Genomic DNA, 72,089 nt, shown 5'->3' on the forward strand with positions numbered 1-72,089 from the left:
ACACATACAGTGGGGCAAAAAAGTATTTAGTCAGCCACCAATTGTGCAAGTTCTCCCACTTAAAAAGATGAGTGCCCTGTAATTTTCATCATAGGTACACTTCAACTATGACAGACAAAATGAGAAAAAAAATCACATTGTACGATTTTTTTTTTAAATTAATTTATTTGCAAAATATGGTGGAAAATAAGTATTTGGTCACCTACAAACAAGCAAGATTTCTGGCTCTCACAGACCTGTAACTTCTTCTTTAAGAGGCTCCTCTGTCCTCCACTCGATACCTGTATTAATGGCACCTGTTTGAACTTGTTATCAGTATAAAAGACACCTGTCCACAACCTCAAACAGTCACACTCCAAACTCCACTATGGCCAAGACCAAAGAGCTGTCAAAGGACACCAGAAACAAAATTGTATACCTGCACCAGGCTGGGAAGACTGAATCTGCAATAGGTAAGCAGCTTGGTTTGAAGAAATCAACTGTGGGAGCAATTATTAGGAAATGGAAGACATACAAGACCACTGATAATCTCCCTCGATCTGGGGCTCCACGCAAGATCTCACCCCGTGGGGTCAAAATGATCACAAGAACGGTGAGCAAAAATCCCAGAACCACACGGAGGGACATAGTGAATGACCTGCAGAGAGCTGGGACCAAAGTAACAAAGCCTACCATCAGTAACACATCAGTAACCGCCAGGGACTCAAATCCTGCAGTGCCAGACGTGTCCCCCTGCTTAAGCCAGTACATGTCCAGGCCCGTCTGAAGTTTGCTAGAGAGCATTTGGATGATCCAGAAGAAGATTGGGAGAATGTCATATGGTCAGATGAAACCAAAATATAACTTTTTGGTTAAAAACTCAACTCGTCGTGTTTGGAGGACAAAGAATGCTGAGTTGCATCCAAAGAACACCATACCTACTGTGAAGCATGGGGGTGGAAACATCATGCTTTGGGGCTGTTATTCTGCAAAGGGACCAGGACGACTGATCCGTGTAAAGGAAAGAATGAATGGGGCCATGTATCGTGAGATTTTGAGTGAAAACCTCCTTCCATCAGCAAGAGCATTGAAGATGAAACGTGGCTGGGTCTTTCAGCATGACAATGATCCCAAAACACACCGCCCGGGCAATGAAGGAGTGGCTTCGTAAGAAGCATTTCAAGGTCCTGGAGTGGCCTAGCCAGTCTCCAGATCTCAACCCCATAGAAAATCTTTGGAGGGAGTTGAAAGTCCGTGTTGCCCAGCAACAGCCCCAAAACATCACTGCTCTGGAGGAGATCTGCATGGAGGAATGGGCCAAAATACCAGCAACAGTGTGTGAAAACCTTGTGAAGACAGAAAACGTTTGACCTCTGTCATTGCCAACAAAGGGTATATAACAAAGTATTGAGAGAAACTTTTGTTATTGACCAAATACTTATTTTCCACCATAATTTGCAAATAAATTCATGAAAAATCCTACAATGTGATTTTCTGGATTTTTTCTTCTCATTTTGTCTGTCATATTTGAAGTGTACCTATGATGAAAATTACAGGCCTCTCTCATCTTTTTAAGTGGGAGAACTGACTAAATACTTTTTTGCCCCACTGTATACTAATGCAACAAGTCCAGTGTTCATCTGTATGTAAGAGAAACTGGAGGGAGGGTTTACTTGGCCCTGGCAGAAAGACCACTATTTCATAGACACTATTCAATCAATGGAATCAATTGCAATCAATTGCCAACCCCAACCCCAAGCCCCAGAGACCCAAATCAGTCCCACAGACACAGATGAGACTGTACGGAGAAACTTTATTCAATGCATAAACAGTTTTAAAACAATCTTGTAATATTCTACCATAATCCCCCATTTTGAGACTTGTCTCAACTTTAAAGAAAATATGTTTTAAAAACACATGAATACAAATGTAGAAAAACACATCAGGCATGAAACAACTTCTAACTTAAATATATAAAAATAACTTCCTTGCACTATTATATTACCATTGTAAATGACCATCCGTTGGTTCATTGTGTTTAACCTTAACAAATTATTGGTAAATTTTTAAATCGGTATGAGACACAATCACATTGACACTGAGCATACTCCCATTGGTCAGCATGGTGGAAATAACTAAACTCAGCAAAAAAAGAAATGTCAACTGCATTTATTTTCAGCAAACCTTACATGTGTAAATATTTGTATGAACATAACAAGATTCAACAACAGAGACATAAACTGAACAAGTTCCACGGACATATGTCAAACAGAAAGGGAGTAATGTGTCCCTGAACAAAGGTACAAAAGTAACCGTCGGTATCTGGTGTGGCCACCAGCTACATTAAGCACTGCAGTGCATCTCATCCTCATGGACTGCACTATATTTTACAGTTCTTGCTGTGAGATGGTACCCCACTCTTCGACCAAGGCACCTGCAAGTTCCCGGACATTTCTGGGAGAATGGCCCTAGCCCTCACCCTCTGATCAAACAGGTTCCAGACGTGCTCAATGAGATTGAGATCCGGGCTCTTTGCTGGCCATGGCATTCCTGTCTTGCATGAAATCACGCACAGAACGAGCAGTATGGCTGGTGGCATTGTCAAGCTGGAGGGTTATGTCAGGATGAGCCTGCAGGAAGGGTACCACATCAGGGAGGAGGATGTCTTCCCCGTTACGCACAGTGTTGATTGCCTGCAATGACAACAAGCTCAGTCTGATGATGCTTTGACACACCACCCCAGACCATGACAGATCCCCCACCTCCAAATTGATCCCGCTCCAGAGTACAGGCCCTGGTGTTATGCTCATTCCTTCAACGATAAACGCGAATCCGACCATCACCCATGGTGAGATAAAATCGTGACTCGTCAGTGAAGAGCAATTTTTGCCAGTCCTGTCAGGTCCAGCGACGATGGATTTCTGCCCATAGGCGACATTGTTGCTGGTGATGTCTGGTGAGGACCTGCCTTACAACAGGCCTACAAGCCCTCAGTCCAGTCTTTCTCAGTCTATTGCGGACAGTCTGAGCACTGGAGGGATTGTGCGTTCCTGGTGTAACTCGGGCAGTTGTTGTTGCCATCCTGTATCTGAACTGCAGGTGTGATGCTCAGATGTACCAATCCTGTGCAGGTGTTGTTACACCTTGTCTGCCACTGCGAGGACTATCATCTGTCCATCCTGTCTCCCTGTAGCGCTGTCTTAGGCGTCTCGCAGTACGGACATTGCAATTTATTGCCCTGGCCAAATCTGCAGTCCTCATGCCTCCTTGCAGCATGCCTAAGGCACGTTCACGCTGATGAGCAGGGACCCTGGGCATCTTTCTTCAGCTGTTTTTCAGAGTCAGTAGAAAGGCCTCTTTAGTGTCCTAACTCTATGAAGTTATTTAGATTTTTATGAATTATCTTTGAAAGACAGGATCCTGAAAAGGGGATATTTATTTTCTTGCTGAGTTTATTTCCATCTGTATAGCACCACCTGAAGAAACTAAAATGAGCATATTTTGGACTCTGGGTTTAAGTAAAGGTTCTTCAGGTTTGTGCCTAATGAACATGATCCAGGACAAGCATCATGATCCCACTATTGATTTATTTATATTTATTTTATTTCAGCTTTATTTCACCAGGTAGGCCAGTTGAGAACAGGTTTTCATTTACAACTGTGACCTGGCCAAGATAATGCAAAGCAGTGGGACAAAAACAACAACAGAGATGCACATGGGATTAACAAACGTACAGTTAAAAACACAATATAAAATATATGTACTGTGTGTGCAAATGTGGTACGGTTCGGGAGGTAAGGCAATAAATAGGCCATAGTGGCGAAATAATTACAATTTAGCATTAACACTGGAGTGATAGATGTGCAGATGATGATGTGCAAGTAGAGATAATGGGGTGCAAAAGAGCAAAAAAATAAATAACAATATGGGGATGAGGTAGTTGGGTGTGCTATTTACAGATGGGCTGTGTACAGGTACAGTGACCGGTAAGCTGCTCTGACAGCTGATGCATAAAGTTTGTGAGGGAGATATGTCTCCAACTTAAGTGATTTTGGAATTCATTCCAGTCATTGGCAGCAGAGAACTGAAAGGAAAGGCAGCCAAAGGAGGTGTTGGCTTTGGGTATGACCAGGGAAAAATACCTGCTGGAGCGCATGCTATGGGTGGGTGTTTCTATCGTGACCAGTGAGCTGAGATAAGGCGGGGCTTTACCTAGCAAAGACCTTAAAGATGACCTAGAGCCAGTAGGTTTGGCGACGAATATGTAGTGAGGGCCAACCAACGAGAGCATACAGGTCGCAGTGGTGGGTAGTATACGGGGCTTTGGTGACAAAACAGATGGCACTGTGATAGACTGCATCCAATTTGCTGAGTAGAGTGTTGGAGGCTATTTTGTAAATTACATCACCTAAGTCAAGGATCGGTAGGATGTTCAATTTTACGAGGGTATGTTTGCAAGTATGAGTGAAGGAGGATTTGTTGCGAAATAGGAAGACGATTCTAGATTTAATTTTGGATTGGAGATGTTTAATGTGAGTCTGGAAGAAGAGTTTACAGTCTAACTAGACACTTAGGTATTTGTAGTTGTCCACATATTCTAAGTCAGAACCGTCCAGATTAGTGATGCTAGGTGGGCGGGCAGCAATCAGTTGAAGAGCATGTATTTAGTTTTACAAGCATTAAAGAGCAGTTGGAGGCCACGGAAGGAGTGTTGTATTGCATTGAATCTCGTTTGGAGGTTTGTTAACACAGTTTCCAAGGAAGGGCCAGATGTATACAGAATGGTGTCGTCTGTTTAGAAGTGGATCAGAGAATCACCAGCAGCACAAACTACATCATTGATGTATACAAAGAAAAGTGTAGGCCAGAGAATTGAACTCTGTGGCACCCCCATTTGGGATGGCAGGGTAGCCTAGTGGTTAGAGCGTTGGACTAGTAACCGAAAGGTTGCAGGTTCAAATCCCCAAGCTGACAAGGTACAAATCTGTCATTCTGCCCCTGAACAGGCAGTTAACCCACTGTTCCTAGGCCGTCATTGAAAATAAGAATTTGTTCTTAACTGACTTGCCTAGTAAAATAAAGGTAAAATAAAATGAATAGAGAGTTCCGGACAACAGGCCCTCCGATTTGACACACTGAACTCTGAGAAGTAGTTGGTGAACCAGGCGAGGCAGTCATTTGAGAAACCAAGGCTACCGATAAGAATGCGGTGATTGACAGAGTTGAGAGCCTTGGCCAGGTCGATGAAAGCATCTGCATAGTACTGTCTTTTATCGATGGCGGCTCGGAAACCAGATTGCATAGTGGACAAGGTACAGTGGGATTCGATATCGTTGGTGATCTGTTTGTTAACTTGGCTTTCGAAAACTTTAGAAAGGCGGGGCAGGATGGATATAGTTCTGTAACAGTTTGGGTTTAGAGTGTCTCCCCCTTTGGGGGGGGGGGGATGACCATGGCAGCTTTCCAATCTTTAGGGATCTCATGAAATAGAGGTTGAACAGGCTAGTAATAGGGGTTGCAACATTTTCGGCGGATAATTTTAGAAAGAGAGGCTCCAGACTGTCTAGCCCAGCTGATTTGTAGGGATCCAGATTTTGCAGCTCTTTCAGAACATTAGCTATCCGGATTTGGGTAAAGGAAAAGCAAGGGGGGCTTGGGCATGTTGCTGCGGGGGGTGCAGAGCTGTTGGCCGGGGTAGGGGTAACCAGTTGGACAGCATGGCCAACTGTGGAAAAATGCTTGTTGACATTCTCCATTATTGTAGATTTATCGGTGGTGACAGTAAATCAATTAAATCAACCCTAAATCAATTATGGGCACAGTTGACCCACCCCTGCTTCAGGCACTCATTCTTATGGCATTTCTTTATTGTCTTCTTCAGATAGATTCAAAGTTCAAAGTGGTTGGTCCATGATAATGTCCTGATTTCAATGTCTCACCTGGGTTGCCACCTCCTTTATCACCCATTATGTCTTGTCCATTTGCCAACCAATATACCAGCAGCATGAGAGCAGTTTGGACGGGATCTCTCTCCATGCTCCCTCCACGTGGACTCATGTCGCACCCCTGAGAGGAAAGGCATGAGAGAAAAGGCAGTTGATAGCTTCGACTGGATGCTGGGTACAGGTTGCTGGCTCGGACTCACGTCTCAGGTAGAAGTGGGGAAGGACAGGGCTGTAGTGAAAGCCATTGTCACCATTTCTTCAGCTGGTTATAGGGGGTTTGAGGTCCACACAGTTCCTTGGGCAAATTGTCCCTGCTATGCCTAGATACCATCTGTGGTCACCTTTGCAGTAACCTACAAAGAGGACAGATCAGAACAACAGTGTAGTTTAGATAATTTCTGATTCAGGAATCCCAGACAAATTATTTCTGTATGACAAATTACTACTACTAGCAATATTCTTAATAATCATTTACACAATCTGTTAACCATTTTTTCAAATTGGCTTATACTCCCCTATCACACCGTCGACCTCACTGCAGAGTCACAGGATCAGGAAGTTAGACCGCTAAACCTTAGGGAGAAATCTTGATCATCCTGCAGACTCAATCTGGTGAGATTTGTATCGAAACAAAATGGAAAGAGAACAAACACAACAATACACTCCTTCATATATCATGCGATACACTTCTATATATTACTCGAGGTGTGTAAAACATCAATCCCAAAAAACTCAGAACTGGTAATTCCCCTATTTTGACACATGACTCACAACGTGACTAATGTGTAAAAAAACACTGCTGGTTAAATAAAAATAAAACAACAAAATCGAATTAGAATTACTACCTTTAACTCCATAAAGAAATACATTTTATCTCATAATTCAAGGAATAGAGAAAAAGACAGGTTTTCCATCTCCTAGTCCAAATCACTCTAACTATTAAGTATAAAACATATCCGTTATTATGAGTGCTTACATATTACATCAATCTTACCCAAATGTTTCTAGGCCCTTTAGTGAAGGTGATCAAGCCTCACCAGAAAGTCAGAAGTCATTCAACCCCTTCAAGTGAGTGTTTCTCTCCCTTTCCTTTCCCCGTACCTCAGACTAATTATTTAAAAACATTTCAAACATTTTGTGTACCAGGTTTGTATTGGTTTTTTTCAGTACATTCCTTATCAAAATAATTTACAAGTGTTCAACCAAAACTAACAATGGAAACTTCAGAAAATGTAACGTGTGCCCGTTAAGGTGCATCCTTTCTAACCTGTGAAAAACCCACTAAAACCAAATAAAAGAGACCCCACACAATGCATCAAATACGGTATTAACACCACTAACGAATATTCATTACGTAGGGTTAAACTAACTAAATTGACCAGGCCTTATTTCATTTGGGAGCACCCTTAACATACATACTGTAATGGACTTCCATCAGTTCTGGAACAAAGAATCGTAATTAAGAAACCAGATAATAGTATCCCATTATGTGGAATAGACACCTAAAGTAAACAATCCCAGAACCCCTTTCCTGTAATTTTATCATTATAACCTGTTGTTTAACAAATCTAGGACCTTCAAAAAGTTGGTGCTGTTTTAAGATTAATATTCAATACTAAAGTATTAATTTCAATCTACGTTAAATACTTAACACTGTTTCACGTAATGGAAACAGATTATCGTTTTAAAGGGCATTACCTTCCGGTTTATAAAATTGAGTAATAATAATTAGAAATGGTCAAAGAACATATCCCATTTAACTATTCATACCTCTGCTCCAAATGTCCCACATGCATCCCTTACAGCCTGATATAGCCCAGCGAGCACGACTTGCTTTCACCCGCAGACTAAAACATGACATCATTAGTCTATCCAAAAACACTAATAACATATTTCCATTTCCATTATTAGAAAGCATTGTTTTCATTTTAAACAATATTACTCTATATTCTGAATACCGACCTCTATTGGATATTTCCTTTCTGCTTCACACTTAAATATCTATTATTTTAAGATTAACATGCAATGCGCGAAATGTATCAAATAAATCAGTCAATTCCTAAGGGAAAGATGCATTTCGATGGGAGCTAAAATAGTTCAATACTAGAGTCTCTTTCTGCCCACAACTTCAATCCATACTTCCTCTGACTTTACATCTTAATTCTTCTGTTTGTTGGGATTTGGGTCCAGGTGGTGTGTTCGGTCGGGGCCTGTGGTCGTCAGTCTGTATACACCATCCTGGGTCCTGGGGGGCCTTCAGGTGCAGTGCTGCTCTGTGTCTTGATCTTTCTCTGTGGAAGAGCAGGGAGCTCTGGCAGGTAACTCATGAGGTTGGTCTGGCTGGCCCGCGGTGACTAAGTGTATCTTTCTGTGCATTGGCTTAGCAGTACAATCTACCTGGAATATACAGCATAGATAGACTGTATTCTTACACTAACTTAAGTTCTCTTTGATCTCAGTGGATTCAACCTGCAGACATATGTAGGCAATAAAGGCCTACAATGCTTTTGCAATAGCAATATTTCAACATTTAAAAAATAAAACTTTAACCCTATCCCCCAACAAACACACAATGTAATTCCAGCATTTTTCTGATGCTTGGGTTTTGGAGGCTCATTGTGTTTAACTCTGTCTCCAGGCAGGGGTAGAGTCTTGGAGGATGGCCGTTTGGAGTTACTTACTAGCATTTGGAGGCTGGCCGGCAGGGTCACTCAATGTGCTGGGATGATGTTGGAAGGCAGGTTAAGTGTCCTCAGTTGGTTTTAGATGAGTATTACTGTTCATGTGTGGGGGGTTATTCAGCAACACACCATGATTAGGGTTCATGGGTTGTCTTTTGGGGGAATAAAAGTTCGGCATAATTAGCCTCGTCCGTTGATACCAACAACAACAACAAGTAGATGAAAGGGGAGAATGTTTAGTCAAAAACATGTCAATTCACTTACGTATGTATCCACAACAGTGTTCAAAAATTCAGCTCAGTGTGCTGTACCCTGACCACTGTGTGTGTATGCCATATCAAACCAACTCAATTCAAGCCTATAGGATACCTGTGTGTGTACAAAATGAACAATATGGTAGTTTACGGAATCACCTATAGTTCCTCACCTGTCCACAAGCTACAGTCAGCAGCTAATTGAAAGGCATGACAGGCACCCTGCAGTGGAAGTTCACCAGGTCTTGCAGCACGTCGATCCTGAAGTGCCTGCAGCGATCAGTGGCACTAGACGTACAGAGAGAAAAAACAAAATAAGGAAGTGGAGGACTTTAAACTACACTGGTGAATAGAACAAGGGCCTGTCAGTGGGTAATAGGTGTGACGATGGTGTAGACTCAGATAAGATACTGTACAAGCTATGGAAACAGAACACAACTCATTTGCTCATGTACCTATTGTTAACATTTCTTTGCCTGCCTGTTTATAGAAATGCCATTCTTCATGTTTCAGCTGAACAAACAACCAGTCTAATGACACCTCGCCTGGAAGTGTCTCAAATGTACAGATGCTTACCGATAGGAGAGCGTGTATTGAATCCTGCTTTCACTTACTCGGAACAGGAAGTAGTCTGTGGGCTTGGAAAGGAGCATTTCCTCAGCAACCCTGCAGCGAATAGACACGGCCATGTTAGGACAGACTTCGGTTTTAACTCACTTAACTGAAGAATATACAGCATGCAATGTCACAGAACACTACCATTCAGTGCCCTACTGTAATACAATAACAACAGTCATAAGGTATATATCGTACACTCCAGGCCACACATTTTTTGTTGTTTTGTATTTATGAAGGTATTTTTGTATTTACATTGGTCTCATCTAGCCTTGGTTGCTACAGCTGGTAAGCAATGAGTGACAGAGACAATTTGACAGAGACAATGACAGAGACAATTAGAGAACTTACTTCGTAGAAATAATGCCATGGAACCATTCTAGAACTACCCCATTCCCGATTACACAGTCACATTGGAACTCTGAACCAGGAAAGGGCATCATGTCTTCCCTGAGTCTGTGTTCTGTTCATACCCTCAGTTGTGTCCTGGTAAAATAATGAATGTTGGGAATCAACCCCAATTTCTATTATCAATTTGCAGATCAAACACTGCTGGGTTTTTCACGCTCAGTAATTTCCGGTGTGTATCAAGAATTGTCCACCACCCAAAGGACACCCAGCCAACTTGACACAACTGGGAAGCATTGGAGTCAACATGGGCCAGCATCCCGGTAGAACACTTTCAACACCTTGTAGAGTCCCTGCCTGACGAATTAAGTTCTGAGGGCATAAAGAGGTGCAACTCAAAATGAAGGTGCTTTGTACACTCAGTGTACAGTCATGGCCAAAAGCTTTGAGAATGACACAAATATTAATTTTCAAAGTCTGCTGCCTCAGTTTGTATGATGGCAATTTGCATATACTCCAGAATGTTATGAAGAGTGATCAGATGAATTGCAATTAATTGCAAAGTCCCTCTTTGCCATGTAAATTAACTGAATCCCCCAAAAACATTTACACTGCATTTCAGCCCTGCCACAAAAGGACCAGCTGACATCATGTTAGTGATTCTCTCGTTAACACAGGTGTGAGTGTTGAAGAGGACAGGGCTGGAGATCACTCTGTCAGGCTGATTGAGTTTGAATAACAGACTAGAAGCTTCAAAAGGAGGGTGGCGCTTGGAATCATTGTTCTTCCTCTGTCAATCATGGTTACTTGCAAGGAAACATGTGCCGTCATCATTGCTTTGCACAAAAAGGGCTCCACAGGCAAGGATATTGCTGCCAGTAAGATTGCACCTAAATCAACCATTTATCGGATCCATTTATCGGATCATCAAGAACTTCAATTGTTGTGAAGAAGGCTTCAGGGCGCCCAAGAAAGTCCAGCAAGCGCCACGACCGTCTCCTAAAGTTGATTCAGCTGCAAGATCGGGGCACCACCAGTACAGAGCTTGCTCAGGAATGGCAGCAGGCAGGCGTGAGTGCATCTGCACGCACAGTGGGGTGAAGACTTTTGGAGGATGGCCTAGTGTCAAGAAGGGCAGCAAAGAAGCCACTTCTCTCCAGGAAAAACATCAGGTACAGACTGATATTCTGCAAAAGGTACAGGGATTGGACTGCTGAGGACTGGGGTAAAGTAATTTTCTCTGATGAATCCCCTTTCCGATTGTTTGGGGCATCTGGGAAAAAGCTTGGCCGGAGAAGACAAGGTGAGCGCTACCATCAGTCCTGTGTCATGCCAACAGTAAAGCATCCTGAGACCATTCATGTGTGGGGTTGCTTCTCAGCCAAGGGAGTGGGCTCACTCACAATTTTGGCTAAGAACACAGCCATGAATAAAGGATGGTACCAACACATCCTCCGAGAGCAACTTCTCCCAACCATCCAGGAACAGTTTGGTGATGAACAATGCCTTTTCCAGCATGACGGAGCACCTTGCCATAAGGCAAAAGTGATAACTAAGTGGCTCGGGGAACAAAACAGCAATATTTTGGGTCCATGGCCAGGACACTCCCCAGACCTTAATCCCATTGAGAACTTGTGGTCAATCCTCAAGTGGCGGGTGGACAAACAAAAACCCGCAAATTCTGACAAACTCTAAGCATTGATAATGCAAGAATGGGCTATCATCAGTCAGGATGTGGCCCAGAAGTTAATTGACAGCATGCCAGGGATTGCAGAGGTCTTGAAAAAGAAGGGTCAACACTGCAAATATTGACTCTGCATCAACTTCATGTAATTGTCAATAAAAGCCTTTGACACGTATGAAATGCTTGTAATTATACTTCAGTATTCCATAGTAACATCTGACAAAAATATCTAGACACTGAAGCAGAAAACTTTGTGGAAATTAATATTTGTGTCATTTTCAAAACTTTTAGCCACGACTGTACGTACATACCACATTGAAAGCTATATTGATAGGATATGAAAATCATTACATTTTACTCTGGTATCCGTATGCAAATATTAATTTAATAGAGGCAAAAACCTGATACAGCAACAAATAGGCATACAACTTTATACAATGCAATGGTCATAACAAACTGGGTAATTAATAGAGAAACATTGCAGCCTGGTCTCAGACTAGACGTAACATAGTAAACGTAATTCTGAAATTTGTGTAATGTGTTACATTTGGTATATAAGGCAGAAGGTTACTTAATACAAAAACGAAAGGAGGGTGGTTGGTCAGGGTAAATGGGTGGGCATATAACATGAATGTCTATCAACCCAAAGTTTGCATGTTTGAATCTCATCACAGACAACTTTAGCAGTTTAGCAACTACTGACAACTTTTTAACTTCTTGCGTCGAGCAATCCCGTATCCGGGAGCACAATCATAGCCTCAAGCTCATTACCATAACGCAACGTTAAATATTCATGAAAATCATAAATGAAATGAAAGAAATATATTCACTCACAAGCTTAGCCTTTTGTTAACAACACTGTCATCTCAGATTTTCAAAATACGCTTTTCAACCATAGCTACACAAGCATTTGTGTAAGAGTATAGATAGCTAGCATAGCATAGCATAGCATAGCATTAGTTTTCAATGAGGAGACTCTCAGTTAGATAGCAAATGTTCAGTTTTTCCAAAAAAGATGATTTGTGTAGGAGAAATCGCTCCGTTTTGTTCATCACGTTTGGCTAAGAAAACCCCCCGAAAATTCAGTCATTACAACGCCAAACTTTTTTCCAAATTAACTCCATAATATCGACAGAAACATGGCAAACGTTGTTTAGAATCAATCCTCAAGGTGTTTTTCACATATCTATTTGATGATAAATCATTCGTGGCAGTTGACTTTCTCCTCTGAAGCAAATGGTAAAATGCACGCAGCTGGAGATTACGCAATAATTTCGACGGAGGACACCAAGCGGGCACCTGGTAAATGTAGTCTCTTATGGTCAATCTTCCAATGATATGCCTACAAATACGTCACAATGCTGCAGACACCTTGGGGAAACGACAGAAAGTGTAGGCTCATTCCTGGCGCATTCACAGCCATATAAGGAGACATTGGAACACAGCGCCTTCAAAATCTAGGCCATTTCCTGTTTGAAATTTCATCTTGGTTTCGCCTGTAGCATCAGTTCTGTGGCACTCACAGATAATATCTTTGCAGTTTTGGAAACGTCAGAGTGTTTTCTTTCCAAAGCTGTCAATTATATGCATAGTCGAGCATCTTTTCGTGACAAAATATCTTGTTTAAAACGGGAACGTTTTTTTATCCAAAAATTAAGAGCGCCCCCTATATCGAAGAAGTTAACTACTTAGCATGTTATCTAACCCTTTAACTTCTTGATGCACCCATCCCTTTAGCGGGATCATTTTCGTCAACATCCGCTGAATTGCAGAGCGCCAAATTAAATGACTAAAAATATTTAATTTTCATGAAATCACAAGTGCAATATAGCAAAACACAGTTTAGCTTGTTGTTAATCCACCTGGCGTGTCAGATTTCAAAAAAGCTTTTTAGCGAAAGCATACCGAGATTTATGTAAGGACATTTCTCTCAGCAGACAAAACATTACAAACAGCTAAGCAGCAAAGTAGATTGGTCACAAGTCAGAAAAGCAATAAAATTAATCGCTTACCTTTGATGATCTTCGGATGTTTGCACTCACGAGACTCCCAGTTACACAATACATTTTCCTTTTGTTTCATAAAGATTATTTTAAAATCCAAAAACCTCCATTTGGTTGGCGCGTTATGTTCAGAAATCCATAGGCTCGAGCGGTCACGACGGGGCAGACAAATTCCAAATAGTATCTGTAAAGTTCGTAGAAAAATGTCAAACGTTTTTTATAATCAATCCTCAGGTTGTTTTTAACAATGTATAATCGATAATATTTCAACCGGACTGTAGCTTCTTCAATAGAAGAGAAAATGTCTGCTCCACTCTGTTGGCGCATGCAAAACGCTGCTGGCACCCAGCCATCCAATGACGCGATGTGATCTTTCTCGCTAATTTTTGAAAATAAAAGGCTGAAACTATGTCTAAAGACTGTTCACGCCATGTGGAAGCCATAGGAAAAGGAATCTGGTTGATATCCCTTGAAATGGAGGGAAGGCATGCAATGGAACAGAGAGCTTTCAAGGAAAAACAGCACTTCCTGGTTGGATTTTCCTCAGGTTTTCGCCTGCAATATCAGTTATGTTATACTCACAGACAATATTATGACAGGTTTGGAAACTTTAGTGTTTTCTATCCTAATCTGACAATTATATGCATATTCTGGGCCTGAGAAATAGGCAGTTTCATTTGGGTACGTTTTTCATCCAAACATCAAAATACTGCCCCCTACACTCAAGAGGTTAACCTAGCTTCTAACCCTAAACCCTAGCGTAGCTAACGTTAGTTACCTAGCAAACGTTTAGCGGCCCAAAGTTTGCAATTTCAAATCTCATCAAGGACAAATTTAGCTGATTAGCAACTACATACTACTTTTTTAGCTACTATGAAATTACTTAGCATGCTAGCTAACCCTTCCTCCCCTAACCCTCTTACCCAACTCCTAACCTTAACCCCCCCAGTGTTTCTCAATTTGTTATCATGACTCCAAGGGGTGCACGTTTTGTTTAATTCCCTAGCATTATGCCCTAGTTTTGGGAACAGAACTGTATTGAGATCAAATGTTTAATCAATGAGAAAATTTGCAGAATGTCAGCCAAAATCCATCTCTTTTCCATCTTCTCCCATTGCCCGCCAGTAAGCTTCATCTTACTACCATATTTGGTAGTGAGTGGAAATGGCAAGTGGACACTTCATATTTAAATATCCAGTGAAATATCTGTCTTGTGGTTCTGTGGTACTGTCCTTGGTATTACAGCTTTATCAAGCTATTTTGTTAAAAAAAAACATTAATATGAATTCCATATAGGATTAGGCCTATTCAATATACATTGATAACATTTGATTAAGATTCATTTGAAAATGTCTGACAAAAAAATGCAGCAAGTTAAAATAATCTCATTTTAATAAATCATCAAAAGGACACATCTACAAACATGTAGATCAATTCAACAAGATTTATGAAAGTAGGTAACAGTAAAATGTATTTCTTATTTACAATTGTTTTCAAAATGCGATTTTCTCCTCCATTTAACCTATAATCAACTATAAAATTCAAATTGTCTTGAACATGGAATGCTAATTATATGTTCAAAGAAAAGTAATTTATAAACTGAAATATGTACAAATAGTTCCACCAGAAGGAAAAGAAACCTTCATAATAACTGGTATTCTGATGAAACATTTGCCAGACCTTTGTAAAGGTCCAAAAAGATACAACAGTCCGACAAACTGACTGTGCCCCACCCATTGGAATTTAATTATTTTATGTCCTCTTGTGTAAAACACTTGAGAGGACATTTAAAATTTAATTCCAATGGCAATTTACTTCATTGTCACAACTAGAGAAACAATTTGTGATAATTCATGGGGAAGTCACTGTTGTTCCTTTGCCATGATTTAACATGTGCTCCATTCCCTATAGATTTGCGTTGAGAAAAGCAAGTTCAAGGTGACAAAAATAAGTAGAACAGAAAGCTATACAAGAATGATCCTTTGCACATTTCTAATCTCAAAAAGAAGCTCTTTATCAAGTCAAATATTAAAAGCCTCGAGGTCCAACAGTCTCATGATGAATAGTTCCAAAGCCCATTATATCAAGCATCAGGTGAAAATAAGCCACTTCTGTTGCGATGGACAGGGGCAAGCTCCGAGGGAAGGATAGACGAGAACAAAATGCTAAATCCAATATGAAGTCACTTTCCTCCAGCCATCCATTTAACATTGTCACACTGAAGGCGACTTAAATTAAGTCTTGAGGATAGACCAAATAAATAATTTGGTCTTTCATGACAATGGAGAATTATTGAAAAGTGCATAATCAAGAGCAGGCTTTCTACAAGGGCACTTTCATACTTCAATGTTTTTTTCCACTCTGACTACACATTCTCTTGCTTGTAACATTTTAGTCCATTGCCATGTCACTACAGTGGTATGCCGATATCTTGCTTCGAATACAGTATGCAATGCAAATACCTTCAACTCAAAACACTCCAAAATGGATTGTGGTCTTAATACTGGCACATCAAAAACCAACATTTGGGCCTTGGAGTTAAATTAGGACAAACGCATAGCTACCGCTCTTGACTAAAGAAGGGGAGGGGCGATAAGGACACTGACCATCAAAATGACTAACCAGAATCTGAAACGGACCCTTACCTTCTACCTTTATTTTACTAGGCAAGTCAGTTAAGAACAAATTCTTATTTTCAATGACGGCCTAGGAACAGTGGGTTAACTGCCTGTTCAGGGGCAGAACGACAGATTTGTACCTTGTGACCATGCATTCATATAATCTCCGCCCAGCCAGAAGAGTACTGGACATCCCACAGAGCCTGGTTCCTCTCTAGTTTTCTGATATTTCTAGGGAGTTTTTCATAGCCACCACACTTCTACATCTGTATTGTTTGCAGTTTTAGGCTGGGTTTCTATTTAAGCACTTTGACATCTGCTTAGGTAAAATGATTTATAAATACATTTGATTAAGCCTAACCTAATTTTAACCAATTCTTAAATTAAATATCAGTTAGCAGATCAGGACTGTCCGTGTAGCCTTTTCCCTAAAGAAGCTGCAGGAATGGTTCTGGAATGTCACAGCATATTGATAAATCAACAGAAAAAAGGAGAACATAGTAATAAACCTGGAAATTAATATTCATGGCATTTGTTTCACCATACAGTAGGTTGACATTATTCGAGTTCTTATAAGCAGCCTACTTCGGCGCAATTGTCACAAATTTTCTGTCACAAATTCTGTCACAAATACTGACAAGCGTGAAAACAGCTTACAAAAGTCAAAGGCCACACAAACCTACATGGTATTACAGTATCACAATTAAAACAACCAGTTAAAAAAAAGGAATAGGCTGAGAGGCTGGAATGTGAAAAGGGTGCTTAAGAAGTTAAATGACATCAAGCAATTACCACCCAAAGGACTCTCTCTATTTCAGTGGTCTCTACATCATACATAACATGAATATTTGGGGCAATGAGGTACTCACAATTTTTTGGGGTGGAGTGGTATAAGATTAAACACATTCTGAATGCCAAAACTAAAAATATGGTAAACGTATGCATTCATTTGTTAGATTGCAATTCATTTCCTAACTAGACTGATTTTAACTTCCGAGCCTCTGGAACAATTCTGGAATGTAATAGTTCTAATGAATACTGACATTCCTATACTTCAATACAAGGGACTGGAATAAGACATACTTTTGAAAATTGCAAGATGTGCAGCCAATTTCACTACTAAAGTGCAAGAGTACACAGTAAAACAGGGTTCAACTCAATGTGCAGTTGCCGGCACATAAAATTGTTCTAACACAGTTTGCAAACCTTGTGCATAAAAATAATCTGAACTGCATAATGGTAAATACTGAACACAGATGAAAATGTTCAGGTATGTCGTTAAGATGGTATGTCTTTACTGTTAACATTGTAAGACTAACACTTCAGAACTGTATTATATTATCTTAAAGAAATAAGTGGCTTTCTGGTATATTTGTTGGATGGCAAAAGGGGATTTAAGGTAGAATACAGATAATCACTAATTTGATAAAGGAAAAACAGGGATGTATAGATGACACATTTGGAATAAATCTCCATAGTAGCTAGATGATTCAGAAGTCAATCTCACAGAAGATGTCAGATGTATGATGGTTAACTAGTCTTATCATGGAATTAAGCCACTGCTTTTAAGGATAAGGTCAATCCATGTTGAGACACAACCTCAAAGGATCAAATTTGGCAGCAGTACGACCACAGAGCAACATACAGTATCTGTGACAACCGTTGCAGAGAACAGAGAGAGAGGGTGAGCAGAAACCTAAGTGTAATTACGAGAGACGATATAAGAGCATGATGGTACAGAAGAGTGCCTGGTATAGAGATCTCAATCTAACGCCCATCCAACAACACTGATTGATACACCTGACCAATGAAAGCTACCGTTTGTAAACTGGGGGCACATGGTGAAGCAGAAAAAAAAACAAAGCCCAAAGAGGCCTGGGATATCAGGGAGGGATGAGAACAGGGCGAAAGAGGAAAGCTCTGAGCAAGTCCAGTTCTGTCCAGCTGTGGACAATGGTAAGATCATTGTCCTCACAGGAGGGTGCAGCGGAAGAAACTGCTCTTCTTGGGCTGTTCTGTGATCTTCACACCATGACTGCTGCCCTGAGGATTGTTGCCCTCCTGGAACACACACACACACACAGTCAGAACACACACAATACCGCATCTAAAATAGATTTGCACATAACACACACACAAACTTACCAGTTTCTTGTCCATTTTCGCCTTGATGTCTCTGGCAAGGGTCATAAATGCCTGAAATTTCAAGGGGAAAAAAAAGACAGGACAAATTAAGGTCAAAGAGACAAAACAATGTGCAGTCTCTTTCAACCTAACAGAACAACAATTACTGTACAGCCATTTTTTTTTTTTAACTGCTGAGAATTAGTGAACTCACATTCTCCACGTTGATATTGGCCTTTGCACTGGTCTCCATAAACTTGATACCGTACTCCAACGACAACTGCCAAAGGTCAGTAAAAACGGACGCACAAAATATACTCAGCGAACATTGACAGTAGCTCAATCACAAGTCTACATCTGTAGATACTCAAGATGTGAGTCATTGATTATAATTATTGATAATAGCCTACATAACATTTACTGATCCCCCACCTTCTCACATCTGTCTTTGGACAACTGTCACTCAGCAAACATGGACAGTAGCACAAAACATCTACTGTATAGTAAGTTTGATATTAGTCAGGTAGTTTGACATTTTTCATTTCCTGATCAGTGATGATCACCCACCTGCTCCGCTCTGTCTTTGGACACCTGTCGCTTGTCATTGACGTCACACTTGTTTCCCAGAACCATCTTCTCCACGTCAGCAGAGGCATGCTGGACAGGAAGACAGAAGATTGATCATGCAATGTAATTGCTACTTTCAGTAAAACGTACAGATTTCAAAGATATACCGTGCATTCGGAAAGTATTCAGCTTAGGGTCGACCGATTTATGATTTTTCAACGCCAAAACAGATTATTGGAGGGCCAAAAAAAGCCGATACTGATTAAATCGTCAGAGTTTAAAAAAAATATATATTTTATTTGTAATAATGGCAATTACAACAATACTGAATGAACTTTTAATTTAATATAATACATTATAATCAATTTAGCCTCAAATAAATAATGAAACATGTTCAATTTGGTTTAAATAATGCAAAAACAAAACGTTGGAGAAGAAAGTAAAAGTGCAATATATGCCATGCAAAAAAGCTACGTTTAAGTTCCTTGCTCAGAACATATGAAAGCTGGTGGTTCCTTTTAACATGAGTCTTCAATATTCCATGGTATGTTTTAGGTTGTAGTTAATATAGTATTTATAGGACTTTCTCTCTATACCATTTGTATTTCATATACATTTGACTATTGGATGTTCTTATAGGCACTTTAGTATTGCCAGTGTAACAGTATAGCTTCCGTCCCTCTCCTCGCCCCAACCTGGGCTTGAACCAGGAACACGTCAACAACAGACGTCCTCGAAGCATCGTTACCCATCACTCCACAAAAGCAGAGCAAGGGGAGCAACTACTTCACTGTCTCAGAGCGAGTGACGTCACCGATTGAAACGCTATTAGCGCGCACCCCGCTGACTAGCTAGCCATTTCACATCGGTTACACCAGCCTATTCTCGTGAGTTGATAGGCTTGAAGTCATAAACAGTGCAATGCTTGAAGCACAGCGAAGAGCTACTGGCAAACGCACACAAGTGCTGTTTAAATGAATGCTTACGAGCCTGCTGCTGTCTACCACCGCGCAGTCAGACTGCTCTATCAAATCATAGAATTAATTATAACATAACACAGAAATACGAGTCGTAGGTCATTAATTTGGTCAAATTGGGAAACTATCATTTAGAAAACGTGTATTCTTTCAGTGAAATATGGAACCGTTCCGTATTTTATCTAACGGGTGGCATCCATAAGTCTAAATATTCCTGTTACATTGCACAACCTTCAATGTTATGTCATAATTACGTAAAATTCTGGCAAATTAGTTCGTAATGAGCCAGGCGGCCCAAACTGTTGCATATACCCTGACTGCGAGCAATGAACGCAAGAGAAGTGACAATTTCCCTAGTTTAATATTGCCTGTTAACCTGGATTTCTTTTAACTAAATATGCAGGTTAAAAAATATATACTTCTGTGTATTGATTTTAAGAAAGGCATTGATGCTTATGGTTAGGTCCATCCGTGCAACGATTGTGCTTTTTTCGCAAATGCGCTTTAGTTGACTCATCCCCAGTTTGGAGAGGTTAGAAGTCTTTGTTAGGAAGAAACAGTCTTCACACAGTTTGCATCGATTATATGTAACGCAAGACAAGCTAGATAAACTAGTAATATCATCATCCATGTGTAGTTAACTAGTGATTATGTTAAGATCGTTTTTTATAAGATATGTTTACTGTTAGCTAGCGCCTTTCTTTGGCTCCTTGCTGCACTCGCATAACAGGTAGTCAGCCTTCCACGCAGTCTCCTTGTGGAGTGCAATGTAATCGGCCATGATCGGTGTCCAAAAATGCTGATTACCAATTGTTATGAAAACTTGAAATCGGCCCTAATTAAAACCGGCCATTAAGATTAATCGGTTAATACTATTTCTGCGCTAGTTGGATGTACCTGCACCAAAACTCCAGTATTATTCCTTCATAGCTTGTTCTCCATCTTTTTAAATAGGAAGCCAATTTATTTTCAGCACTTCCATGACTGATCAAAACTTGTTTTTTCACAGCTGTCCCTTGTCCCTCTCCAGCAGACATATGGTGAGCAATATGTTTGGAATGTTGATCACAAAATCAGCTTCGAATCGCAATAGTTATTGTATCGGTGATAATACCGTACTTCTCACGGAAACCACTGCATGTCACAATTCTTTCCCCCAACACTTTCCCTGGCTGCCACTACTCTTGCTCAACTAAAGACCTTTAAAACTCCTGTTTACCCATGATTGCATTATGAATTGTTGTGCATTGACTGCTTGTCAGAATGCATGTTTCCCTCCCTATGGCAATCGCAACTCGAATGCACCTTGAGAGAAATATTTATCTAGCATAGAACACATAACAACAAGCTGACTAGGTAAATTGATAAACTATTTTACCATGGGGTCAGTTTTTTCTAGTAATTACTTGTTTTGTTTGCAGGGAAAAAGTAAATGTGGACTGTTCTAGCATCTTTAAAGCGAAATATTTTTGATTGTAGTGGAAACACTACCACGGCTAAGGGCTGTTCTTAGGCACCACGTGACATAAAATGCTGTTTCAGCGAATAAGCATCCAGGAAACAAACTACTATAATTTCTGATAATTACCTCCTCTATATTCCTTATCCAGTTTTTGATGTTGTCAAACGACTTCTCATTGGTGATGTCATAGACCAACATGATGCCCTGGGGAGAAAAACAGAGACTTGGTAAACAACAACCACTTTAACAATGAATGTCAGATACTAACATCCTGTTAAACTTAAGACTTGTACACCTCAGTAAAAAGCTAATTGTTATGAAGGGCCTGAACAGGAATCCAGTGCGATTTTACACCTCCCATGAATGATCTCAGGTATGTAGTGCTCAAAAAAAAAAAAAAGAGGGACTCTAACTAGTGTGCAATCTAGGCCTAACAAATTGATCGCCATTAATGTCTCTGAATATGGATTTTTTTTCTTATAATCTAAACTACATTCTCAATGATGTAAAGTACTTAAGTAAAAATACTTTAAAGTACTGCTTAAGTAGTTTTTTGGAGCAACTGTACTTTATACTTGACAACTTTTACTCCACTACATTCCAAAAGAAAGTAATGTACTTTTTACTCCTTACATTTTCCCTGGCACCCAAAAGTACTAGCTACATTTTGAATGCTTAGGAAAATTGTCTAATTCACGCACTTATCAAGAGAACATCCCTGGTCATCCCTACTGCCTCTGATCTGGCAGATTCAACTTAACACAAATGCTTTGTTTGTAAGTTATGTCTGAGTGTTGAAATGTGTCCAGGCTATCCATAAATTAAAAAAATAAAATAAATTCAAGCCATCTGGTTTGCTTAATATAAGGAATTCGAAATGATTAATACTTTTACTTTTGATACTTAACTATATTTTAGCAGTAACATTTACTTTTGATACTTAAGTACATTTAAAACCAAATACTTTTAGACTTTTACCAAAGTAGTATTTTACTGGGTGACTTTCACTTGAGTCATTGTCTTTTAAAAAGGTATCTTTACTCTTACTCAAGTATCTTACTGATTCTCATGTAGGTATATGTGCTTTGTAGTACATTTGCAAAATTTGTGAGGGGCATAGTAAAGCAAAGTGACTGACCATGGCTCCTCTGTAGTATGCCGTTGTGATTGTTCGAAACCGCTCCTGACCAGCTGTGTCCCTGGGAGAGAACACCACAATGAGATCCTTTAATTCCCAGCCCCGATTTTAACCCACTTGTAGAATTATAGGCCAATTGTGATCATTCCCAAGGTGCACTTTTTCAAGACATAATTTCAGAGACATTCTGTGAAGTCAAAGGGCTGTCTTACCATATCTGTAGCTTGATCTTCTTACCATCTAGTTCTACAGTTCTAATTTTAAAGTCAATACCTGAAACAGGAATAACAAAAGTGAGACAATTATTGCACTTCTACCAACTTAAAATGTGATTTCACTATTGTCTAACCACAGAGCTCCAAACAACAAAGGATCATTGAAACACAACCATTTGAGTGTAATGTATTTTGTAGACCTACGGCACTGTTTTATGCACAAGTGGCAAAACCAGATTGCACACAACATTTGCTTGAAGGCTAGCTAGTAATTATTTGGATTATATCATGTCCAGAGAGTTCTGTCTAGAGAGGCCCATCTTTTTAGATGATGCTGCAGGCCACACACAGGAAGTGCACAACTTCGATTTGAGCGATGGCTTGTCTAATGTAAATGGCTGCATAACTTCAGGGAAGACCCCCTGACATGTAGCTACTAAAACGTACCTTTCTGTAATGTTACAGTGACTGTTTTGAACTAGCAAACTCGTTCATGTATTGCTTGCTGGGAAGTAAACTTCACTATTTTCTAACGTTAGCTAGCTAAGCTATCTAATGACTCAGAGTAAGCTTGTTCTTGCTCACTTGACAGCTAACGTTAGTTAGCTAAGGAGTCAGGTGAAGTCGCCTGCTAAAATCTCATGATAATATCAATTTGACGAATGTTGGGGATGCTGAAGTGTTGGTTTTATTGCCAAGCGAGCAGTGTGAAAAGCCGGTTAAGTTAACTAGCAAGCTAGTCCCGAATGCTAACCAAATAAGCTAGCTAGCCAGCTAACTTTAGCTAACTAGCGTTAGCATGACAGGATGGGCGCACACTATCATTGCTGCTAACTAGCTACCCGTCCTCCGGTATAACTTTTCTGACCAGAAAACTTACGAAATTCACATACCTATTGTGGAGATAAATGTTGAGTTGAAGGCATCTTCTGAAAACCTGAACAACACACACGTCTTTCCGACGCCAGAATCGCCGATTAACAGTAGTTTAAACAAGTAATCGTAAGTCTTCGCCATATTATTAGCAATTGCGGAAATCCCGCCCGGCAGTTGTGCAAAGAGATACGTTACTGCTTTACTCGATTTACTGGACCAGTGATTGGACAAACAGCATTTCACTCCTGACTGCTCTGTATCCGTGAATTACCCGCTGTCAATCAAAAGGGTAACGTCAGCTGATTGTGCTCTTGAAGTCAATGTCCCACCCATGAAAATATGATCCCACCATTATCTTCTTATCTTAACAACAACGATATCAATCTGCAAAGGAGTGCTGTAATATTCTAATCAAAGTTGAAAGTATAGTGCCAGTGAGTGAAATAACAATAACCGAGAGAAGCAATGTCGGTAAGTGGTTGTTCTTTGCTCATGCGAGCAATTCTTTGGAATAGCCAGTCAAATACTGTACAACGTGTACATGTTTATTGGTGGTCTTGTTTTGACCATGAACATTGAAGTTAGAAGCTAATAGTGCCGAGCTATTAGTACTTTGAGGTTGCTTCGGTTTCAGTTCGATTCTAAAAAAATAATCATGTTTTTTTTTTTTTTTTTTTTACATGAAATGCATTATGAAATAATATCATTACAATGATTTTAGAGCTTTGTAATGGCAATTCCAAAGTCAAAAGTAGTAAACATGTGTCAAAACATTGAAAATGTTGCTTTGACTCTCAGTTCCACATGAGGTAGATACCAATATAAAATAAGAAATTACTATGAAATACAATATTTCCGGTGTGTATATTACTTTTTTATTTAACGAGCTTATTCGTTTTAATATCCTAATAATATTTTCTCTGCTTAGGCAGTAACAATCAGCCGGTGGAATCCAGGTTTCAAAGAATTTCGTATTTTTCTGTTATGAATTCTAGCTAGGTGGCTAACGTTAGCTAGGATAGGTGTTAGGCTTAAGGTTAAGTTTAGGAGTCAGGTTTAAAGGGGTAGGGATAGCAGACATGTTCAGTAGTTATAAAGTAGCTAAAAAAGTAGTAAGTAGTTGTAAATTAAAATTTTCAAGTTGTCCGTGATGAGATTTGAACTCGGTGCCTTTGGATTGCTAAGACCTTCGCATTATATACGGCCACCCACTAAAACCGGACTAAATGAATTCAAGTAATTGACCGACGTTGCAAATAACCAACAAATATGTCGGTTAATCGCTCAGTACTGGCTAATGATTCAGTCAAGTTCAGCAATAAGTTATGAAGACTATGATTTGGTTTAAAACATGACCATTTAGCAAATATAAAATAGTGCCTGTTCTGGGAATGGAATACATGCCCGGGCAAGCCTCAGAAATAGTTATGCTGCAGTTCTTGTATCAGACATGAGAGGGTGCCCTTGACTTATTTCTCCTTTCACATGGTTTTATATTTTTTTTAATGGTTCTAATGGTGTGAGCTGTGAAAACAAATATTTGTATACATTAATCCATTTTGCAGCTCACTAAGGACCTAATGCACCCTACTTTGGAGGCTGAGAGGCAAAGACACAAGAAGAAGAGGTTGGTTCAGAGTCCCAACTCCTACTTCATGGATGTAAAATGCCCTGGTGAGTATTAAGGATGTAGTTTACATCAACTGCCCAAACTATTTACATGTAGTGTTCACACTATTATTAAATTAGCTTTCCCATTTCCTGATCTATAAGAATTATAATAATTTACAACACAAAAAAAATAAAGCATGAAAATAAATAAAGCATTTACAAAGGATTATTAAGGTTACAGAAAAACATATGTTTTAAACTTTATTCCAGGCTGCTACAGGATCACCACAGTGTTCAGTCATGCCCAGAGAGTGGTGCCCTGTGGCGGCTGCTCCTTCGTCCTGTGCCAGCCCAGAGGGGGGAAATGCCGCCTCACTGAGGGTAAGACTGTTGTACAATCACATTGCTCAAGAACTTATACAGTAGCATAGGCCCATATCAGTGTAGAGCTCTATGGAATATCTACTGATTTTTGACTTTAACAGTCCCTTTCTCACCCCTATACAGGCTGCTCCTTCAGAAGAAAGCAACGCTGAGTGAGATTTCAGTAGTGAGCTATCAACTGTGATAGTCGTAAATTGTGGACCATGGATGTTTTGTCAATTATTACATTATATTGAATGGGGATTATTCAGCTGAGCTGATTGGCAGTGTTTTGTCCTTATGATATAAACAGATTACAATATTGTTCAGATACAATATGCCTTTTTGTAATGAATAGGTATAATATACTGTATGCTGAAGTGGTTTGTCTCTGTGTTTGACATTTCTATTTTTCTTACTAAATAATCTCTTGAGCCAGGTTGTGTAAAAATTTATTAGACTGAAAGCTGGAAAAGTGAATGAATCATTTCAACACAGACACAGTCAAATAAGGATGAGAAGGCTTGATTGATTACCTTCACAGACAACAATAAAACCTTTTGACGGTTCACCTTCTGTGGTTTGTGTATTCTTTGGTTTTGAGAGTTCCCCTGACTGAATGTTTTGTAAAACTGGAGCAATACATCAATAACTAACATTATTCTACTATATACAATAAGTATCCATGTTTTATTACCTTGATTGAGGCCCCAGTGGTGCTTTTTTTGGTTGAACTTTTATTAAATATGCTACCACCACAATATAATACCAGGATTATGATTTTACAACTAGGCTAGGCAGCCAAATGCAGAGCTGGGATAGTGGCAGGCATGTCAGGCCATAGTGGAAAGGAGGTGCTATGAAGCTGCATGTCAGCATATGGCGGCACTTTAAGACCATACAGATAATAGGTTAGGTCAGAAGAGGAGTTGTAGTTTCTTGAAGGATTTGTATAGAATACTCTTTTCACATAAACTATTGTTTTTTTCTTCGCTTTGGCAATCCCTCCACCTGAATGATAGTCACAGTATTTTAGCACCACCAGTAACACCACAGACATGTTCACCATCGTTTCCATGAGTCTTCCTCTAGTGTCAATGACCATGTTAACACACACATATACACCAAAGGTTGAATATTGGCTCATTATTAAAAGGCACAGTCCAACCTGTGGATATGTTCACATACATTGTGCATGCACTAAATTACCATGTCTGTTGGTAAAAGCTGATTCCTGTCAACTGTTTGCAAAATAACTCTCGGTGGAGCTCATGAATCATACATAAATGAAGGCCATACATATAACAACCTATTTCAAAACATGCTTTTGAGTGCACATTTCAAATATGAGTTGTTTTTCTTCTATTCTTGACTCATTGATTTAAAAAAAAACAAAGGGTACAAGTTAAGTTAATCCCCTTTCGCTGGGAATAAGACTTTACAGCTCAAAATGTGGAATGAAATTTATTATTTATGGAATGTTGCAAGACTTTTATCCTCTCCATCTTCCTCCTCATCGTCTTTATAAGCTGTTGAGCTCTTGCAGTGTTTGGTCCAGGACTTGATGCATTCCCAGGTTCTCTTCTTTGGCACCTGCTAATTTTTCTAAAAAATAAAATAAAGACATATTGAAGACATATAGAATGAAAGCACACATGACAGGACCATCAGTTGATTAATATGAATTCATTCTCCTTAGGTTTGGTAAACAATATTCTACACAGAATCCAAAGCCATTCCTATACAGGATGTACAACAGCTGCTTCCTAGCCACCGTGCTTCCACATCTGCATTTCTTGCTGTTTAGGGTTTTAGGCTGGGTTTCTGTATATCACTTTGTGACATCAGCTGATGTAAAAAAGGGCTTTATAAATACATTTGATTGATTGATTGATTTTACATACTGTAACTGCTGTGGCCGTGTTAAGTTATTCAATATGCAAAACACAACCACACTAAAGAACACTACCCAAAACAAAAGGCATATATAAAACTGATGACAGAAATGTATGGAGTTGCGCGACAAATGTTATGTAAAAAGGATGTGAGGGACACTCAGTGTGAATGCATGCCACACTCCATAAATTCTCACCTTCTTAAGACAGTTGTTTATCCTATTATAAAGATTGTAATATCAAAACTATTTAATTAAAGAAGGATAGTTGAGATAGTTAGCTTTTAATGAGATGGACAGAAAGCACAGAGAAAAGGAGAAAGGGTATTTCAGGAGCCTAACCCCAGGACACAATAGCCTGAAGTGGGAAGGGTGAGAGGACAGACATCCTGGAGGCAGCAGGAAGCCGGCAGAAATAAATGTCTCAAAGGAGGTCATGTCATTGAGGGCATGATCCAGCTCCTCGCTGATAGCCTTGTACTTCAGCTTCTGACGGTAAAGTTCATCTGGAGGTCAAAGGGCAGCAGGAAGTAGCACAGGTAAGGCACAAGGAAATCAGCAGCCGAGAGAGGTGGAGGACAGGACAGGGAATCAAAAAGGAAATGGTGGCAAAAAGAGAGGGAAAAGAAAGAGGACAGGTCAGTGGATGCAAAAGAGAAAAGTCATACAGTATAAACATGAAAGAAGAGAATATGCCAGAAAGATAAGACATCTTAGTCTACCTGTGAGCATTCGAAAATTGAAATATGTTGCAAATCTTTTTTTTGAGGGGGGGGGGCGCAAGAGATGACTACCTTAAGCATTTAAGCCTATATCAAGGTTTCCATAAACGGACTTCATACCGGTAAACCCATTTCATGTGGCTCTAGGACCAAAAATGCTGATCTTAAAGGAATTTGAGCACTCTGTTCTTAGTGCAGACATCAGACACCAAAATAGGTGCTCTTTGGTTAGTAGAAAATGGGCCTACATATTTCTTTACACTGGAGACCAAGGCAGTGTGTTTTATTAGCTTGTCTGAGAAGTTTCCATACGTTTGGCAGGGTACCCTTTCTTCTAGAGAAATATTTCCAGCTAGTTGAATTTTTTTATTTTTAGCTGGGACCATGTCCATGTGAAACTGTTCATAATATGATGTTGTTTCATTGCTCAGGGAGAGGATTAAATATCCAGACCTCTTGACCAAGGAAATTACATACAATGGGGAATACGGAACAAGCGACATCTTTACTAATTTACTGACATGGAATGTTCTTATTTGAGCAACTCAGCTTTATATATCTGAGATGCAACTGAGAACAATGAGAAAACAGTTATTTGCAAAATATATAGTTTAATCTTCTGCAATAAAATATGTCTAATTTACAGGAACTTTCTCTCCACACTAAGGTACGTTTACTGTCTCTTCTATCGAAATGCCATAGAGCAGTTTGCAACAGTGTTTTTAGCACTCATACCTTCCAGGTCATCAATGAACTTTTCCAGTTTGGCCACTGTCCTCTCTGCAAACTCTGCACGAGTCTCAGCCTGGGGGACACACAGGGAGGGGGGTGTCAGAACAGGACGCCGTTTTGACATGGAGCAAATTGGCTTACTACTGTATGAACTAAGAATCCAATAAGATGCCAGCAGCTGCTTACCTCCTTCAGCTTGTCACTAAGAACCTTGATCTCCTCCTCATACTTGTCCTCTTTTTCTGAGTACTGTCAAAATACAAGACAAAGTCTGTTCCAGGCAAGCTCTGAAATCTTGCACATGTCAGACCATTCATCTCAGAGACAGAAACGCGTACAGAAACAGACAGACATGAAAGTGAATAGACAGCGATGATCTTGCGGCACTGTTTGTCAACCATGCTTCGCTGTAATACAACTAGGGTTGCAAAGGGAGGGTATATTACTGGAAACTTTCTAAGTTTAAAAGTAAACTACCAACATTTTGGTATATTTCAATGTTTTTATCACAAACATTTAGTGGCCCTTTTGGGTACTTAAGATTATCACAGGTGTCTGTAATAATCTCTTAGCTCTGTATGGCCTCATCACATGTAAAATATATTAAATAATTAACTAAGATGATTTTAAAATAAAAAAAATAGAATGACAAAGCTGTAAAACATTATCCTAAATGTAAACCATCAACTTCTTGAATACCATTGGTGTTTAATAGGAGGGTTTCAACATGAACTATCCTTAATCTTTTTTTTTCATTTTCTTTTTACAAACCTTTATTTATTTTACTATGTCAATATGTATTTGCTAATGTTTTGGCGTCAAACTGGTGACAGTTGTGAAAAATGTCAATAGTTGGAAGAGTTGCAGAATTAATTGAAAATAATGCCAGTGTTGATTAGATGCTTTTTTCATTAATTTGGCCATTTTCTCTTGAACCATATGGTCTATCTAATAAGAAACTCATGAACAATATGGACACAGATATAAAAAATGAATACGATATGAATAAAACATGTTTTAAGTTATTCAAGTATAAATTACCAAATTTCCGATACATACTTTCTGTTAATTACCAAAATTATTAATTACCAAAATTACTAACTTTTGTAAATTACAGGTAGCTTTGCAACCCTAAATACAACTCTTCAGGTTTGATAAACTGGCTGTGTGTTACAATGGGTATAAGGAACACATCGTGCTGTGATGCCAACCATGAGAAGGGCAGTGATTTAATCAGCACCGGGCAACTGCTTAAGTGGCTGAGGGAGATTCATGTGGCGTGACTCGCAGTAAGCTGGCGAGGTAGGAATGCAGAGAAAGGTCTGTTTTGGTCCAGGGCTTTTACATCTTCCGGTTCCATCAACATTATCATAAAGAAATCAACATCCAATTTGTCAGGTGACACCAGGATCTTTGTTCAGATTTCTTTGAAGATAAGTGTGTCAGGTAGTGATTATACTAAAAATAACTCTGCTTTCATGTCTGCCATGTATAGTCAACTAATGATTTGGGACTGACTTAAGTGGATGCACTTACCCAAAACATGTAGATATCCAGAATAAGTAAAACAATTATGTATTTGAATTGGGACTCGTGATCTACACTGCACTTAAGCGGAGTTCGCACTCATCAGTAGTTGGCTGTATTTACTTGTATGATGTAATAGTATACACACTGACCTTCTCAGATGAGGCTTCTAGGGATTTTAGGTTGTTGGTCACATTTTTCAACTCCTCCTCCAGATCACTGCATTTACTACCGGGGAATAAAGGAAGAAAAGTACTTAGCATTGGCATCTCAATACTTACATACACAATACTGGAAGGATCTTCACATGTTCATTTCAAGAACCTTTGTTTACCCTCTTATTTTAGTGTAGGAGGCATGTGCTGCACTTACAGTTCTGAGACCTCGGCTCTCTCCTCAGCTCTCTCCAGTTCTCCCTCAAGGATTACCAGCTTACGGGCCACCTAAGGTAGAGAGATAAACATATTAGTGGAACAGTATGAGTATGTTAAGGGATACTTCTATGAATGGATTATACCCCAGACAGAACAAACTCTATGGGAGTCTCACCTCCTCGTATTTGCGGTCGGCCTCCTCAGCGATGTGTTTGGCCTCCTTTAGCTGCATCTCCTGCATCTCCATCTTCTCCTCGTCCTTGGAGGCCCGGTTCTCGATCACCTTCATGCCTCTGATAGGACAGGAAACACAGTAATGTCAGTGTAACAGTATAACTTTAGACCGTCCCCTCGCCCATACCTGGACGCGAACCAGGGACCCTCTGCACACATCAACAACAGTCACCCACGAAGCATCTTTACCCATCGCTCCACAAAAGCCACGGCCCTTGCAGAGCAAGGGGAACTACTACTTCAAGGTCTCAGAGCAAGTGACGTCACCGATTGAAATGCTATTTAGCGTGCACCGCTAACTAAGCTAGCCGTTTCACATCCGTTACATCAGCAACACCCAAGACACAATCAATTTCAAGTATCATTTACACAGCCCACCCAATATGGAGGCACATTGAATGGTTTTACACATTCAAGATGGTTTTCCGGAAATATTGCTTTCAGTACGCTATTGAAGGGGCTGGTCATTTGCTAGCAATGGACATGGCATCAAAACCTATAACAATAAAACAAAAAATGCCAAAGCAAGCCGCATGTGCCTGGTACTATCGAATGGAACATGGCATACACAGTGCATTTGGAAAGTATTCAGACCCCTTGACTGTTTCCACATTTTGTTACATTACAGTCTTATTCGAAAACAAATTAAGTCGTTTTTTTTCTCCCCTCAAACTACACACAATACCCCATAATTTATTTAACTAGGCAAGTCAGTGAAGAACAAATTCTTATTTACAATGACAGCCTTGACAAAGCAAAAACAGGTTTTTAGACATTTTAGCAAATGTATTAAAAATAACAAACTGGAATATCACATTTACATACGTTTTCAGACCCTTTACTCAGTACTTTGTTGAAGCACCTTTGGCAGAGATTACAGTCTCAAGTCTTCTTGGGTATGACACTACAAGCTTGGCACACCTGTATTTGGTGACTTTCTCCCCTTCTTCTCTGCAGATTGGCTGGGGAGTGATCCTGTACAGCTCTTTTCAGGTCTCTCCAGAGATGTTCGATCGGGTTCGAGTCCGGGGTCTGGCTGGGCCACTCAAGGACATTCAGAGACTTGTCCCAAAGCCACTCCTGCATGGTCTTGGCTTTGTGCATAGGGTTGGTGTCACAGTCTTAGGTCCTGAGTGCTCTGGAGCAGGTTTTCATCAATGATCTCTCTGTACTTTGCGCCGTTCATCTTTCTCTCGATCCTGACTAGTATCCCAGTCTCTGCTGCTGAAAAACATTCACACAGCATGACGCTGCCACAACCATGTTTCACCGTAGGGACGATGCCAGGTTTCCTCCAGACATGACGCTTGGCATTCAGACTTCATCAGACCAGAGATTCTTGTTTCTCATGGTCAGAGAGTCTTTAAGTGCCTTTTGGAAAACTCCTAGCGGGCTGTCATCTGCCTTTTAGGAGTGGCTTCCGTCTGGGCACTCTACTATAAAGGCCTGATTGTGGAGTGCTGTATATATTTTTGTCCTTCAGGAATATTCTACTGTGGGACCTTATATATACACAGGTGTGTCTCTTTCCAAATCATGTCCAATCAATTAAATTTACCACAGATGGACTCCGATCTAGTTGTAAAAACATCTGAAGGATGATCAATGGAAAGAGGATACACCTAAGCTCAATTACAAGTCTCATAGCAAAGTGTCTGAATACTTATGTAAATAAGGTATTTCTATTTTTAATACATTTGCAAAAATGTCTAAAAACCTGTTTTTGCTTTGTCATTAAGGGGTATTGTGTGTAGATTGAAGAGGAAAAACATTTATTTAATCCATTTCAGAATAAGGCTGTAACGTAACAAAATGTGGAAAAAGTCAAGGGGTCTGAATACTTTCCGAATGCCCTGTAAATATAAAGATTAAAAGGTGAAAGATTATAAAAACGTCCGTTTCTGTGGCTGGCTGGTACTGACCTCTCGCTCTCATCCGCAGCCTTCTCTGCCTCCTCCAGTTTCTGCAGCGCAGTGGCCAACCTCTCCTGGGCCCGGTCCAACTCCTCCTCCACCAGCTGGATCCTGCGGTTCAGACCCGCCACATCACCCTCCGCCTGGGAGAAGAGAGGGGGATGAGGTCAAAGGTTACACATATCAGGGTCACACTGACACAGTAATGTGTTGTACTAGAAAGAAGCACATCCTGCTAAGAGGATGTTCCCTGGATGGTACCCTCACATGGTCTCCTATCATTGCTATGCAGAGGACACTCAACTACCTTTCTCCTTCTACCTTCCGACACCCAGGTGGCGACACTCATCTCTGCGTGCTTGGTAGATATCTCAGCTTAGATGTCAGCCCACCACCTCAAGCTTGACAAGAAGGTGCTGCTCTTCATTCCGGAGAAGACCAGCCCGCTCAAAGACCTCTCCTTCCAGATTGACAACTCCACAATGGTCCCCCTTCCAGAATTCAGAGAACCTTGGCGTAACCATGGACAACACCCTGTCGTTCTTTGCAAACATCAAAACAGTGACTCGCTCATGCAGGTTCATGCTCTATAACATCCAAAGAGTACGATCCTAGCTCACACAGGAAGTGGCGCAGATCGTAATCCAGGCACTTGTCATCTCCCGCCTGGGCTACTGCAACTTGCAATTGGCTGGGCTCCCCGCTTGTTCCATTAAACCCCTACAACTTATCCAGAACGCTACTGCCCACCTGGTGTTCAACCTTCCCAAGTTCTCCCATGTCAACCGCTTCTCCGCACACTGCAAAAATGCCTTTTGCCTTGACTTTCTTTCCTCCCCTTACTACCTCTGACTTTGCTGATAGCTACTTTATTGAGGAAAAATGGACTTACTATGACTGTGATGTGGTTGTCCCACCTAGTTATTTTAAGATGAATGCACTAATGAGCTGTAAGTTACTCTGTATAAGAGTGTCTGCTAAATGACTCAAATGTAAATGCTAATGTAATGGAAGCCATCATATGGGGGGTAAAGACATCCTCAGTCACCCATAACCATGTGTCAGGATCCAACGACGGGAATACACAAAGAGCCCATATCCTCTTCATGATCCCTTTCCTATAGTAAAATTACCAAATCGCCCTCTAGTGGCCTCATGGGTGAAATGTTATTAATATTTTTCAGAATTTTGTAATTAAACAGAAAGTCTGGTGTTTCTATGTCAAACGGTTTTGTTATATTTCAGTGTTCTGTGAAGTATATAAAGTGTAATATTGGGATGTAAACTGAAAATGTAATACATTTCAACTCTATATCTGACATGGTACAGTTGCCTTAATTTTTTAAAGTCAATAACAATATGTGTAAGGTGTATACATTCAAAGTAGATTTGTTTAAGACTAACAAGAAACACTGTGTGACCCTGATTTAGCCCACTGCAGTAAAAGGTCAAGCCAATCTATTTGGCTGAGTTCTTGGATGTAAAATTAGTCATGCATTCAGTGTCTAAATAATTAATAACTAATTTACAAAGTGAATTGGAGACAGATGGAAACATTCAAATGGATAGAAGCAAGATTCTTAAGGTCAGTAGGTTTAATGATGAATGAGCATCGAACAGAACTACTGATTCCATTCAGTGGATTCCATTTGATTTGATTTAAGACAAAATAAGTGGGTCACATGATGTATTTTTTGGGGGGATCCTCTTTACTTGATAAACAATCCCGTTCGTAGAAAGCAAACAGAAAATCAAACCTTTATTCCCTCTCTCAGTCCATAAGCATATCCACCTCCCAGGGAGTAGGCCTAATATAGATACACAGATTTCAGACAAATACAATGGAAGCTCTCCAGCCAACTCTGACTCAGGTCTTACTACTACTACTCCTCCCACAGTTCAATACAGCACCCACAGGCCTGCCCTTGACTGACCATGTCCAGACCCAGCGTACACAACTAGGCCTCAGGCTTAGGGCCTGGAAGAGAAGCTCTACAGAGATAGAGATGGGGGTTACTGTTGGAAAGTGAGGCATAGAGAGAGCTAACAGAGGACAGAGGAAAAGGGCAATTAGGATTTATTTGTGCAGAGTGAGTGCCATTCCATTCTCTCATGGGCTGGATATTTCAGCTCTGATCTGGGATGGCTGTGGGAGAGACATGGCTTCCTGCTCTGCTCAGGGCCTGGCGGTTAGTCAGCACTCTCCTTTCTATGCCTCTCTTTTGCTTTCTCCCAATCTATCTTTCAGGCCTGACTGACACCCCACCCTTCTCTCTCCCTAGTTAATATGTGCTTAGCATGTGCTTAGAGAGGCAGTGGAAGCGGGCAGGAAATGTCCATTAAATGAATGATGGATCAACAGCCAGCCAGCTAAAAGTCAATTGAATCCAACGAGACACTGAGCGTTTTCTAAACTGGTGCATAAACTGACCACAAAATGAATCATTGTGGATAATACATCTTCCCCTAACTTCTTTATGGGGTTGTATGGACATCAGATCAACTGCCAGACAGTTTGAAAGAAACGCGGCCTGAAAAAACAGATATAGTTATGAGGCAATTGTCTGGAGAAAGCCTCCACACATAAACAAAACATAAATTCTATTCATGAGCGCAGGTCAGTTAGGTATGCATGTCTGTATGTGGCTATGAAACCCGTTCTGATACAGACAGGCAGGCGGTTAGCAATAGAGCTACAATAGCTACCTGAACAGTTGAATGGCTGTTGTGTTGACAAAAAAAAAATCAGCAGCATAGAAATATTTTTACTAGCGGATTTACCACTAAAACAATGAGCGATAGCCATTATAAACTAGTGCCTCAACTCTATCTAACATCAGACATTGATTATCATGTGGGGAAATCTCCCCCAGACATTTCTCTGTGTGTTTTAAAGCTTGCTTGTCCATCTACAGATGTAGGATCTTAATTTGATCACCCTGTTGCAGGATAACATTTCTGCAATGCAGGAAATTTAAAAGTTCCAGTGTATTTGAGGTTTTAAAAGGATTCAGACAAAATTCTGCATAATAATTTACATTTCCTATTGCTGCAGGATTATTTTCCTGCTATAGCAAACTGGCTCAAATAAAGATCCTACATCATTATATAGTATGTTCCGAAGGTAAATCATTCAGCCATGTCGAGGGAACCAGGCATTCTTCTTCGAGATGCATGATGATGTAAGGTACTTGCATTCAAAAACTGAAGTCTCTCAGACTTGGTTGGAAAAGCATTTTGTTGTTAGTTAGATTATTTACTGTGTAGCTGAACAATGGACCAGGCCCATACCATATGGATGGTTGCTAAAGAATACTCTGGAGACCTGAAAAGTACCACAAAGATGTATATAGCTAATTACCAACTATCTGTCATAACTTACAGTCACACCCTATACAGTACATGAGCACATTCCTGTTATTTAGACGAAAATGTAAAGACCCTAGTTGAGAGAAAGGAAATGGAGTCGGTTTAAAGGGGAAAATGGTAGAAAACGGACAGGAAACCAATCCACACTACATCCTGACCTTCCTCCCTCCCCTCTTTCTCTCAGAGTCAGTTCAGGGTCAGAGGAGAGTGCTTTCTCTTTCCCTCTCCCTCCCTCTCTCTCCTTTTCCCTGGCCATGCCCTTCCGTAGTCAAATAGCATTCTCTGGCTCACACACCTTATATGGTAAAACATACTCGAGAGAATGTTTGTGGTGCAGTGCCAAGAAGATGTTAGAGAGCACACACACACACACACACACACACACACACACACACACACACACACACACACACACACACACACACACACACACACACACACACACACACACACACACACACACACACACACACACACACACACACACACACACACACACACACACACACACAAAGAGAGACACACATAGGAAAAAAATGCTAAAATGAAACCATCTGTGACAACAAGATTCAGGAAAAGGAAAGACACCAAGCTAAGGAGATGCTCTGTTAGTGCTTCCTCTCTCACATATAAATAAGAGGATCCAATTATGAATGGAAGATAGAAAATGTCTAGTGAGAAACTCAACAGACTAAAGTTATGCTAATGGTATGTCTATTATTATGTCATGGCATTAAATACATTAACAATAGTGTATAGAATGAAAAGCGTATCAGTAGTGACAAATGTAGGATCTTGATTATTGTGTGGATAATAATTAATGGACATTTTTGTTGGGGTCGATTCCTTTTTTCGGTTCCGGGTTGGAGCGAGCGGTCGCATCTACACTTCGGTCCGCAGGTAGTATAACTTTACATTACATTTCATTATAGTACAACGGTTTGATTTGTCTAATCTTAGCAATTTCTTCTTAGCTAGCTACATAGCCGTTTTTTGTATCAAAGATAATTGCGTAATTATCGTATTTCGTCGTCCTAACGTAGTCTACACTGCTATCTGCCCAGCAGCTAGCTAACGTCTACCGTCTACTGGCACTGTAGATACTATTACACTCAACTGAACGACTTGATTAGTGTAGTGTTAGCTAGCTACATAGTTGTCTTTGCTGTCTTCGTATCCAAGATAATTGTGTAGTTTAGAGTGTGTAGACTTAGAGTGATTATCTTAATTTACCGAGGTTAGCTAGCCAGCTATTTGTCGTCCTTAACGTAAGAGATACTGCTAGCTAGCTAGCCAACAGCTAGCCAACGTCTACCGAATTAACTTCAACAACCCGGTCAACATTCCGCTTCGCTCCACAGGTAGTATCACATTTTCATTTCACTTCATTACAGTACAACGGTTTGATTTGCTTGATCGTAGCTAGCTAGCTACATAGCCGTCTTTGTATCTAAGACAATTGTGTAGTCTAGAGCGATTTTCTAGGTTAGCTAGCCAGCTATTGTCGTTCTTTTAACGTAACGTAATCAACACTGCTAGCTAGCCAGCTAGCCCCCGAATAGCAGCACTGTAGAAACTATTACACTCGACGGAACGACTTGATTAGTGTAGTGTCAACAACGCAGCCACTGCCAGCTAGCCTACTCCAGCAGTACTGTGTCACTTCAATCATTTTAGTCAATAAGATTCTTGCTACGTAAGCTTAACTTTCTGAACATTCGAGACGTGTAGTCCACTTGTCATTCCAATCTCCTTTGCATTAGCGTAGCCTCTTCTGTAGCCTGTCAACTATGTGTTTATCTATCCCTGTTCTCTCCTCTCTGCACAGACCATACAAACGCTCCACACCGCGTGGCCGCGGCCACCCTAATCTGGTGGTCCCAGCGCGCACGACCCACGTGGAGTTCCAGGTCTCCGGTAGCCTCTGGAACTGCCGATCTGCAGCCAACAAGGCAGAGTTCATCTCAGCCTATGCCTCCCTCCAGTCCCTCGACTTCTTGGCACTGACGGAAACATGGATCACCACAGATAACACTGCTACTCCCACTGCTCTCTCTTCGTCCGCCCACGTGTTCTCGCACACCCCGAGAGCTTCTGGTCAGCGGGGTGGTGGCACCGTGATCCTCATCTATCCCAAGTGGTCATTCTCTCTTTCTCCCCTTACCCATCTGTCTATCGCCTCCTTTGAATTCCATGCTGTCACAGTTACCAGCCCTTTCAAGCTTAACATCCTTATCATTTATCGCCCACCAGGTTCCCTCGGAGAGTTCATCAATGAGCTTGATGCCTTGATAAGCTCCTTTCCTGAGGACGGCTCACCTCTCACAGTCCTGGGCGACTTTAACCTCCCCACGTCTACCTTTGACTCATTCCTCTCTGCCTCCTTCTTTCCACTCCTCTCCTCTTTTGACCTCACCCTCTCACCTTCCCCCCTACTCACAAGGCAGGCAATACGCTTGACCTCATCTTTACTAGATGCTGTTCTTCCACTAACCTCATTGCAACTCCCCTCCAAGTCTCCGACCACTACCTTGTTTCCTTTTCCCTCTCGCTCTCATCCAACACTTCCCACACTGCCCCTACTCGGATGGTATCGCGCCGTCCCAACCTTCGCTCTCTCTCCCCCGCTACTCTCTCCTCTTCCATCCTATCATCTCTTCCCTCTGCTCAAACCTTCTCCAACCTATCTCCTGATTCTGCCTCCTCAACCCTCCTCTCTTCCCTTTCTGCATCCTTTGACTCTCTATGTCCCCTATCCTCCAGGCCTGCTCGGTCCTCCCCTCCCGCTCCGTGGCTCGACGACTCATTGCGAGCTCACAGAACAGTGCTCCGGGCAGCCGAGCGGAAATGGAGGAAAACTCGCCTCCCTGCGGACCTGGCATCCTTTCACTCCCTCTCTCTCTACATTTTCCTCCTGTCTCTGCTGCTAAAGCCACTTTCTACCACTCTAAATTCCAAGCATCTGCCTCTAACCCTAGGAAGCTCTTTGCCACCTTCTCCTCCCTCCTGAATCCTCCTCCCTCCTGAATCCTCCTCCCCCTCCCCCTCCTCCCTCTCTGCAGATGACTTCGTCAACCATTTTGAAAAGAAGGTCGACGACATCCGATCCTCGTTTGCTAAGTCAAACGACACCGCTGGTTCTGCTCACACTGCCCTACCCTGTGCTCTGACCTCTTTCTCCCCTCTCTCTCCAGATGAAATCTCGATTCTTGTGACGGCCGGCCGCCCAACAACCTGCCCGCTTGACCCTATCCCCTCCTCTCTTCTCCAGACCATTTCCGGAGACCTTCTCCCTTACCTCACCTCGCTCATCAACTCATCCCTGACCGCTGGCTACGTCCCTTCCGTCTTCAAGAGAGCGAGAGTTGCACCCCTTCTGAAAAAACCTACACTCGACCCCTCCGATGTCAACAACTACAGACCAGTATCCCTTCTTTCTTTTCTCTCCAAAACTCTTGAACGTGCCGTCCTTGGCCAGCTCTCCCGCTATCTCTCTCAGAATGACCTTCTTGATCCAAATCAGTCAGGTTTCAAGACTAGTCATTCAACTGAGACTGCTCTTCTCTGTATCACGGAGGCGCTCCGCACTGCTAAAGCTAACTCTCTCTCCTCTGCTCTCATCCTTCTAGACCTATCGGCTGCCTTCGACACTGTGAACCATCAGATCCTCCTCTCCACCCTCTCCGAGTTGGGCATCTCCGGCGCGGCCCACGCTGGATTGCGTCCTACCTGACAGGTCGCTCCTACCAGGTGGCGTGGCGAGAATCTGTCTCCTCGCCACGCGCTCTCACCACTGGTGTCCCCCAGGGCTCTGTTCTAGGCCCTCTCCTATTCTCGCTATACACCAAGTCACTTGGCTCTGTCATAACCTCACATGGTCTCTCCTATCATTGCTATGCAGACGACACACAATTAATCTTCTCCTTTCCCCCTTCTGATGACCAGGTGGCGAATCGCATCTCTGCATGTCTGGCAGACATATCAGTGTGGATGACGGATCACCACCTCAAGCTGAACCTCGGCAAGACGGAGCTGCTCTTCCTCCCGGGGAAGGACTGCCCGTTCCATGATCTCGCCATCACGGTTGACAACTCCATTGTGTCCTCCTCCCAGAGCGCTAAGAACCTTGGCGTGATCCTGGACAACACCCTGTCGTTCTCAACTAACATCATGGCGGTGGCCCGTTCCTGTAGGTTCATGCTCTACAACATCCGCAGAGTACGACCCTGCCTCACACAGGAAGCGGCGCAGGTCCTAATCCAGGCACTTGTCATCTCCCGTCTGGATTACTGCAACTCGCTGTTGGCTGGGCTCCCTGCCTCGGCCATTAAACCCCTACAACTCATCCAGAACGCCGCAGCCCGTCTGGTGTTCAACCTTCCCAAGTTCTCTCACGTCACCCCGCTCCTCCGCTCTCTCCACTGGCTTCCAGTTGAAGCTCGCATCCGCTACAAGACCATGGTGCTTGCCTACGGAGCTGTGAGGGGAACGGCACCGCAGTACCTCCAGGCTCTGATCAGGCCCTACACCCAAACAAGGGCACTGCGTTCATCCACCTCTGGCCTGCTCGCCCCTACCACTGAGGAAGTACAGTTCCCGCTCAGCCCAGTCAAAACTGTTCGCTGCTCTGGCCCCCCAATGGTGGAACAAACTCCCTCACGACGCCAGGACAGCGGAGTCAATCACCACCTTCCGGAGACACCTGAAACCCCACCTCTTCAAGGAATACCTAGGATAGGATAAAGTAATCCTTCTCACCCCCCCTTAAATGATCTAGATGCACTATTGTAAAGTGGCTGTTCCACTGGATGTCAGAAGGTGAATTCACCAATTTGTAAGTCGCTCTGGATAAGAGTGTCTGCTAAATGACTTAAATGTAATGTAATGTAAATGTTTTCGGAAGGGAAAATCAGATCTGAAATTTCAAAGTGTAAATTACAAACTTCAGAAGCCTTTTTAACTCCTAGCTGAGCCGAAGATGACAGGGATATACCATTTAGCGTGTAATTTTTTTTTATCCAAAGGGACTTACAACAGTGACTGAATACATTTTCGTATTGATGGCCCCAGCTGGAATCGAACCCAAGACCCTGGCGTCACTAACGCCATTCTCTTATGAACTGAGTTACAAAGAACGAAGGAGGTGAGAGTGAGACATGCATTCATTAGAAAACACATGCCCGTTGTCACTCTCATCCTGAAGAGTCATAAGCATTGAGAGGGAGCGAGGGCTACTGCACGTCAGGAATCTAATTATTGCTTCATTTGAGGACAGTGGGGTAATGAAGAGCATAAGGATTGGGTTTCTATGGAAGTGTTCCAGGCTGGAGCTGTGTTATAGTGCTGGTCCAGTCCTGTTGCGATCCCATCTGTTAACAGAGACTTGACATACAAAGACAGCCTCATATAACTAGGCATTTCAGGAGGAGATATGTAAAGGCAGGATATTACACATCAGCCACGCGCTTCTAATGCAGTGCCACAAGCCTTTTCAATGCAAATAGTACGCTAAATGAACAGAGTGGTCAACTCCATCGTATTTCAGCCACATTCAGACCCTGTCCTGTTCCTCATCCTGACTTAAGCCAGCTTCAGAGTAGGAATGGCTCACTGATTTGTTTATGGGTCTGAGAACATGTGCAAAACAAAAGCCCTGTGCTTCAGCAGGGTCTCTGTTGCTAGCCAACACCAGGAAGTAATGTGGGTATGCAAATAAGAAAGCGAAAGCTCAATTGGGTCTTAGACCGGAGAGTTAAGTACCAGCAGGTAAAGTAAACATTCTGCCTGTGAAACTATTTACTGGTTTATATATTATGCTGGTCTAAAGCAGTGGACAAGCTTAGGCCTGTCACTATGCGTGGCAGTGGGATCCCTGGTAAACACTGTAAGTACAAGCCAACATCCACTCCCTCAAATACTGTACTTTCAAGTTCCAAGGGAGTGCCCTGTGCCCAATGAATGCCAAAATGTATTACTGTTAAACTTACATTTGAATAGTCGTGATACTCCCATGGAGAAAGTCCAAAGTTAGCTATTTTTTTCTTCTTCAGTGGAACCAGGAAGTAATTCTTTCCGTAGCATGCAATACATCATGGTGCTATTTGTGGCAGGAAACCACTGGCTAATTACCAGACAGGTCAGTCAACAAATCTAGACCTATTTGGCATTCACTACTGTATATTTACGTGGCTGTCAAAAGCATACAGATCTAAGCAAACAAATGTTATTTAAAACTTGGTGAGAGGGATAGACTGCCTTGCTCGCACATTTGGTTCCTTGGAAGTTGTGGGAACGTCCGTTTTTGGTTTCCTATTGGTTCTGGGAACGAAGCCATAAGTATCCTGACCAGTAAAACTGAATGTTTTTGGGGCCTTCTGAGTGACGCAATGGTCTAAGGCACTGCATCACAGGGTTTGGCCGGGGGGGCTTTACTTGGCACATCGCGCTCTAACAACTCCTTGTGGTGGGCCGGGCGCCTGCAGGCTGACCTCGGTCGTCAGTTGAATGGCGTTTCCTTCAACACATTGGCGCGGCTGGCAGGTGTTAAGGAGCGCGGTTTGGTGGGCCATGTTTCGGAGAACGCATGACTCGACCTTTGCTTCTCCCAAGCGGGTTGGGGAGTTGCAGCGAAGTGACAAGATCATATTTGGATATCACGAAATTTGGAAGAAAAAGGGGGTAAAATTAAAAAATATTTTTATGTTCTGAGGACGGAAGTGAACATTCAAAGGAAACAAGCACTCATTAAGATCAGGTGTGGCCAACACACCTGAAGACACTTAACAAGATAGAGGATAGAGAGAGTTTTGTCAATGCAGAGAATGGATTGTATACATTATTCTTAAAACGTTGTCTGAACGTTACTAAAGTTTTCATGTCAATGGTCTTAACGTTCTGAGAACGGAATGTATGTTTTTGTATTCTTAGAACGTTCTCTGAATGTTATTAAAGTTTTCTTGTGGTTTTTATGTAAAGTTTTCTTAACGTTCTCGGAACAATTTGAGAACATGACTTTAAATACAACCATGAGAACACCTGTAGGAAACGTTATGCTGAAGTACGGAAATTCCGACAGACGAACGTTGTTTCTTAAGCGTCTAGAACATTGCCAAAATTTAAATTAAATGTAACCATGTTTGAACTTTTAGGAAACGTCCTGTTAAAGTAATGAAATACCAAGAAAATAAACATTTTTGTCAAGTTCCTTAAATGTGCTGAGAATGTTCCAAAGCCATGTAACTATCCTACACGATTCCCAGAAAGTTATGTTAAGGTTTTATGCAAAATAACCATAGGACAACCACGCTCATATGGTTCTCAGAATGTTATGCGCTAGCTGGGTGTGGTCTGCTCTTTACACTTTTATAATAAGTGATTATAAATATCACATTCTATAGAATTCTTTTGATAAGAAATATTTGCAGCACCAAAGTAAGTAGCCAACTTCATATAGCAACTGGGTTCTCTTTTAGACCCCCCAGATAATCAGGATGTGTCTGTATCACAGAGTCCAGGCCTCGGAGAAATGTCCAGCATCTGCTTATCTTCCTGCTGATGTGGGCTGAAGCTGCGGCACAGGAAGTGTCGGAGTGGAGCCGACAGGCAGTATCCTGGGCCTGTTCCTCAGGGGCAGGGAGTAGAGAGAAGCTGCATCTAACCACTGATACTGGGTCAGATACTGTTTCATCCCCCTAATGGTCAAGGCTAGGACTGACTGATCCTAGCTCTGTGGTTGGGAGCACTATGGTCTATATCGAGCCAGAGGCAGTCCTTCCAGGAAGGGTCTGGGAGTGAAGCTAGCTCAGCTTGGGATAGATATCATCCCTCTCCTCTACATGCATAGAATATGGATAATAATCTGAAGTAGGCCTAGAACCTCCAACCTGATCTAAATACTGTACATACTGTGAGAACTGTTGATATGAATATATAGAACCTCAATGAAGCACATCTTGTTTTTGTGACCAACTTTTTTTTTACATTTTCCTTTTTCAGAGGGGGTTACAAATACAATCAAACAAAATGCATACAAAGATAAACCTGACCCATTCCCCCCCTTAGTCCCCATCCACTCGCCCGCATCCTCCCTCCCCACCCGGAAACCATGCTTCCCATCCTGAAGAAAGCATGCATGCTTCCCACCCCTTCCCTTCCCATCCCACCCAGCAACCAAGGTTGCTTATCAGTTCATCTCCCTCCCATCCATCCCCTGAGTCTCCTCTTAGAGACTCTCACCTTACCACCCCTGTCCAGTGGGCCTGAATACTAAGAAAGCAACAAAAGTCAAAATAAATATAGATTGTATAATTGGTTTGTATGTGTGGGGCTTTAGCTGAGATTGTTCTTTACAACGTCAAGTATTTCTTGATTATCATTCCATGGTGGTTCAACAAAGGCAGAGGGTGTTGTGTTAAGTTACGCCTTGCAAGACAAGAATGCCACTTCACTCCAAAATAACATCAAGGCGTTCATTTTAGGCCAATAGTCTCCATGTTTAAACTATTCAAAAGACGATTCATTACCTCAAGAAAGATAACAATGTTCCCTCTTTTGTGCAGCTTGTTCCAATGAAAGAGTTTGTTGTGCCAAGAAATCACCCTGGTTTGCTCCAATTATTCACACATGGGCCCATACACCCTTGAGGTTAGCCACACAAGTGCTTACTCAAGACTCAACCACTTCAAGTCTTTTCATCCTTGAACACAGACTAATGGCTTGAGCTTGAAGGGATAGTTTGGTATTTTGGCAATGAAGCCCTTTATCTACTTCCCCAGAGTCAGATGAACTTGTGGATACCATTTTCATGCCTATGCGTGCAGTTTGAAGGAAGTTGCTATCTAGCGTTTGCAATAGTGCAATGACTGGAAGCTTTTGTGAATTACAAACTCCAGAAGCCTTTTTAACTCCTAGCCATTAGCGTCTATATATCTGCTGTACCAGCTGACTGTGTTCTTCCAGTCATAGCGCTAATGTTAGTTATCATTGGTTCGTGAAACTACCTTTAACTTTTTTCATGCTTGAGAGACATGAAAATGGGGAAGTAGATAAATGGCTTCATTGATAAAATCCCAAACTATCCCTTTAAGAGGTAAATTTCAAATGCTTTGAGGCTGAGAAGACCGACATGATGTAAGGTCTGAGTCTATGACTGAAGAAACTGTGAATGTAATAGCAGCCAGGTTGCAGACTTGGGGTCAATTCAGGGAATGAAATGAAAATGCATCCCCCACCATGCCTGGTTTTTAAGCTTCTCACAGACCCACTATGGCCTCCCTGCTGTCCAATCATGAGTCAGTACTCATGTCCAATGAGCCCTGAGGTTCTGTCTCTTCTATATGCATCACCATATGTCAATGAAAGCTGCCTCTCTACAAGGCCTATATCTGACAACAACTACCAAGAAGCCATCCGCACACATTTACATCCTGGGCGTCTCGTGGAGGACAATGCTATCCATCAAACATCCATTTTACATCCCTCTTTCTTTTGCTTCCTTTGATGGATTGCACTGAAATAAAGGGGAAACCCCTCCTTTAGCCAGATCCTCTCACTACCTCACCTCTTGCTGCCTTCCCAATCAAGACCTGACAGCTCAATCTCTCTACTCTTATTAGGCCCCCCCACAAGTAGCCATTTAATGTTTCTATTGCAAATATGTTTTGATGATTCAGACATATTTCAAAAGCAAAAGCATTTGAAATACTTTTTGAACCATACAGCTATTTTACAAGAAACTTAAGTTTGTGCTGGCCCTCCAGATTTACCAATTTTCTATACTAACATCTTGTTCCAGCATTAGAATCATACAAACCTAAATTGGGCCTTATTATTAAGCCTAGCCTAGTTACAGCGTACTCCTTTATAATGAAAAGGAAATGTCCAAAGAGAGGAAAGGATCATATATTTAGGTCTTGAAAATGTCAATAGTGGATTGTCTAAGGCAAAGATAGATGATTCCTACTGTAGCACACATCTGATGATTAATGGGCACGCGCTAGGACCTTTAGCAATTCAGCCTTTTTTGGAGACCATTGTGTCTTCATTACCGGCAGATCAATTCATTAACGTGTATCTTCCACACCATTACAGAACGTAACATTATAGCAGACGTGGTCACGAGGAGAAGGACAGATAAGCGAAGTTTTTAAAAGGAGTAGACAGAGGAAAAAGACAAGTATTCGATTGTCTCACTTTCTCCCGAAGTTCTCGTTCCCCATCCAGTTCTCTCTGTAAAACCTGGGCTCGGTCTTCTGCATCGTCGGCTTGCTGTTGCAAACACTGGATTTTTCTTTTCACAGCGTCCAAAGAATTCAAACCCGACATTCTCGTACTATTCGTTAAAAAATACTTTTGGTTTCGAAAATTGTAATATTGTGCAAAGGTTGCTTTGGTCTATTCAAACGGGATATAACACTAGTACTCAGTCTTTGGAATGGACCGAAATAGCAGAATATAAATCTTCAAGTGCAGTGCAATAAGAAAAGTTGTATAAACCAAGACAATAGGTTTTCCAGGTGGTTATTTAGCTCAGACTAAGAGTAACTTTTAAAAAAGTATTCAAATATATACTTTGGAATGAAATATGTATGAACGCATTAGCGAAGCGTTCCAGTTTTGAACGGCAGAGAATAAATAAATAAAAAGAAGGAATGATGAGGAAAGTTCCTCCAATGCAGAGAAGTGTGATTCAGATGAGGTCACGGTTTTAGGATAGGCGGGGCGTTCCCGTTCTGCGTGATTCTTGCGGGTGTAGGCAAAGGGGACTTTCAATGAACAGCTTCAATGGCAAGAAATCAATCCATTTTGTAGCCTATAAAGAGTCTTATGTACGTTAACAGTTGCCAATGCCATAGTAAATAATGTATGTTCTTCAAATTCAGGGCTTCAATTTAGTCACCAAAGACAGGGAAAACAGGAAATCCAGTCCAGCAAATATGAGGCTAAAATGTGACACTTAAGTGCCTATAAATAGCTCTTCTCTCTGGTTTGATATGGAAAATTCATACTTGAACTTTAAGAGATTATTCTGAACAATATTTGCAACAGTTCATTCTAATTATCTATTACAGTGTACAAAAATTCCAGGTTTTATCAACAGTTGTTAAATCAAAGTCTAAAGCATTTGATTTTAGGCTAAATGTTGTGGTGTTTTCGTGTAGCTCTGGCGACTCCTATTTGTATTGGTTACTGTAACTTGATTGTTGAATACCTCATCAATATGTGTGTGGGTAGCAATACACAAAACAATTCACATGATTCAGTTGTCTATACTCCAGCAAGCAGATGGAATCAGAAGGTTTTGACTTATGGTGTCTCGGGTGAGTGTCTTGTGGAAATGTGGTCGGTACAGCTTCAGCTCCAGCTCCGTTGAATGCCTATGTGCTTTCCCCACCGGGAAAACTTGGAGCATTTATTTCATTAGACACCAGAGTGTGGGCCTATCTGTTTGCTTTGGCTGCATTCCTGACATTCCAGAACTGCTGCTCTGCCCTGCTGCTCCACAGCCCTTTTCAACCCGTATTCACTACAGCCCATTCTCTTAAGGTTACCATGCCCCACAGACACAAAGGAAATACCACACGCTTCAGGTTGGAGTTCCCCCTAGGCACTGATCTAGGACCAGCTTAACCTCCCTAAAATCCTGATGTTAAATCATTAGCTGGGACAATTTACCTTAGACCAGTGTCTAGGGGCAACCTCACCATACTGTTCATTTACAATGCCTCACAGACACAAGCTTACATTAGCAATCAGCTGTTGTCTGGCTTATAGGGCAGTTATTCTCTGCCTACTCATCTGATTTGGCTGTGTTAATTCAGATGTGTAATGAGTTGACCTTTCCCTCAAATAAATGACATGTGGTGGAGTGTCCAGGAGCATGTTTTCATGGGAAGCCTGGCCTAAATTCCCCAGAGCTGCCATGTCAGTCCTGCCTTCCTGCGCCTGGTCAGCCACTTCCTCTCTCTCTGTCTTTCTCTCTCCCTGTGCAAGACAACAGTGAGTTTCTCTGGGATATCCGGAACCCCAAACAATACGGTCTCCTTGTTGAAGTTGGGGTACACACGGCTCAGATAATCTGACTTTGTTGTTTTATCTACAAACCACTATCTCTTACGTTAGAGAATTTTAAAAAGTCTTACAGGAACTGTATTGTTACTGCTAATTGTTTTCTTGCATAGATTGTTTATTGTATAAATATTGGTGCTCATTCTTTCTGTCTGCTTGCAGATCTCAGACACCAGGCCTACTGTGTTTGGGAAAATGAAAAAGTGGGTCTGGTATGAGAGATAATATCTCATAATGACAGCAGGATAACATCATTCTAGCCACAGGCAAAACAGACACTGCCTTTCTTTGACGAACAGTCATTCAGAGAGCACATAACTAATATCAAAAACAGCCTTTCCTCTTCTGAAAAGTTGCTGAATTTCTACATTTTAATAGATCATCTTATTAGATAATCAGATTGTGGATATTGAAAAACAACAATATGGGTTTATTCATACTCAACCTCAAAAATATGACAAGCACACACTTGATCCTCTTTGAAATGAAGCCTAAGCCTGTATTTAAATGTAACTAGGCAAGTCAGTTAAGAACAAATTCTTATTTACAATGACAGCCTACCAGGGAACAGTGGGTTAACTGCCTTGTTCAAGGGCAGAACAACAGATTTTTACATTGTCAGCTCAGTGATTTGATCCAGCAACCTTTCAGTTACTGGCCCAACACTCTAACCACTAGGCTACCTGCTTGTAAGTACAGTCAAAGCAGGTGTAGAGGGATACCCCCTTTATAGCAGCCACCCAGCCATACATACAGTATCTACTATCCAGAGTTTACCAGCATTCCTGTACGTTAACCAGTGCGGTTGTGTTTCGGCGGAACATAGTGGCTGAGTGTGTATGGGGAGTTGGTGAGCTCATCTTTCAAGACTCGGCGCCCAGAATGATATACACATCATATTCTCCACACAGACAGGCCTGATCAAAGCACACTCACAGCTAGCGCTGGGGCAACGGACCAGCCATATAACTAGAACAAGTAGAATGGATATCACCATTCAAAACAATGGCATGTGGTGGGTAGCCAAGAACATTGCTGACCAAATTTGGTGTAGGCCTCTTAACACAAAGGCCCAGGTCCAAACCAATGATGTATATAAACCATTGATTGCTGATGCTATGCATTGGCCATTAAGGGGCTTTGAAGCCGCCGGTCAACCATGTTGGCACTCTCCAGTAGGAGCAGTCCTCTATAGAGCCCCACAGTGGAGGCGTCATAAAACCTAGTGGTTTTAAGGGTATTAAACAGGGAAAGGGTTCCAATTGTTTTTCCACCATACATTTTACCCATAGAGGATTTTGGGAACACTAAAATAAGGGCTGTGTTTTGTGTAGGCCTATTATGGCGTGACATTTTGATAACTCTGTAAATCTCTCTCAGACAAGATGACTTTTATCAATATATTCGGCTCTTATTTACTCTCAGATTCGAAAATGCTAATTAGCATCAAAGTAGACGTCATGCAAAACTACAAATCCCTTTACGTCATCTCTAGCTGACACCTTTGCTAACAGGTATTGTGTCAATTTAAAACTTCCGCAAGACAGTTCACAGAATTGTACATTTAGAGAAATGTTGCCAATTTATTCATTACTACATTTAGCTAACATTAGATAGGGGTGGCAGGGCAGCCTAGTGGTTAGAGCATTGGACTAGTAACTGAAAGGTTGCAAGTTCAAATCCCCGAGCTGACAAGATACAAATCTGTCATTCTGCCCCTGAACAGGCAGTTAACCCGCTGTTCCTAGGCCGTCATTGAAAATAAGAATTTGTTCTTAACTGACTTGCCTAGTAAAATAAAGGATAAAAAAATAACAAATCCAGAGACTCTTACCTTTGCCTCAATTCGTCAGTCTCATCCAGATCATCATAGCGTTTGTACTTCTTTATGATAGCCACATTAGCAGCTATTTGGCTATTCATTTTTGAGGGGTAAATACAGGCAAATATATTGATAAAAGTCACCTTGTCCTAGAGATTTACACAGCTATTTGTATTTTTTAAATTTAACTAGGAAAGTCAGTTAACAACAAATTCTTGTTTACAATGACAGCCTACCCCAGCCAAACCCAATCCTGGGCAACGCTGGGCCAATTGACTCCCAATCCCAGCCGGTTGTGATACAGCCTGGAATCAAACCAGGGTCTGTAGCGATGCCTCTAGCACTGAAATGCAGTGCCTTAGACCGTTGCGCCACTCAGGAGCCCAAATGAAAATGTCACACCATGGTAAGCCTACACAAAACAAAGACCTAATTTTAAGTGTTTCTAAAATCCCTTAAAGGCAAAATGATTGGTGGAAAAACAATTGGAGCCATTTCTCTGTTTGACTTCTAAGTTGTATGGTTATTATGCCACATACTGTGGTACTCTATGGGAATGAATAAAATTGTGCAGTATTTCAATCAAATGTTTCAAGGACAAAATTACATCTATTTAAGTATTTTTGTTGTTGTATTGGAGACAGTAGCATTAGTAATCTAAAAATGTTTTACTTTTAAGAACATTTTTGCTCACATAATATAATTTACAAGTATACAAATACAAATTAATTTCTATAACTTCCAAAATATTTTTTACAACGGTGGAAGAGTGCCAAGATGGAAACATGGTGGTTTCAACACATCTCCCCCTATCAGTCATCTAGTGTATATATAAATCATTCCAACAGGTGGGAACCATTCCAATAATGCTTAATATTGTAAAGGAGCTGATCGCAGACTACAGGAAACGGAGGGGCGAGCACACCTCCATCCACATCGATCGGGCTGTAGTGGAGCGGGTCGATAGCGTTGAGTTCCTCGGTATCCACATCACTAACAAATTAACATGGTCCACACACACCAACACAGTTGTGTAGACGGCACGATAGCACCTCTTCACCTGCAGGAGGCTGAAAGGATTTGGCATGAGCCCTCAAGTTCTACAGCTGCACCATTGAGAGCATCTTGACTGGCTGCATCACCTCTTGGTACGGCAACTGTAAGGCCATACAGAGGGTGGTGAGTACGGCCCAATACATCATGGGGGGCTGAGCTCCCTGCCATCCAGGACCTCTGTACCTGATGGTGTCAGAGAAAGGCCCCAAAAATGGTCAGAATCCAGCCACCCAAGACAGGCTGCTACCGCACGTCAAGTGGCACCAGTGCTGCAAAGTCTGGAACCAACAGGAGCCTGAACAGCTTCTACCCCCAAGCCATAAGACCGCTAAACACTGAGCAAATTTTATGTCTTGTGAGCTAAATGTGTTTTTAAACTTCCGGCGAGTGTTTACAGTGAACACTGAGGATGTACCCTTGCAGTTTTAGACAGTAGCCAATTGGCTATTCTGGCTATTTGAGCATAATGTAGGCCTACCAACAAAACCAATGCAGCAAGTCCTATAACATTTTTATGTGGAATTATCTTTTGATTTCTTTGATATACAGTGTATTTGGGAAGTATTCAGACCCCTTTACGTTCTCCACATTTTGTTATGTTGCAGCCTTATTCTAAAATGGATTACATAAATATTGTTCCTCCTCAATCTACACACAATATCCCATAATGCTGAAGCGAAAACAGGTTTTTAGAAATGTTTACAAATCAGGCATCTATGGTCGAATTGCAGCAAAGAAACAACTACTAAGGGACACCAATAAGAAGAGGAGACTTGCTTGGGCCAAGAAACACGAGCAATGGGCATTAGACCGGTGGAAATGTGTCCTTTGGTCTGGAGTCCAAATGAGATATTTTTGGTTACAACCGCCATGTCTTGTCTCGGTGTGGATGAACAGATGATCTCTGCATGTGTATTTCCCACCGTAAAGCATTGAGGAGGAGGTGTTATGGTGTGGGGGTGATTTGCTGGTGACACTGTCTGTGATTTATTTAGTATTCAAGGAACACTTAACCAGCATGACTACCACAGCATTCCGCAGCGATATGCCATCCCATCTGGTTTGGGCTTAGTGGGACTATAATTTGTTTTTCAACAGGACAATGACCCAACACACCTCCAGGCTGTGTAAGAGCTATTTTACCAAGAAGGAGAGGGATGGGGTGCTGCGTCAGATGACCTGGCCACCACAATTCCCGACCTCAAACAAATTGAGATGGTTTGGGATGAGTCGGACCGCAGGGTGAAGGAAAAGCAGCCAGCAAGTGCTCAGCATGTGTGGGAACTCCTTCAATACTGTTGGAAAAGCATTCCAGGTGAAGCTGGTTGAGAGAATGCCAAGAGTGTACAAAGCTGTCATCAAGGTAAAGGGTGGCTATTTGAAGAATCTCAAATACATGATTCCATATGTGTTATTTCAAAAGTTTTGATGTCTTCACTATTATTCTACAATGTAGAAAATAGTACAAATAAAGAAAAACCCTTGAATGAGTAGGTGTTCTAAAACATTTGACTGGTAGTGTACTTAACCCACGCGCCTAACCTCCTCCTTGTCCCCTTCCTCCAATCACCACCCAGTGGGTGTGTGATAGGGGCTCTACCCAGGGTGCTTTGCTGCCCACTCACGTCCGCGGCGGTCTTCTCAGACTGTTCCAGTTTCTCCTGGGCGTCTTTGAGGGCCTCAGAGTATTTGTCCAGCTCGTCTTCAGTCCCCTTCAGGTTCTTCTGCAGGCTCAGCAGCTCGTCTTCCAGCTAGAGGGAGGACAGATGTTTGTTAGTTAATAGTACACACAGTTAGCTCTCTCTCTCACTCACCCACCCACTCATGCGAACACACACACACACACACACACACACACACACACACACACACACACACACACACACACACACACACACACACACACACACACACACACACACACACACACACACACACACACACACACACACACACATTAGCTCTCCTGCATGCACACACTCACAAACATTGGTGTCTTTTCTTCTTTCAGTATATTAGCCTACTCATCTTTATTATGATAACTGTCATTATATCACCGTTTTATCAAAGTCAACGTAAGGTTTTTAGTATCAAGTTTCCATCATATGTTGCCATACTTGTTTATCTTCTTTGATGAATTAATAAAATGTGAGATTGTGTTTCCAAATTTCTACAAGAAAATATGTTGGTATGGGTAGGAATGTTTATGCTTTGTTCAGTTCTGTCCTTCAGTTACACATCTAGCTGTATCTGTAACGTCTGCTTCCAACTCACACCCTCAAACATGTAAATCCCCTGAATGCAGCTCACTTTCCAGTCCATTTTCCAGCTCACACTCTCAAACACCTGGATCCCCTGAACACAGCTCACTTTCCAGCTCACACTCTCAAACACCTAGATCCCCTGAACACAGCTCACTTTCCAGCCCACTTTCCAGCTCACACTCTCAAACACCTAGAGCCCCTGAACACAGCTCACTTTCCAGCCTACTTTCCAGCTCACACTTTCAAACACCTAGATCCCCTGAACACAGCTCACTTTCCAGCCTACTTTCCAGCTCACACTTTCAAACACCTAGATCCCCTGAACACAGCTCACTTTCCAGACCACTTTCCAGCTCACACTCTCAAACACCTGGATCCCCTGAACACAGCTCACTTTCCAGCCCACTTTCCAGACCACACTCTCAAACACCTAGATCCCCTGAACGCAGCTCACTCTCCAGATTCCAATCACCTGAATTCTAATCACCTGTTCACATACCTGTATGTCATTATCACACACTATTTAGGTCAGTTCTTTGCAGCCCATCCCTGTGAGGTATTGTTTGGTTTGTGACACGTCTTTCCCATGATTTAATTACGTGATTGAGAGTTTTTGCCTGCCTCACTAACGACTCCTTTTGCCTATTCCCTGCCTGTACTTTAGCCAATGGCTACAGGACCACCATTGCTATGGTAAGGCTGAGAAGAGTGCCTTTCACGTTACCACAGTAACCTTCCTAGGGTTCGTGCTGACACCAGGAGGGGTCAACATGGACGAAGGCAAAGTCACGGCTGTGCTTAACTGGCCCAAACCTGCCAACGTAAAGGAACTACAACGTCTCCTAGGATTCTCCAACTACTACCGCCGGTTCATTCTAGTACTGCAGCAGCACAACCACTCCTCTCTCAGCTCTCACCAGTCAAAACCCATACCCTCCAATGGACCGACACCGCCCTTACTGCATTTGAGACCTTGAAATGCCTCTTCACCTCTGCACCCATCCTTAGGCAGCCAGATCCTACCCTTCCTACCCTAAGCTCGAGCCTTTACCTGCACCAAACACACAGATCCCCTGAATGCAGCTCGCTTTCCAGATCTCAATCACCTGAATTCTTTTCACATGTTCGCACACTTGTATTTCATTAACACACTATTTAGTTGAGTTCTTTGCACCCCATCACGGAGGTATTGTTTTGTGACATGTATTTCGGAGCACTGTTTTTCCCACGATTTACTCCTCCCGTGTATGAGTTTTTGCCTGCCTCACTAACAATGCCTTTTGCCTATTCCCTACCTGTACTTTACCCTATGGATTTATAGGACCTTGTGTCTACCCAGAATCCATCTTGATATTCAGGGGACTTATTTAGCAGCCCCGATGTTACACCTCTATGATTTGATGGTAAAACATTAAATAAATGAATGCCTATAAAGTTATAACTCTGCAGCTGGATTGATAATCTGCTCAAAGCAACAGTGATGAGAGAAATCTACAATGTGCATGGTAACTTCCCTCAGGGTGTTGACAGTGGATTTCATTTTTTGTCAGAACAATAAAGCGCTAGCATGCAGAGCCTGCACACACACTGGGGGCTAAGTAGTAATCAGAGTTCCCCTCTGTGCCTTTGGGGCTCTGAAGTGCTGATAATCCTGCTGGATTCCACACGGCCGATCTCCTATTGTCTAAAAATACAGCTGCTATCCTTGGTTGACTGTGTTCTCTCAGGCAATGGAGACTCATGTCAGGCACTTGGATGGACTCCCGTACAGACGCCCTTGGTCTACCAGTGGTCCTCTGCTACAGCTATACCTCTCCAGAGCCCCATCACGATCTGGGGCCTGGGTCCATCTCTGTGGAATTGTAGGACCCCGACCACCACTGGCCTTATCCTGATTTGGGCTGAGCCTTGTCAACAGACCATCAAGACAATGGTGCATCCAGCACCTATTTGTCCTTTTTTAAATACATTTTTTTCAGTTGGCATCAGTTTAGATAAAGTACTCGGATCATCATTAATCTTTGGACTATGTAACTAAAGCCATAATCGGAGGTTATACTCCGTTTTAGCTGTGTTTTATTGCTCTTGTCAAGTCCCAGTGGTACTGTGTGTTGTCCATTGAAGGAGTTGTCATCCGGTCCTCTTTCCCTCCCAAGGCTGCTGTGGGCTGTTGGTAAAGAATCTTTCCTCATAGGTCAACGTCATCTTTCATTGGTCATTTGTTGATTTAACCTAAACACTTCCACTGAGCTGTGCTCTGGTCAGCTGCAGACATTACAGGCATATGCACACTAGGTCCACTTTGATTCTTTCATTAACTTTGATTGACTTGGTCTCACATCTTTTATTACAATTCCCTAACAATACATTTGCTAACACTGTCAATCTTTGATTTGGGTCCACACTTTAATCAAACCTATTTGCATTGGATTAATTACACACAATTTTCTCTGAAATACATCTGGTATGGAACAAATGTTTAGATTGGCTTACAGAGTGTAGAGCAGTATGAGACATCAGAGCCCGTACATGGTTTGAATTTAAGCATCATCCAACTCGGATATCTCTTGTGATATCCCTTTATGAACATAGCTTTTGATTAAATCCTGCACTTTATCCTTCTGTGGCAAAGTGCCTTTTTTCTGTGTCAACTGAGTGATGTTTCATAGATTCATCTGCATGTCTCTTTCTCAATTCACCTGCTTGTACTTGTCCTCTGCTGTCTTCTTGTCGGTCTCAGCCTGCTCTGCGCGGTCGATGGCGTTCTCCTTGTCCAGCTTCAGCATCTGCATCTTCTTCTTGATGGCCTCCATAGTGCCTGGTTAGTGTGCTCACGGAGAAGAGAAATGTAGCTGAGAAAGTTGTGTTACCCCTGTAGTTTGAGATAGAGCCTGTCCTATGGAGTGACTACTAGATCCTGAGTCCACAAGTCAGAGGGCTAGAGAAACCGACAGAGGTAGAGAGAGGGAGAGCAATGGAGTGCGAGACAAGAGGTTGCAAGCGCAGCACAGAGGGATGCAGACTTGAGCCTAGGGCTGCTGTCAATGCTTTAAACTCCCAACCAAACCTGAGTGTAGTCTCCGATGCTTCCCTCTCCCTTCCTCCCTCCATCCCTCCACGCACCACTCTGCCCCCCTCACCAGACATCCACCCACCCCACCACCCAATCAAACCACTCATACGAGGCCTTTCTAAGGAATGGCTTGGACCGCTGTAAACACTCACTTACACAGCAGCTCTCAGCCAATCTCCTTATTTGGGTTGCTATGTTTTCACAGAAAAAAGGCAGATCAGACAGGAGAGAGAAACACAGGGCCTAATTCGACATTTCACCCTGTGGATGGAAGAGTTGGCATATGACGCTTAACACACCTCTTGTCCTGCTCAAGAATAGGGTTGGCTATGTTATGGGTGAGCCATAGAGAGAGAGAGAGAGTTAACAAGTTGTGATTGCTTGGTGAAGACGTCTGTGGTCTGTTGTTGGACGGTCCGCCCAAGTCACTACTAAAGGATACTTAGCAGCTCCACATACAACAGAGGACAGGTAATGAGTTTACATTGATGAAGTTTCCCCTCACCAGCTGATATTAGTTGGAATGCCAAGGTTTTGAGGTTTGGATGAGGGGATCAGATGTCCTGTTGATGGGAGAGAATGGAGAATAATGTCTGCCATTGAAATAGGAAGATATACACAAATAAATATGATTCTTATTATTGATTGACATACATCTACTGTACTGGAGTATTAAACATATTGAATAATTCAGCATTCTGCTACCAAACACCAACCTCTGAAAGATACCGTTTTGCTTTGATTTCTGGACACCTGACATTTGAGTTTGAGTCACAGAGAACTGTGGAGAGGTTTTGTCTTATAGGGAGTGGAAAGATGTGCAGTAGATAGGAGTGTCTCCCCCTAAACCTGTCTGTCTTCACAGTTTAGTAGCATACCAGCTGCACTAAAACTGTCTATCAATAAAGGGTATTGCCCACTGACTAGCTGTGGTAAACCACTACAACAACAGCCTTTTATCGATTGACTTTGCATCTTGACACATGCCAACCAGATTCTAGTGAGGAACCTGATCTGATTTACAAGAAAGTGTTTTCACTTTCAGGTGAGCCAAAGGCATCCTACTTGCCCCAACTCACCTCATTCATGGAGCAGTATTGTTTACAGACACATCAGCTGCTTTGACATGGCTGACACTGAGGTGAAAAGGTGCCATATATCAATCGTTCATATTTCCTCTGGGCAGTGTGAAGGGAGTTGGCCCAGAAAAGCTCACTGGGGATGAAGTGAAACATGTCACACCATGTGGCGTCCAGCCTGCCTGTCAACCCAGGCTCACGGCTTTATCATGGAGGAAGAAGTGGGTCAAATCCATAACAATCATCGTTTGATATCTGACAAAGAGCATTTGATGATAGGCTGATATGATAATACAATTGACTTATAGGGAACAAGTCGTTTCATGTAAGCACTTTAAGGTACCCCCCACTAAGTAAACAAGTACTTATACTCAGAGGGTCTTGTCATAACGAATCTCATCCAATAAGGAATGAGACGTGAGGAATCCAATTCCATAAGGAATTCAGAATTTATCCAAGGGAATATTTACAGTTGAAGTTGGAAGTTTACATACACCTTAGCCATATAAACTCAGTTTTTCACAATTCCTGACATTTCGTGTTTTAATGCTTCTTTGTTGTGGCCTTTTCTCCTCTTGAGAATAAGACAATGCACTGCTGTTTAGCTCACATTGCATTTCTGCATGGATGGATGCCACTGGAATTTCCTGACTACGGAGCCCATTTCTGAATGTGGATTGAGAACTAGAAGGATCACATATCATAGCTATTCAAATATGTGTTACAACTGGCTTCCTCTGTACCTTCCCTGTCTGTCTCCTCTGTGGGAATAGGCCTGAATTCAGACAGGCAATTGGATGGAGAGTATGGAGCTGGTACCAAATACAGTGCCTTCTGAAATTATTCATACCTCTTGACTTATTCCATATTTTGCTGTGTTACAGGTTGAATTCAAAATGAATTAAATCTATTTTTTCTCTCTCACCCATCTACCCAATAATGAGAAAGTCAAAACATGTTTTTAGAATTTTTTGCAAATTTATTGAAAATTAAATACAGAAATATCTCATTTCCATAAGTTTTTAAACCACTTAGTCATTACTTTGTAGAAGCACGTTTGGCAGCATTTACAGTTGTGAGTCTCTCTGGGTAAGTCTCTAAGAGATTTCCACACCTGGATTGTGAAACATTATCCCATTATTCTGGTTGTTGATCAATGCTATTCAACCATTTTACAGGTCTTGCCATAGATTTAAGTCAAAATTGTAACTCAGCCACTCAGGAACATTCACTGTCTTCTTGGTAAGCATCTCCATTGTAGATTTGGCCTTGTGTTTTAGGTTATTGTCCTGCTGAAAGGTGTATTCATCTCCCAGTGTCTGGTGGAAAGAAGACTGAACCAGGGCCTCCTCTAGGATTTTGCCTGTGCTTAGCTCCATTCCTTTTCTTTTTATCCTGAAAAGCTCCCCAATGATTACACACATACCCATAACATGATGCCGCCACCACTATGCTTGATAATATGGGGAGTGGTACTCAGTAATGTGTTGTATTGGATTTGCCCCAAACATAACACTTTGTGTTCATGACAAAAAGTTAATTGCTTTGCCACATTTTTTCAGTATAACTTTCGTGCAATTTGCAAAAAGGATGAATGTTTTGGAATATTTTTATTCTGTACAGGCTTCCTTTTTTCACTCTGTCCATTAGGTTAGGGTTGTGGGGTAACTACAATGTTATTGATCCATCCTCAGTTTTCTCTTATCACAGTCATTAAGCTCTGTAAATGTTTATTAAAGTCACCATTGTCCTCATGGTGAAATCCCTGAGTGGTTCGCTTCCTCTCCGGCAACTGAGTTAGAAAGGACACCTGTATCTTTGTGGTGACTGGTGTATTAATACACCATTCAAAGTGTAATTAATGACTTCACCATGGTCAAAGGAATATTCAATGTCTGTTTTGTTGTTGTTGCCATCTACCAATTGGTGCCCTTATTTGCGAGGCATTAGAAAACCTTTGTGGTTGAATCTGTGTTTGAAATTCACTGCTCAACTGAGGGACTTTACAGATAATTGAATGTGTGGGCTACAGAGATGCGGTAGTCATGTTAAAATACCCTAAGGTTGATTAATTAGCATAATACACAAATCCCCATAAAAATCTGTCAGTTTAATCCAGAGATCTGTTTTTTTTTTGCATTGGATGCATCTCAGTCCACCTCGTATGCCTACATCGCTCTTCCACATCTGCGGTGAAAGATGACAGAGCTATAAAGATGTTTGACCATGGAACATCCCGAAAAACGGTCTGCTCACAAAATCGTCTGTATCTTCCGAACTATTATGACCCCTCTGTGGAAAGGTGAGATTCTCACGAACATGTAACTGATTGTTTTGCTCTAGGACGCCCACAGGCCTCACAAGACTCGTTTGAAGGTCCCCCAGTACCAGTTGAACAAGTTATGGAAGCACATATGGAGACTATTTAGTGCCAAAAATAAGGAGTTAAATATATAATAAGTGTATCCTGATCCTTCTTATTTCTCTCAAATATAGAACAGACACTTCAGAAAAACTTATTGTTGCACACAGTGTGTCCGTGCTTATTATGTGACTTGTTAAGCACATTTTTTTCCTGAACTTATTTAGGCTTCCCATAACAAAGGGTTTGAATACTTATTGACTCAAGACATATCAGCTTGCATTTTTTTCTTGATTTGTAAACATTTCAAGAAACATAATTTCACTTTGACATTATGGGGTATTGTTTAATCCAATGGGCTATTGTGTCATGACAAATGTAATCCATTTTAAATTCAGGCTGTAACACAACAGAATGTGGAAAAAGTCAAAGGGTGTGAATACTTTCTGAAGGCACTATAGGTTGATGGGGCCTCAGAACAGTCTGGATCAAGAGATGAGAAATACTTCTGAATATTTCACCATGTTCCCTCTCTCAGCCTCTGTGGCAGAAACTCTGGAGCATAATTTAGTGCTTTTAATATGCTGTCCCACAGTTCCAGGCCCGCCTTCTGTTTCAGAAGAGAAGCCACAGAAATGATTCAATATGAAATATTTTGCCAACTGAGTTTGAAAAGCTGGTACTAGTGAATGGTTTTGATTTATAACCATGAATTCTACTGGTCTGACGTAAGTAATGGGGTGCGTGTGTAGGGAAGGGGGGAGAGTTGTGATGGAATTGATGGATATTCATTCTGACATTGATTAGGAATCTGCACGGCTCTGAACAACTCTGAGACGTACATTTGTTTTCAACATTTTATCTGCTGATCTTTTTCTCTCTCAAGAGGAAAGGAATCCTACTCCTACCATAACCATACGATTTTATGACTGATAAACCTATATGAACATGTTCATTTCCACTATTTAAACAATTAATGTTTAAAACTACAATGTAGTTTCACTTCTCTCAATTTTTAAAACAGTCATGCTTTTTCGGTCTTCTTCTGTATCATAATGTTGAACACAAAACCATGGAGTCATGGCTTTTATTCTCTCCCAGGCATAGAAATGAAAGCAGGCCTGAACTACACCTCCAGTTCCATTCATCTCCTTGTAAACCCTCCTATCCCTCTCCCTGACTCTCTGACTATGACTCATCCTGGACAGTAAACCACCTGGTCTCTGTTACTAGCCATGATGTTCTCCTCCTCTATAACACACACACACACCTGTTGGAATCGTGTCATGTACCCCCCCCCCCCCCCCACCTGTCAATGCACTTATGTTTGGATTGCATTTAGCCAATCAGACATGAGCTCACGTATGAATTTCCCCTTGAGCACTAGAGCAAGAGGATGACGTCATGTACCATGGTACACTTGCAGAATAACACAAACACATATACGCATACACTGACACAAATGTTCACCAGCATACAGACACACACACCTGTGTGAATCAACCTTTGCTCACCTCTCATTCGAGGACAAAGCCTGTTCTTGTGCATGTCATCGTGTGACAACTATAGGATCCCAAATCAACATCTCACCATCACCTCCTTACTCTCCCTAGAATGTATAAGCAAACAGCTAGAGGCAGGGCTTTCCCCTAATAGAGCTCAATTTTTATGGAATGGTCTGCCGACCCATGTGAGAGACGCAGACTCGGTCTCAACCTTTTAAGTCTTTATTGAAAGCTCACCTCTTCAGTAGGTCCTATGATTAAGTTTAGTCTGGCCCAGGAGTGTGAAGGTGAACGGAAAGGCACTGGAGAAACGATCCATCCTTGCTGTCTCTGCCTGACCGGTTCCCCTCTCTCCACTGGGATTCTCTGCCTCTAACCCTATTACAGGGGCTGAGTCACTGGCTTACTGGCTTACTTACTTAAATCCTGCCTGTTTGGCTCTGTCCGGGGGTATCGTCGGACGGGGCCACAGTGTCTCCCGACCCCTCCTGTCTCAGCCTCCAGTATATATGCTGCAATAGTTTGTGTCGGGGGCTAGGATCAGTCTGTTATATCTGGAGTATTTATCCTGTCTTATCCGGTGTCGTGTGAATTTAAGTAAGCTCTCTCTAATTCTTTCTTTCTTTCTCTCTCTCTCTCAGAGGACCTGAGCCCTAGGACCATGCCTCAGGACTACCTGGCCTGATGACTCCTTGCTGTCCCCAGTCCACCTGGTCGTGCTACTGCTCCAGTTTCAACTGTTCTGCCTGCGGCTATGGAACCCTGACTTGTTCACTGGACATGCTACCTGTCCCCGACCTGCTGTTTTCAACTCTCTAGAGACAGCAGGAGAGAGAGAGATACTCTGAATGATCAGCTATGAAAAGCCAACTGACATTTACTCCTGAGGTGCTGACTTGTTGCACCATCTACAACCACTGTGGTTATTATTATTATTTGACCCTGCTGGTCGTCTATGAACATTTGAACATCCTGGCCATGTTCTGTTATAATCTCCACCCAGCACAGCCAGAAGAGGACTGGCCACCCCCCATAGCCTGGTTCCTCTCTATGTTTCTTCCTAGGTTCTGGCCTTTCTAGGGAGTTTTTCCTAGCCATTGTGCTTCTACACCTGCATTGTTTGCTGTTTGGGTTTTTTGGCTGGGTTTCTGTACAGCAGCACATGGTGACATCAGCTGATGTAAGAAGGGCTTTATAAATACAGTTGATTGATTGATCACAAAATACTGAGTCACAATGCTCACTTCACCCCCTACTGGAGACTGAATAGGCTGTAGGGCCATCCATTGCAGGACAATTACAAGGTTTAGTCTATCAGGTTTGGTCTCCAATATTCACATCATATCCACAATTCTTGATTTGTGCTGATCAGCAGACAATAATCCAGATAGTTCATTGAGAATTGTCCTGAGGCATGTTGGTGACATAAACCTATTGCACAAGTTTAGATGGGCCTACAATGAGCACACAAACAGTCATCTAATCACTCACTCGTGAAGCATTGATATCACTGGAGAGAGAGAGAGAGATTGTTTATTTCACTTTTGTTTATCCATTTTACTTGCTTTGGCAGTATAAACATGTTTCCCATGCCAAAAAAGCCAATTGACTTGAGGGAGAGAGAGATAGTGAGATAGATCTATGCCAATTATTAATATTACCCAGATTAATACAGTAGTTATTGTATGAGTTCTGATTAGTGTTCAGTAGGCTATGTTTCTGTCACGACATGCTTGTGATGCTGCAAGACCTATTTCCTTAACAGGGATGATTAAGTGCTCATATCCAACCTAAGGACGAGTGACTGATGACACACCAAGACCCGTGGCAATTCTCCACAGTAGTCAGTAGATCAGGAGCTTTTCTCAACATGTGAAAGTATAATTTATAAGGACATGAGATGACTGAGTATTTTACTATTGTCTGGTCTGAGGAGGAGTCAGGAGGATGCTCCTCACAGAGGATGTTATGGACTAAGGATGATTTAATGTTTCAATGAGCACCTAGTCCTTGAAGTGCTCCCCCCCCTTTCTTCACTCATACAGTGCTGTCCGCTTGATTAATAAAGGTTTAGTTCACAATATTTTTCCTTACAAAAATTACAAATTAATCTTTAAAATGTTGATTTATCCTGGGGTTCTTCAGTACCTTCAGCACTCCTGCTTCCCGCGGCTATGTCTCTCTCTTCACTTCTCACTGTCTCTTCCACCCACCCCCACCCAGCCTCTCATAATTGTGTAGTTGCAATGGGCAGTCAAAGGGTTTGGAAATATCTACAGTATCCTTCTTAAGGCATTTGAATCATTGGGCTCTGACTTTTGGGTTCTTTAGTGAAACATGTAAAGCATCATGAGAGAGATGAGGAACGCCTTAAAGTATATTTAACCTCTGTTAAGTAAGGGGCCAAGTCAGCCTGGACTGGAAGGGACAGTGAAGACAGAAAGAGAGGGCCACACCCGCTGTGTACAGTACATCTGGCTCTGTGGAGACTGTGCTCCACTCTGCGGAGAACAGGAAACAGAGGGGGGGGGGTGTATGAGGGAGGAGCAGAGTGGAGTAGCCAGGACTTTCCTTGGGAAAGGGAGAACGAGAGAGAGGGAGGGATAGCGGAGGATGGGCAGGTCCAGGCTCTCAGTTCCACAGGCGGAGAGAGGAAAGGCCTCCCACAGGAAACCACAGCTCAACTAGGCATGTCCTTTTAAGGTAAAAAGCTACCCAAAAAGCTGGTCAACTGGGGAATAGAGGTAAGATATAGCTGGATTTAAAGCTACAGAGTCACAGTAAAGTTAGGGCAGAGTGTATTACTGAGGGAGAAAACAGGGCTTGGCCTGTAACACTGCTACAATGAACATGGTAGTCTCAAAGTATGTTTACGTAGATAAGATACTCTTAAAGACCAAAAATGTGAATGTTAAGTAGCAGACAATACCCAAGTAGTCACTGGCTTCATAAATAAGTGCATCAATGTGCACCTGTGACGTTGTCGCTCCAGTGACCGTACGTACATACCCCAACCAGAAGCCATGGATTACAGGCAACATCCGCACTGAGCTAAAGGGTAGAGCTGCCGCTTTCAAGGAGCGGGACTCTAACTCGGACGCTTATAAAAGATCCCTCTATGCCCTCCGATGAACCATCAAATAGTCAAAGCATCAATACAGGACTAAGATTGAATCCTACTACAACAGCTCCGACAAGCTCTGCAAACTATTACGGACTACAAAGGGAAGCACAGCCGCGAGCTGCCCAGTGACACAAGCCTATCAGATGAGCAAAACTACTTCTATGAGTGCTTTGAGGCAAGCAATACTGTAGCATGCATGAGAGCACGAGCTGTTCCGGACGACTGTGGGATCTCGCTTTCTGTAGCCATTGTGAGCAAGACCTTTAAACAGGTCAACATTCACAAGGCCGCAGGGCCTGAAGGATTACCAGGATGTGTACTCCGAGCATGCGCTGACCAACTGGCAAGTGTCTTCACTGACATTTTCAACCTCTCCCTGACCGAGTCTGTAATACCAACATGTTTCAAGCAGACCACCATAGTCCCTGTGCCCAAGAACACCAAGGTAACCTGCCTAAATGGAGCAGATTGAGAGCTTCAAGTTCCTCGGTGTCCACATCACCAACAAGCTATCATGGTCCAAACACACCAAGACAGTCATGAAGAGGGCATGACAACGCCTATTCCCCCTTAGGTGACTAAAAAGATTTGTCATGTAACCGATGTGAAATGGCTAGCTAGTTAGCGGGGTGTGCATTAATAACGTTTCTATAGGTGCCATCACTCACTCTAAGACCTTGAAGTAGTTGTTCCCCTTGCTTTGCAAGGGCCACGGCTATTGTGGAGCGATGGGTAACGATGCTTCGTGGGAGGCAGTTGTTGATGTGTGTTGATGTGTGCAGAGGGTCCCTGGTTCAAGCCCATGTGAGGAGAGGGACAGAAGCTATGCTGTTACATTGATGCTGTTGACCCAGATAACTGGTTTCTGTGGAAAAGCAGGAGGTCAAAATGGGTGTGATGTGAATGTGAAACCATAAGACTCCTGAACAGCTAATCAAATGACTATCCGGACTATTTGCATTGACCCCCTCCGCCATTTTTACCATACTGCTACTCTCTGTTTATTATCTATGCATAGTCACTTTACCTGCATGTACATATTACCTTGATTACCTTGACTAACCTGTGCCCCTGCACATTGGCTATGTACCGGTACCCCGTGTTTATGGCCTCGTTACTGTTATTTTATTGTTGCTCTTTAATTATTTATTTTCAATTTCTTCTTTATTTTTTATTTTTTTACTTCAGTTTATTTTAGTAAATACTTTCTTAACACATTTTTCTTAAAACTGCATTGTTGGTTAAGGGCTTGTAAGTAAGCATTTCACTGTAAGTACAATTTGATTTAGAACACCAATAGCATTTGCTTACTTTCTCTTGCTATCCTTTGTGAAGATAGTTAGTTTACAGTTGTTTGAGTTGGTTCACGTCACGGTCTCCTACAGTAATATCTGCAAAAACACCATAGTAAATAGTACAGTATACTACAGTCCGCAAAAACACTACTGTTTAACTATAGTAATACTACAGTATTTATACTATAGTAAACTGTAAATACTATACTGCCCTACCAAGCAAAAAGGCAGTAACTGCTCATAGTGTGGAACTGAGAAATATGGCTTTTATTTACCTTGGTTTCACAGTAACTTTATGCTGTTACTGCTACATGACCCCATTTTCTCAAAAACACAATACAATAGAGGCAGGAGCAGTGAGCAGTTACTGCCTTTTTGCTTGGTAAGGCAGTATAGTATACTACAGTAATATAAGCAAAACACTATAGTAAATACTACAGTATAATAACGTCTGCAAAAACACTACCATTTTTTAACTATGGTAATACTACCCTATTTTTTCGTGTGGGCTCTCACACATGACACAACCTTTCACTATCGAGGCATTTATGTGCAGGGCATACATGAAGCTCAGACATTTCTGTATCCTTTATTTTGTAATATTGTTATTTAACTAGGCAAGTCAGTTAAGAACAAATTCTTATTTTCAATGACGGCCTAGGAACTGTGGGTTAACTGCCTGTTCAGGCGCAGAACGACAGATTTGTACCTTGTCAGCTCGGGGGTTTGAACTTGCAACCTTCCGGTTACTAGTCCAACGCTCTAACCACTAGGCTACCCTGCCACCCCATGTAAGCTAATGAGTCTTGGTACTGAGGACGTATTCTAAACATTCTTCTCTGTGTTGTCCTCTCCAGACGTTTACAGTACTGTCTGACTCACAGGCAGCAATGTGGGAAAGAGACCAGGCACAGGCAGGTCAGGGACCCCAGCTCTTGACCATGGGAAATGTGTCATAAATACAAAGTAAGAGTAAACATGGAACATGTCCATAAAACACAGTTGATCACTGAAAAAAACAGAAAATAGGACCCTTGTGTCTGTTTCGCCTCCATGTTCCCCGTTTGGCCTCTCGTGACCAGTGATTTGCCTCCAGCACTCTTTTCATCAATAACATTTACCCTCCATGCCCTCTCTATTCTGACTTGAATTATACTGTGAGAGCTGTGTTCATGATACTGCATGAGGTTACAATAACACGGATAACTCAACTCTGACTCCCTCTTTATTGCTCTCGCCATCATTAGAGCACGTCATCATGTAGGCACCCTACAGGGCAGTAAAAGGTTTGGGAAGACGGCAGTCTTTCTCCATACAAAGAGCTAGCTGTATCAGTCTATATTTTACTGCTGAATCATCATCCTGTCATGCCCTGCACTGTTATCTGACCTTACATTTGCCTCTGGCTGTTCAACGAGACAGGGTATAAATAAATTGCTCAGCCTATTTACAATGTTTATCAATTTATTACATTCATTCATAAATGGCTGGCACGAGTGGCACAAAGGCTTGGTGTTGAAAAGGAAGGATAATACATTAGAGTAGTAACATGGATGAGACATGAGTGAGACCAGGCCAACAGAATGTTTGTGACAGCAAATTCTCCAGTGTTAAATCAACAGGGGCGGCAGGTAGCCTAGTGGTTAGAGCATTGAGCCTGCAGAGCGTTTGCCCAGTAACTGAAAGGTTGCTGGATAGAATCCCTGTCGCTCTAAAAATCTGTCGTTCTGCCCCTGAACACGGCAGTTAACCCACTGTTCCCCGGTAGGCCGTCATTGTAAACAAGAATTTGTTCTTAATTGGCTTGCCTAGTTAAATAAAACTTTTTTTTAAACGGTGTTAAATGTAACACTGTTCCAGTTTCTATACAGTTCCACACATTTCAGAGTTAAATTAAGCCTTATGAGCAGAAGTTTACATACACTTGGTTGGAGTCATTCTTATGGATAGGGGGCAGTATTTGGAGGTTTGGATGAATGAGGTGCCCAAAGCCCAGAAGATGCATATAATTGGTAGTATTGGAAGGAAAACACTCGAAAGTTTCCAAAACTGTTAAAATAATGTCTGTGAGTATAACAGAACTGATATAGCAGGCAAAGAACCGAGGAGAATCCACCTGGGAATGTTTGTTGTTGTTTAGCTCAGCACTCTTTATAATGGCTGTCTATGGGAATGTGAATGGAATTCCTCCCAGATTACAGTACCTATGGCTTCCAGTAGATGTCAACAGTCTTTAGAAAGAGTTTCAGGCTTGTTTTTTGAAAAATGAGCTAGAATTTGTAGTTTTTCTAAGTGGCTCCCATTTTGGCTGTAGTGTTAACTTCGTTATTTATATTTGGTAATGAACATACTATTCTCCGTCTTAAATTTGATAATTTATTTACATATTAGGGTACCTGAGGATTGATTAGAAATATTATTTGACTTGTTTGGATGAAGTTTATTGGTAACTTTCGGGATTCATTTGTATGCGTTTTGAACGAGGGAAAACGGTGGATTACTGAGTAAGCGCGCCAACTAAACTTCCTTTTTTGGGATATAAAGAAGGACTTTATCAAACAAAAGGACCATTTGTTATGTAGCTGGGACCCTTGCGATTACAACCAGAAGAAGATCTTCAAAGGTAAGTTATTTATTTTATCGCTATTTCTGACTTTCTCTGCTTGGCTGCTTGGTTGGAAAATGTTTGTAATGCTTTGTATGCGGGGTGCTGTCCTCAGATAATCGCATGGTGTGCTTTCGCCGTAAAGCCTTTTTAGAAATCTGACAAAGAGGCTGGATTAACAAGTTAAGCTTTGAAATGATGTAAAACACTTGTATTTTCAGGAATGTTTAATATTACGAATTTTGTATTTTGAATTTCGCTCTCTGCAATTTCACCGGATGTTGTCAAGGTGGGGCACTAGCAGCATGCCTATCCCAAAGAGGTTTTAATACCTCTTAAGGATCCACCCCTTTTTTTCAATTTTCGCTTGGATTTTGGCCACTAGATGGCAGCAGTGTATGTGCAAAGTTTTAGACTGATACAATGAACCATTGCAATACCGTTAAACATTTTAGACTGCCCAAATGTGCCTAATGTTTATTAATAACTTTTCATGTTCAAAATTGTGCACTCTCAAACAATAGCATGGTATTATTTCACTGTAATGGCTACTGTAAATTGGACAGTGCAGTTAGATTAACAAGAATTTAATATTGTTGCCAATATCAGATGTCTCTATGTCCTAGGAAATGTTCTTGTTACTTACAACCTCACGCTTATCGCATTAGCCTACGTTAGCTCAACTGTCCCATGGACAGGACACTGATCCCGACAAAGTTGGGCTCTGACACACACAGTGAGTTGAATTGCTGAAGTTATCTGGGTAACACTTAAGAGCCCAGGAACAATGCATGACAATATCGGCCTGCCATTCCACTGACAGGCCAGCAGCAGACAGAGTAGCCATGCTAAGTGCACCGTGAGCTGTTGAAACATAGGTAGACTGGGTACATGGACACAGGTCACTGCTTGAGTAATCAACACTTCGACTGAAGTGTGCAGAGAGCAGTTAAGAGAGGAGGCCATCAGAATGAATCACTGTCCAAATAATTGTAATTCAATCAAACTCACAATGTAGCAACATAAAACTGAAGGAAAATAATGTTGCTTGATTCATAGTAAGAAGGCATGTTTAAGGTAAAGAAATTACAGATTTAGAGTTTGCAAAGATAAAATGACAATACACTGCAGCTTTCATTGAATTCAGCTCTGAGATCATCATAGGCATTCCGGGAGACCAAAGTAGTAGAAAGAAAACTTGTTGTCTGCTTTCCCATTGGAGCACATTTTTCTCCCGCCTCATTTCCATTCTCTTAGAAGCCAGTTCAGCACAACATAGCTTTGATATTCAGATTAGTTTATCTGCCCTGTCTTTTTTCTCTGTCCTACCCCAGCCAGCATCTCCAGAGCTGAATAAGATGTCAGTGTGTCCACTGAATCACAATCAAATCAAATGTATTTACATTGCCCTTCTTACATCAGCTGATATCTCAAAGTGCCTTACAGAAATCCAGCTTAAAACCCCAAACAGCAAGCAATGCAGGTGTGGAAGCACAGTGAAGTCCTGGATTACTCTCCAAAACAGCACAACCCAGACCCCTGTTTTACTCTTGACAGTCAAAACTGACACCTTACTGAAGACACACGTAGACTAGTCTTTTCATGATTAATTCCATATAGGTCTATATAAATAAATTCTCTGGAAGAGAAAACACACAGGTTCAGGAGTGAGAGGATATAGGGCTAATTTCTCAGTGTGCTACAGTAGGATAAGGGTCAGTATGTTATGGTGATGTGGGGAGTCTCAGAGGGATACATAACAGAGCTCATGCACACCCCACAGTCATCTGAACCTCAGCACTCATAAGCCATTTCCTGGCTTTGGTATTGTACAGAATTGACAACCAGGTCCTCAATCAAAATTAGTCACATTCTCTTTTGTCATCATTTTAAAATCCATGAACAGCAATACTTATTGTAATTCTGTAATCCATCAGTATCTCAGTGTGCTTTCCTCTCTGGCCCCTATGGCCAAGTCTATTACTTTAACCACAACTCTAACAGATCAAAGGATTGTGTGTGTGTCTGTGTGTGTCTGTGTTTACAGTTCCCTGAGGTAAATCAGATTTCCTGGCCAATGGTAGTAATTGTGTGTCTATGCATCGCTGGGATTCTGTGAAGATTACAGCCTCACTAAATATATGTCACTTGTCCTCAGCATTCCACAAGCACACAAAGAAACAACCACATTGTACAGTAACTAGCTCCAAATCAGACCTTGCCCTTACGTACAGATCTAGGATCAGCTTACCCTTCACAAATCCAAACCTGAATCATTGATAAAAAACTATTAAAAATGAATATAGATCAGTTTCTAGCAGCAACGTCGTCCTAATTCACCATAGTCTGTAGCCACAATGGGTTGTGAGTGTTAGTGCCTCTCTCTGCTGGGGACATCTTTGGAGTTTGTTACACTGACTTAGACAGGAACTCAATGTTAAGAGTACAAGTATATCTTGTGATTTATAACACTGTGGTACCCTCTAGTGGTTTATATTCAGAGGAACAGTGTCTTAAATTCCAAACACTTCACATCTCAGCATTAGTGTCCCATTCCCAATGTGTTTAAACTGGTGACAAAAATGGTGACAAATGTTGACAAATGGTGACAAATTATGGCTACCTATGTAAGTTTATTACTAATGATACTTTCTGAACAGAAGACCCATCTTGCAAACTAAACTACATTGTGAGACAGCAAAAACAATTTTGGTGAAAGGCTATTGGAAAGCAACTAAGTCGTATTAACTAGACACAAAAAGGAAGCACATGGGCCGAAATAGAGAAGGACTACCCAAACTTGTCTGTGCAAAACATTTTGCTACGGTTTGCTAAGTGTGCACTAATTAATACACCCCCTGATCTTGTGGATAGTCCAACCACCTACGTAAACCAGCAGAGAGTGCAATAGTACTGCTCATAAGAGATTGAAAAGTGTAGTTATTTTACAATGGTACATTTCCCACTTCTCCAAGAGTTTAGAACTATTCAAATGACCTGTTAGCCTTGGTATGATAGGCTTACTACACAGCAGGAACCATTCAACTAAGGAATGTGACTCTGAATAAGAGTATCTGCTAAATGACTAAATAAAGGTTAAGTACAAATTTAAATAAAAATAAAAAAATCTGCGAAATGACTAAATGTAAATCTAGGCAGGATATCAACACCTTTAGCTTATCTCTTAACATTTGTCTCTCTTTACTGTGGTTAAGGGTCAGAAACTAACCTCAAAACAGACTCACTCACAAACAAAATGACCCAATAAGATGCACTTTCCTTAGAACTCATTACTTCAGTTGCCTCAGAACCTTTAACATATGTGGATTTTTCTTTTACTGAGTCATTAACTCGTCTGAGCTCTGATGGCTCCCTGTGTGCAAAACCATTAGCAAAGTACAGTATTCAATACAAATTCCTGTAGCCATCCCCTGCACACACTGTGGTCAAACAGCAGCTGTAAAGCCCCTCAAACATAACACATGTACCTGTCAGCTGTGTATTTTCCATTTGCATCTATCCTCTACCCATCTCCTCCCTTTCCATGTCTGAACCTGCTAAAACACCAGCCATGGCCAGCATCTTGGACCCTCTACATCCGTGTGTGCAGTAA

The 72,089-nt window shown here is 41.7% G+C and overlaps 3 protein-coding genes and 1 pseudogene across 8 annotated transcripts; 1 reads left to right on the top strand and 3 right to left on the bottom strand.

Moving 5' to 3' along the window:
- Nucleotides 1-3,099: 3,099 nt before the first annotated feature.
- Nucleotides 3,100-9,548, bottom strand: LOC135525032 (hematopoietic SH2 domain-containing protein homolog; annotated as a pseudogene).
- Nucleotides 9,549-14,874: 5,326 nt separating this feature from the next.
- On the bottom strand, nt 14,875-23,715 carry LOC135524587 (ras-related protein Rab-8A-like). Its single transcript, XM_064952260.1, has 8 exons — nt 23,504-23,715; nt 22,608-22,668; nt 22,396-22,456; nt 21,384-21,461; nt 18,819-18,908; nt 18,466-18,531; nt 18,273-18,323; nt 14,875-18,188 (listed from the first exon to the last, which is right to left on the bottom strand). The coding sequence occupies exons 1-8, from the start codon at nt 23,625-23,627 to the stop codon at nt 18,099-18,101; spliced, it is 621 nt and encodes a 206-aa protein (XP_064808332.1). The 5' UTR covers nt 23,628-23,715; the 3' UTR covers nt 14,875-18,098.
- A 52-nt stretch (nt 23,716-23,767) lies between these two features.
- LOC135524586 (small ribosomal subunit protein eS27-like) lies at nt 23,768-26,029 on the top strand. 2 transcript variants are annotated; one of them, XM_064952259.1, is made up of 4 exons: nt 23,772-23,957; nt 25,052-25,160; nt 25,368-25,478; nt 25,605-26,029. In XM_064952259.1, the coding sequence occupies exons 1-4, from the start codon at nt 23,952-23,954 to the stop codon at nt 25,631-25,633; spliced, it is 255 nt and encodes an 84-aa protein (XP_064808331.1). In that variant the 5' UTR covers nt 23,772-23,951; the 3' UTR covers nt 25,634-26,029. The 2 variants fall into 2 exon arrangements, with proteins under 2 accessions (XP_064808330.1, XP_064808331.1); XM_064952258.1 differs by lacking the exon at nt 25,605-26,029 and having other exon boundaries at nt 23,768-23,957; nt 25,368-25,543.
- LOC135524585 (tropomyosin alpha-4 chain-like) lies at nt 25,897-56,527 on the bottom strand. Of its 5 annotated transcripts, none has more exons than XM_064952252.1 (9): nt 56,133-56,507; nt 52,795-52,920; nt 32,866-32,999; nt 30,885-31,002; nt 30,708-30,778; nt 30,488-30,563; nt 28,995-29,057; nt 28,812-28,881; nt 25,897-27,065 (listed from the first exon to the last, which is right to left on the bottom strand). In XM_064952252.1, the coding sequence occupies exons 1-9, from the start codon at nt 56,244-56,246 to the stop codon at nt 26,983-26,985; spliced, it is 855 nt and encodes a 284-aa protein (XP_064808324.1). In that variant the 5' UTR covers nt 56,247-56,507; the 3' UTR covers nt 25,897-26,982. The 5 variants fall into 5 exon arrangements, with proteins under 5 accessions (XP_064808324.1, XP_064808325.1, XP_064808326.1 ...); XM_064952256.1 differs by lacking the exon at nt 25,897-27,065 and adding an exon at nt 27,586-27,860 and having other exon boundaries at nt 56,133-56,527; XM_064952253.1 differs by lacking the exons at nt 52,795-52,920; nt 56,133-56,507 and adding an exon at nt 46,417-46,923.
- Nucleotides 56,528-72,089: the final 15,562 nt, after the last annotated feature.

Source organism: Oncorhynchus masou, chromosome 31 (genome assembly GCF_036934945.1).
Source record: "Oncorhynchus masou masou isolate Uvic2021 chromosome 31, UVic_Omas_1.1, whole genome shotgun sequence".
NCBI classification, from domain to species: Eukaryota; Metazoa; Chordata; class Actinopteri; order Salmoniformes; family Salmonidae; genus Oncorhynchus; species Oncorhynchus masou.

Coding starts and splice junctions, on each gene's coding strand:
- LOC135524587 (XM_064952260.1), bottom strand. CDS start 23,627: ATGGCGAAGACTTACGATTACTTGTTTAAACTACTGTTAATCGGCGAT. Junction 22,669..23,503: donor AACATTTATCTCCACAATAG/GTATGTGAATTT, acceptor TTCCTGTTTCAG/GTATTGACTTTAAAATTAGA. Junction 18,189..18,272: donor CGAAAATGGACAAGAAACTG/GTAAGTTTGTGT, acceptor TGTGTGTTCCAG/GAGGGCAACAATCCTCAGGG.
- LOC135524586 (XM_064952258.1), top strand. Junction 25,161..25,367: donor CATGGATGTAAAATGCCCTG/GTGAGTATTAAG, acceptor ACTTTATTCCAG/GCTGCTACAGGATCACCACA.
- LOC135524585 (XM_064952256.1), bottom strand. CDS start 56,246: ATGGAGGCCATCAAGAAGAAGATGCAGATGCTGAAGCTGGACAAGGAG. Junction 52,921..56,132: donor CAGAGGACAAGTACAAGCAG/GTGAATTGAGAA, acceptor TCCTCCCTCTAG/CTGGAAGACGAGCTGCTGAG. Junction 27,861..28,811: donor GTTCATTGATGACCTGGAAG/GTATGAGTGCTA, acceptor TTTGACCTCCAG/ATGAACTTTACCGTCAGAAG.